Genomic DNA, 55,608 nt, shown 5'->3' on the forward strand with positions numbered 1-55,608 from the left:
TCTTTTCACAGGCTAAAAGAAAAGATAACACAGTGTCGAGGATAGAGTTAGGGTTAATGGTGTTCATTAATAAATTTCAATACTTCTTTGCATAACTGTCAGTAACTGTGGGTCAGTCTCCATTTCTGAATGGGACCCTTTTTCGAGTATAGGCTATTGTTTCTTGTCATGATCAATTGAATGGAATCCAACCAGAAAGGGAGATGGGAATTTGAGTTCAGATCACAACTCATGCTTGGATTTGATTTTGTGGTCTTGTGTAGCATTTGTGTCCTGATAATTAACACAGACTTTTAACCTACACTCCCGCTGGCTGTTCCGCAGGTGCCCCAAACACAGCCGAGCTGCGTATTTGCCGTGTCAACAAAAATAGTGGCAGTGTAAAGGGTGGTGATGAGATCTTCCTACTCTGCGACAAAGTCCAAAAAGGTACACAATGATTGTATATATATTATTAACACTCAAAAGAATTTACTCCTGAACCAAACCACACTTTGGATGATTCTTCCAACAGTGCTTAATTCTCCATCAGTTATTTTTATTCCGTCTCTCTTTCCATTGTGCTATAATTAACTGCCATACATGTAAGTCATTCATTGAAAATAAAACCTCATGCTTTCTTTACACTTCCATGTAACATTTAATTACATCAGTCATCTTTCATCCTTCCATCCTTGCTTCATCACACTAGATGATATAGAAGTACGCTTCTTCACCCAGACCTGGGAGGCCAGAGGCTCCTTCTCCCAGGCAGATGTGCACAGGCAGGTGGCTATTGTTTTCCGTACGCCTGCCTACTGCGACATTTCCATCACATCGCCTGTCACTGTGCACATGCAGCTGCGTCGCCCAACTGACCAGGAAGTGAGTGAACCCATGGAGTTTAGGTACCTGCCTGATGACAAAGGTAGGTTTTCACATTTTGCACTTGGTACAGAATGTCAGCCAAATTCCTCTTTGCAAATTTACACAAATGGATAAATCAATGGCATCAAAACATGAAAATTAATGTTGCTGTACTATGTACATTGAGCCCAATCTTAAAGATGCTGTATGCTAATAATGTGTGCTTTTCTTTAGATCCATATGGCTGTCGAGAAAAGAAGCGAAAAATTGAGAACGTAATGAAGTCCTTCAATTTTAAACCTGAGATTCAGATGACTAGAAAAACTCAAACTCCTATGATGAATGCAAGGATTAAAAGTGGTGAGAAACTAAAATATTTGCAATTTTTAGACATTTTTCTTTTTATAAAGCATCACTCTCTATTGTGTATCTTACTGTATATGGAATTTTCTTCCACAGAGCCAAATTCCTATGTAAAATCCCATCATCATGGTATGATGAGGTCAAATCAACAAATCATGTACAACAATGCCTATCAGCCCTCACATATGATGACATCCACTTCAGCATCTCCAGCTCCAGCTCCAGGATCATTTAATCAAGGTCAATGGGGTAGTTCTTCACTTCACTTCAGCCCTGCTAGCAACAACCCTGGGCCCAGTAATGGAGTGGGTATGTCACAGGTTAATCCAGTTAACCCACATAACCCAGCTCCTTCCCTAAGCAACACTGGGGAGAGTGGAAACAACCTTCCCTTACTGAGTCCTAGAGATCTGGAGTTTCTTGACACAGGTGCTTCTGCCATCCCACCACGACAGGAGCAACTGGAGCACAGCGTCCAACATTCACAGCAGCCTCATCATAGGAAGGAAACCATGCCTGTTGGTGAAAGCATCTGGCAAAACTTTGAACCACCAGGAACACAAAATGGGCCAACAAACACAGGGATTATAGGGATGAATTACACATATCCATGTAGTCAGGATAGAAACGAAATGCTTCATAGCCTAGTAGGTCCTCAGACAGGTGTTCATTTGAAACAAGAGCCTCAAGGTCAAAGTAATTTGGCAATGTTGGAACCTAACTCATCCCTCTTTAATTGCACAGAGCCCTACATGATCTATCAAACAACAAGCAGTAGCAATCAGGAGGCCATGAGACATGCAGCCAGCAGTAGACCTGGTGAGTCAGGACAGAGGAACACACAGAACCCATCCTTTTCCCTTTCCAGCATTGTCCAAGAAGCCCACCTCGAAACCCTCAACTGGCCCTACAATCAATTTGGTGGTGAATAAGAGAAAAGTTAAAAACTGTTCTCAACCATGGATGATAATTATATGTATGTTGTTTTAAAAGTGAGTTAATGATACTATATTTTTCAATGTTTAAATATCTTAAAATGCTGGATGATATCTGAAATAATGTGTAGTCCTTACGATTTTATTGGGTCCCCAATGAGGCACTGAGTTTATGGTTGTAGTGGATGGTACCATAGCTGGAACAGGTAACCTTTGAGCAATTGCTGCAATATACATTACTCTAGCAATAAACTTATTAAGCCTCCAAAGCCATTACTTCTACCACTGTCATGGTAGAAAACAGACAGCAATGATTTAATGAACATGTACATAGATTTTGATTAACATATTTAGGGAATTCTGGCAAACCTGTCCATACTTTTTCAAGTATGAGGAAGTAATTCTGTTCTCTGGAACTTGCAGGGACCTTAAGACCCTGTGTAATGGCTATGTCATATTGAACACACATTCTGTCCAAAGTTCTCAAAATGTTGGGTAAATACTTTTAAAAATATTTTTTTTTTTGCTGTGTTATTAGAATGATGCTGATATTTTCTGCTTTTTTTACTACTGGAAATTGATTGTTGTATGTTAATTGAAGTGTCTTAGACTTGTTTTTCGGCTTCACAGTAAACTAATGATGATTTTTCTATTTAGTGTAACTGTGTTTGTTTTGTATTTTTATACAATAAAAAAAAATTATATTCATTGTGTATCACTTTATGAAATACCTTACTGTTAAGATTGATTCCTCTGTTATCTTTAGTGCCATGTGGAAAGGAAGAAAATAAGAAGCATCTGTCATGGGGATAACATTGCTTGGTTTGTAGCTATAGTTTCTTGTCCTCAAAAAACACCATTGCAAAAGTCTGCTGTGACACTCCACTCGGATAGTACAAAACTTTTTCTTTTCTTGTTTTAAATAGGCATGTTTGTGCTCATATGACATACACTTTTAATTAGCAAATTTGTATGGTGCTTGTGCCATTACAACATGTTCTTCACAACAGTGTCTATGTGATGTAACACGTGATGCGTTTCGCTTGGCTTGTTTGCTCAACCTCTTTTGCAATTCTGGATTGTTTTATCACAACTTTAAAGCAATCACAGTTCTTTTCTCTTTTTGTTGTTCCGTTGTCTGTTTTTTCCTTTTGCATTGTGAACGTTTGCACTGGTAAAGACAGTTGCTATAAGGACATTTTTTTAAATACCTTTAATTTGGAGATAAGGGAAAAATATGAAAGATTTTATTTATTTTTATTGTTATTGAAATCTCTATACTGATCTATAGTATATACACATTTCTTCTTTATCATCTGCATCTTTGCAGTTTCTTTCCCATGATTGCACATTTCATGGCAATTCATTGTAGTGAATTACTAGTAATTAGTGATCTCTTTTAAACAAAATAATAAATCATTTGGATTATTGCAGTACAGCCATAAACCAGTACTCAATAACTCACTTTGACATATACTTCTTTCTTTCCACTGGATGTTTTAAAGATAACCATTGGTATATCTGTATAAAGTTATAACACGGTCTAGCTTCTCTCACGGACAAATATCAACTCATTTGGAGAGAGAAATGAGTAGAGACTTTGTGACTGTTCTTTTATGACACCCCATTCCTCAAGCTCTCAGAAACAGGATCCAACATGTTATGTACCAGTGTTTTGTGCTGCATGCTTGGATATTTGGTTTATTGAATCCCATTTACAATCCCTTCCTTTCTAGGATTTAGCATTGTATCATTTGAAAGACCATTCCAAAACGTAGGCTGTCTGTACTATTAAAGATTGCATAATCTTGTTTGGTGGAAAGTCAAAAGATAGAAGGAAGGAAAAATGTTTTAAGAAGCCTTGCCTGAAGGTTTTACTGTGCAGCTTGACAGAGATTGACTTTACTGCAGATACAAAGTAAAAAATGTTGTTTCTTCATGTGTCAATATGAAGTGTCTATATATGGTACACACCTGAACTGTTGACATACTGTTTCGATTACATTTATAATTACACATAGCGTCACATATAAGGCAATAGCACATTGTTTTGAGTTTGTTTGGAACGCTTAAAATTGTAATCACTAATGCAAAACCTGCACTGAGCTCCAGCAATAGTTTGTCAAAGTTCTCTATCACACAGAGATTATAGAGAATTATGTCAAGTGTAATATATATATATATATATATATATATATATTAGTCTTCCTGTGTAATATGGATCTTGCCCTTAAAAAAGTCAGCGCAACTCCTTAAATAGAACATGCGATGCGTGACAGTCTTTTTTTGTTTCAACAACATTTGCTGGTTAAATTCGATGCTTCCTGTCAGAGTGTAGCATGAAAAAGAAAAAACCACAAACAGAAAACAATTCAGCCATGTGCAAAGGGTTAGCATGCACCAAACATGCAGAGACAGACAGAGACAGAGACAGAGAGAGAGAGAGAGAGAGAGAGAGAGAGAGAGAGAGAGAGAGAGAGAGAGAGAGAGAGAGAGAGAAGGGTGTTTTGGTGATGAGGATGCCACTATGGGATTTCCTTTCTTGAATTTTGCCTACACAAATTAAGTGAATGAAAATTATTTGCAGGAAGTGTGTAGCCTGAAGATGATGAACCCTGTCTAAATCTGTAAGCTTTTGCACAGGTTCACTTTTAAGATAAGATGTTAATTTATTAGTCTAGGTTTAAGAAGAAAATCCAACGAGGATTCATTTGACCTAATTATGAAAAAAACTCATTTGGTGTTGTACATGTGTAAGAGAAAAAGAATTTTAGAATTAGGAGAGGAACTCATTTCATGAACCGACTTGCGAATGACATACACCTGAGGTTTTTTTATAACTTGTGCACGTTTGATGATGTACGTTTTGAATAACATGTCTGCCCTGGAACATTGCCAGGGCAAAAACATCATCATAATCAGCTCTATCAGTTCCAGTCAGGCTCCTCCCATGTCCTTCATCACAGGCCTACACACACACGCACACAGATACACACACCCACACCATTATTTGAGGATACACCTCAAAAACCTGCTCGTTGTGTGTTTTAACCCTCTCCAAAGGAATGAGGAAGTTACAGGATCAGGTTACAAATTAATTTGTACTGTTCACGAATAATATAAAATACATACAAAGAGCACCCATTTCCATTTAACGATTAATGCAGTAATATATACCAAAACATATATATATAAATATATATATATATATATATATATATATATATATATATATATATATATATATATATATATGCATGCGCATGCTTAATACATGCTACCTAATGGTTTGGCTGCTTGTGCTTACCTCATACAGCAAATCTCAGATCACAGAACAGGGAAAATCCCTAAATAATGTAGGGACAGCAGAGCATTCATTGTGATTTGGATCTAGATAAACATAGAGTTTGCAATGACAAATGAAAAAAGAGCTCTTACATTTCCCGTTTTGTGCACAATTTAGAGTACAAACTTATCTTGTATCATATTGTATATCTAGTGTATAAGAATTGTATAAGCTTATTAGATATCAACAAGTATGAAAAAAAATAGTAAGATTAAATAAAGCTACTTGCAAGCTGCACTTGCACTTTTTTGGATAGCAGGGGTTCTTAATCATTTATTAATTTATCTGATCAATAATTAATTCATTCAATTTCATTGGTTTCTTTAATTTGATAAATCCTATTTAACATAATACATTGGATTGTTAGGTTTAATAGAGAATCTTTAACGTGTACTTTAAAAGACACAAACTGAAGAAGATTTAGGGGTCCAAGATTTAACTTTTTCTCCTAAGCATGTAAAAAGTGATCTGAACAGAGGATCTGAATTATTTTCTGTTTTGTTTTGATTTTTTAGCTATATACTGAAAACTCTGGGAAACATTTTTGTTTTGTAAATAATATATGTAGTTAATAAATGTGTTTTGGTTAAAGGTGATGTTGACAATATTGAGCATCGGTGCAATATTAAGATGAGCAATATTTGGGCATTTCTGTTTCTATTTATTCAACGTTTAGTAGCTGCTTTTTCTTTTTAAATCCTTTTTAATACAACCCAAATTGGCTGGAAAAATGTAAATAGAAACAGAATGCAGTGATATGAAAATCTCATAAACCCATATTTTATTCACAATATAACAGAGAAAACATATGAAATGTCTAAACTGAGTCTTTCAGAAGTAAAGATGGGCAGAGCTTCACCAATCTGTTTTGGTGATTTTTTTGAGGGTTTTTTTTGTTTGTTTTTTTACAATTGCAGAGTGTTCCAACTATTTTTGGAATTGGGGTTGTAGGATACAGTGTATTGTATGGTTCTATAGAGAATCTCAGTAAAGAAACAGTAATCCCCCATTCATCATGGTGGTTACGTTCCAAAATGTAGTATAAAAGTTCCAAAGCTGGTATAAAAGTAAAGTGTGGGTGTGAAGCTGTGCTGTGCCAGTCCACATTTAAAGTTACATTTCAATAGTGCAACTAATGCAAATGATTGTGCAGCAAAGGAAAGTGAGATAGAAATAGATGTCCCAGTACTAGTTGAAAGGTGTTTTCTGGTTTAAACTCAGAATGGCCTGTGGGAAGAAGCTCTTCCTCATTCTCTCTGTGTTTGCCTTGAAGGATCGGAAGCACTTCCCTAAACGCAACAGAGAAAAGAGTCCATTGTTGGGATGGCTGAGGTCCTTTACAATCTTCCTGACCCAGGTCCGGCACCGATTACTGTATATGTTCTGCAGGTCCGGGAGCTCGGTGCAGATGGTGCGTTCAGCTGACTGCACCACCCCCTGGAGGGCTCGCCTGTCCTGCATGGTTTTGTTCCCAAACCAGGAAGTGATGCTACCCGTCAGAACGCTTACAATAGTGCAGGTGTAGAAAGTCTTTAGCACCTGAGAGGGTAGTTTAAAGTTCCTTAAACGTTTCAGATGGTACAGATGCTGCCGGGCCTTATTCACCACGGTGTTAATGTGACAGGACCAAGACAGGTCTTGTGTGATGTGAACACCTAGGTTCCCGGAAACTGCCCGCTCTTTCCACTGGGGTCTCGTTGATGTTTAGCGGTTGGTATGACCGCTTCTGCTTTGTGCTGAAGTCCACTATTAACTCCTTAGTCATGCTGACGTTAAGGAGAAGATTGTTCTTCTGGTAAGAACAATCTCCTGTAGGTAGGCCATCTTGTAGTTTTTGGAGATCAGGCCCACCCCAACAGTGTCGTCAGCAAACTTGATGATGGTGGTGAAGTTGGAAGTGGCCACACAGTCACATGTGTACAGCGAGTACAGCAGGGGGCTCAGAACACAACCCTGAGGAGCTCCAGTCCACTCATTCACTCACCCAGAGTGAGGGTGGATGAGATGTGTATAGCTACCTATTCAGCTTGTGGTCTGTCTTTTAGGAAGTTGGAAATCTATTGACACAACGGGCAGGATGAGTCCCAGGACCTCCAAATTAGAGGTGAGCATGGAGGGAGTTATGGTATTAAACGCTGAACATTTCCACAAAAATCCCTTTTCTGCAGTCCAGGTGGCTCATCGTTGTGTGGAGATGTGTAATGGCGTCCTCAGTAGAGCAGTTTTGGCAGTATGTGAACTGTAGTGGATATGGTGTGTCCGGTAATGAAGCTGTGATGAAATCTCTGACCAAAGCACTTTTAAAGCATTTCATCATTACTGAGATCTGGGCTACAGGGTGTTAGTCATTGAGGCAGGTGGTATGGGGTTTCTTTGACACAGGAACAATGGTGGACCTTTTAAAGCATGGGAGGACTACAGACTGCACCAGGTTGAAGTTGAATATCTTTGTGAACCCGACCTGTGATGCCATCTGGCCCTGCTGCCTTCCTGGTATTCACGCTCCTGAATGCCCTCCTCACGTCTTGCTCCAAGAGGATGAACGTGTTTCCCTCTCCAGCTCTCTCAGCATTCATGCTGTTTGTGCCACTAACGCTGTTAGCTGCAACCTCAAAGCGAGCATAAAGGCGCACACTGTAAGATGCAGCCTTGTACACGTGTACTATGTTCCCGGTGGCAAACCCAGCATAGTGGGCAGCGGAGCGGGATCTCAGACCATCACGGATAGTTTTAACCACCAATGGCTTCTGGATGGGAAACCTGTAGAGAGCCAAGCTTCAACATTGTTTTAAAGCATGTGAATATTGACAGTTTAGCTCAGTACTTCAGTTTATTGAATTTGAAATGGAAAGACTATAAATCACAAGATCTGCACTAAATTGTGGGTAATTAGCAGAGATGGCAAAAGTACGCACATCCTTCTCTTAAGTAGTACTCATGTTTTAAAATACTCTGGTAAAAGTTGAAGTACTGACTATACTTTTTTTTACTCAAGTTAAAGTAAAGAAGTTTGGGCTCTGACACATACTTAAGTAAAAAGTAGCCTTTACTACTACCTGTTTTAGTGTCACGTTGATAATCGGACATAAAGTCATAATTATATTAGGGCTGTCAATCGATTTAAATATTTAATCTCGATTAATCGCATGCGTGTCATGAGTTAACTTACAATTAATCGCAACTTAATTGCACATTTTTATCTGTTCTAAATGTACCCTAAATTAAAACTTTTCAAGTTTTTAATACACTAATTAACATGGGCATGGACAAATATGGATGCTTTATGCAAATGTATGTTTATTTTTAGTGAAACCATACTCGAAATATAGCATGAAGACAAAATATTCTTGTAAATGTGTTAAAGTAATGATGGTGATTTAAATTACGTAAATCATCAGAACACCAAACGGAACTTTTGTTATGTTTCCACATGGACGATTAATGAGGTGATACCGGAGAAACTGTACCGCTTCTAACTTTTATACGGATTACATAATTAGAGAATATTTGTTTTCGATGTGAATCGGTTTATTTAAAAGTAGTGTATTATTATATTTATTTATATCTGTAAGGTAAATATTCACTGAGATTCAGGTTGTTTTATTTGTGTCTGTGAAGAGAGATGACAGAGCTGGCAGAGCACACACAGTGTTTTCTTTATTTTACAAAAGCACAGCATTTTGTTGTTATTATGAGTGTATACAATGAAAAGAAGACCCTTTACAGATTCGAATGATGTATTGCTCTTATCTGTTTGATAAAAAGGAACCAAAGTAATTTAAGTTCATTTCTGCATTATGAGTGGAAAAATGGCGGATTTTGGTGCTGATTTGAGACGATTTTTTCGGTTATGTATTTTATAAAAGTAAAGAAAGGATGTTGTGAATAAATAAACGCATGTTGCATTGAAGGTTTTTATTTTGTTTTAATTTTAATTTATATTTTTTATAAAAAATTGTCAAACGGAAATGCGCGCTGCATTAATTGCACGTTATTAAAAATATGTGCGGTTAAATTGAATTTGCGTTAACACATTATTAACACGTTAATTTTGAAAGGTCCAATTAATGTATTAATACAAAATGAATTAAATTTTTGTTACCTAATGAATGTATCCAGGCTGAACATCCACCGTATAGAACACAAGCAGAGCAAAGATGATGATGATGATGATGATGATGATGACGCTGACTCCCTCCCGTCTCATCCACGTTAAACACATACTTATTGTTCTCTTCTGCCTTGCTGATTGTTAGCTTTGTAAACTAGTCTACATCTGTGGTGTGTAAGAGCCAGGAAATAACACACCAGTGGTAGATTGAAAAGAAACTTGCAATGAAAAGAAATAGGTTGATGGACTGAGTATTTGTACTTCGTCACTTCTCACCTCTGGCAATTAGCTATACAGTATATGGAAAATTCTGGAAAACTTTTTTTGCAGGCTTAAACTGTAAAATAAATTCCACAGACCACTTCATTCATAATTATATTCTATAAACTATTCATATATAGCACCCATTCTTTAAATATATATGAGATTATGTCTGTTAATAAGATCTGTGAAGGTTTTTCGTTTTCTTTGCAATCTAAAAAACATTTTTTAATTCAAATTCAAATTTATTTTTAATCACAGCTGTTAAGTTAAACTTCAGTAACCAGTCATAAGAGTTAATAATTATAAAAACTCAATTCTAGTATTATAATTTTGATAATATTAGGTTGTGGTATCTTTCATCAGAACACCTTGCCTTTTTATTTGATCCCACAACCCTGGCTATGTCTTATACATCTTCAGAACTCTGAAAACTATAAGATGGTATACATTCATTTCAGTTAACATTTTAAGTTGAACAGTATCTTAAATATTGATGATAAAATTTGCTGCTAGGAATGTGGTCTATGGAAACCTGGGTCTTGTTGCTGATGTGCCAGTTTTGTACTGCTGCCATTTTCTGCTTGTGAATATTCTTTAGTTGTTTTTCCATGCATACTGTGACACCTCTATTGATAGTGGAGACAAGTAAGCCAGTTTCACTAAGAGTTTTACATGCTCATACAGTCATGTTTCAAAGACCAAGTGGGTTGGTTTGAATCATGAGCAGTTCCCTATTTCACTCTAGTTTGGAAAAGAGTGATCATTTTGCTTTTATAACTGTTCAGACTACTTAATTTTTTAAAGAGATCTTTGCAGGATTTTAACACAAAGTATAGCACAGATTTTAACATATTTTATTTTAACAGTAAGCATTAATAAAGTAGTTATATTTTTTACTTTAGGCTAGATTTTGCCATAATAGAACTCTTAATTGTGTTTTTTTTTATATATATTCATTACCCAGTTGCCTAAGAAACAAGTCATAAAAATGTTTCAATGAATTTTTAGTCCATTGGAGTGGAAGAACTCTATAAACAGGATTCCTAAATGGTTGATTGTGAATTTCTACACTCTCACTATTAAACCTGTCAGGCTGCATTGAATTATATTGGTCATAGTTTTGTTTTAAATGTCACTGTATAAGTGTATACAGAACAAAATAGACTTCAATGCATAATACATGTTGTTTATTTGAGTTAAACTAATAATAATGTCCTACTTCTTAGGAGTATATTGGAGTAAAGTGTGGTGTAAATGAGATATTAGACTGATATCAGATCTATTAGATTAATATCAAGCTAATATTAACCAATGTTGCACATTTTAAAAGTTTCTAATCTATTTAAGAAGTAATATGAGGAAGAAATTGTATTTAAAGTTACATTCCAGCATATTAATTGTAAGCATATTATTGATTTAGATTTCTTAAGGAACATTTAACTACATAAAAATAATAGGAAAGGTTTCTAGCTGGAACACCACTGAATATACAGTAATTCTGAACCTGCTGCATTCTAAGAATTTAAGGTGTAAAACTTTACCTAATGTGATTCATTTAGAAAAATATAATTTAACATAGTAATCCTCAAGACAGATCGTGTGAATATGGAAAAATAACTACATTTTACTTCACATTTCACTTAAAGGATTCATTGCATTTTTTCCCCTCCAGATGCAAACTCAATTCAGTTCATATCTACTAGAAATGTAAATCTGAATGGACTTTTAGAATTAATGTTAGGTAGCATCTCACAAGGTATGAAAACGCATGCCCTCTCCATTGACTAACACCGTGGTCAAGCACATGTGCGTCAGAGTATGGGGGAGTCAGAGCTAAGTGGGAGTTGAGGGTGTAAACACAACTTAAAATGTCACCCAAGAGCCCTGAGCCCTACAAAACCACAAGCATTGATCTCACACTCGCACTTCATGCCTTGACATCAAAATGATACATCAGAACAGATCCCTGTTCGTAACTGAGGACGTGTGGAATATCAACCCACACACTTTCTGAAGCTGCCAGTGACATAAGATAACACCAATACGTTTTGAAATCAAAATTAAAACAGCACAAGCTATTGCTGTACAACCTCCCCCTCTTCACAAGTCACACGGCTCACTTCTGCTTTTCATCTGTGCATCTGTTTTCACAGCGGAAACACAGTGACAGGTACACCTGCTTAACTAACCAAAATGCTCAGAGACAGCATAATCCAGACCTCTCTCTCATATACATAAAATAACCTCTTGCTACTGCTTGTAGTAAACAACATATAAAACATTCAAATTGATTAAACACTAATCTATTGGTCAAACTATTTTTTATGGATAAACAAATAAACCTGAAGTGTAAAATTACACTACAATATAAAAATAATCTTTAAATGATCATTTACGCACAATTGCTATGTTTTACACTGTAATGGGAAAGACTTCAAATCAAACAAGTATTAGAAATGCTTAAGTCGGTGATCTGGATGAGCCTGACCTCTGCTGGTGTAAGAGGAATATTACATCTGTTTTCTTTGTTTTAAACTCATTCAAACAAATGTGTTCTGAATCTACTTCATATGTGCTAACAGTCGCTAGTTGAATATATATGTAGTTTAGGATTATGTTGACGTTGGTAATATTGGGGATAGGAGCTCATTGTAAAATGGTCATTTTAGCAATATACTATATGAATAGGACAGATTGTGCATCTTATATCTGTAGAGCTATGGCAAATGGTGATACCTTATTCTTGGGAACAATTGAAAAGTTTCAAATTCTCCTAACTCTTTAAAGCTTATGAAGTGTTTAGTAAATATGTAGACAGAGATTCTTTTGGGGGAATTAACTAATGCTAGCTTAATGGAAAAAAGAAAAAGATACAGTCTTTTATGTTCATGTATTCTTTCTTTAAAACTTTCCTCTATCAGGAAAATAATAAGGAATAGCAAGACAATACTAGGAGGGAGGGATGGCATAATCTTGTTCCTCTCTTAATAACGGCAACACTATTAAGCTTATGAATGCCAAAGGGGGCAGATTTTCTTTTCTATAATTCGGTTTAGTTGCCTAGTAAATGATAATCAGGAATGATGTGTTAACCCTCACAACACTTGTGAGCTGTTGTATGATGGAGAGAGCTGGCTAATGGGTAGGAGCTGTCAGGTAAGCAAATTGTGTGAAAGAAAATGGTCAAAAATACTTTTACTCTAGGAACTAACTGTGGCATTCATTTTTAGTTACTATCCTGGTAACATGGGGTGCAAAATCAGGAGAATTCGGCTTTGAATTGTCATAGGGCACAATGCTCAGACATTCACAAATTCACTCACACCTAAGAGCAATTTCAAAATAGAGGGAGGAAACAAGAACCTAGATGGATGCCATACAGGCATGTGGAGAGCATGTGAAAGCAAAAAAAAGCAAACCCAGGACTCTGAAGCTAAGGGGTGGCAACACTTCCTGTAGCTCTGTCATGCTGGCTATGGTCCACTATACCTTAAATGAGATATATATATAGGCTGAAAAGCCTAAATGCTATTGCAAAAGACAATGCTTTATGACTTACCAGGCAAGTAGCAACACCTCCTTGTCCTAGATGGTTCACCAGTGGTGATCCAGATGATTTCAGTACATGTTTTGGCCTGAGGTGAGACAAAGAGCAGTGTTCTTTCAGAACTTTATTAAAGTTCCTGAAATATGAGAACTTCTAACTAATCATCAGTGTCAGGATCCAATCCTAGTGTGCCACAGCAATGTGGTTTACATTTAACTCTGCTTACCACACCTGACTCAACTTATGAGCTAAGCATGAAGTCATTCATGGGCTGAATTTCACTTATTGAAACAGGGAACATATACACATTTCTGTGGGCTAAGACTCTAATAGCAAAGTCTGACACTATTGCATTCTGGGGTATCATTTTCACATTCAACATGTAGGTATGCAGAACACACACTGCACCTATTTCTCACATTTCACTTTTCTGTGCTTTTGTCCAAACTCCCTTTTTTTTCCAGATTTAGGATACGAGCCGCAGTGCAACATGTTTATATCTGCCCTTGCCTATCTCTACCAGGAATTCGATGTCGGGAGTGGCACATTCCACATCCTGGGATTTGGGCTCTAACCATAAATGGTAAGCTTCAATAGGATTACGTAACGTCCCTCCCCGAAACAAACAGAAGAAGCTAGCTCTTATCAGTAACGAGACCTTTAGGCTGAATGTCAAACGGCGCTCCACTCCCTATGTAAGGGCACTACATGGGGTAGGACATAGAGACTTGTGTAGCCAGTGCAGTTTACTACGTAGCCAATAGGAGTCTATTTGAAATTCAGCCTTAAAATCCATTGGGCCCTTGTTCGCAGAAGCTCCGCCCCGTCCCCCACTTTTAAGAAGTTACCGCCCGGAGAGCCTGAAGTTACACTGAAAGTTACACCTTTTGTTTCGCGTCCGAGAGGATTAAATCGGTCTAATTTGTGAATACACCTTTTTTATATATATTTGTACAAAATGCCATTACGGATTGTCATGCAGGGTCCTGGACCTTGGGGATTTAGGCTGGTCGGGGGTAAAGATTTCGAACAGCCGCTGACTGTTTCACGGGTGAGTTCAGTGTATCTCCTACAGCATGTTCTTCATCTACCTATACCTTAACACTTACTGTTACTAAATCAAGCCTTCTTTTTCTTTGGGGGTGGGTTTGCAAACTGATTTATTTCTACTAATGTAGCTTTCTTTTGTCTTTCGTGACTACATGCCATGTCTAAAGCTAAATCATTCAGATTCTGATTAAGAGCATGTTTTGCTTTCAGTATTACTTTGTGGTGTATAAAAGCATGTAGGAGTTATTGGCATGCTGTTTCCATCTGCAGGATCTCTGTGACACTGTATTATTTTATTAGATTACTGATATGATTTGTTAGGGCATTGTAGGGCTGTGTTGCTATAGCAGGAGAGGGGTTTCAGAGATATTACACAGCCCTCACTTTTTCCATGAGCTAACAGTGGCTGCTTCAGTGGAAATCTTTACTGTAAAGTCCATGTTTTTGTGTGTGTGTGTGTGTGTGTGTGTGTGTGTGTGTGTGTGTGTGTGTGTGTGTGTGTGAGAGAGAGAGAGAGAGAGAGAGAGAGAGAGAGAGAGAGAGAGAGAGAGAGAGAGATTGCACACCTTCGTTTAACAAGCCAAAGTCTTAGAATGACTCGTTGTTTTTGGCCACTGCTGATAAGAAAAGTCTTACTTCCTTAGTATCTTTATCTTTTTGTGTTTTTAAAGAAGGAAATCCTGTTATGACATAAGGAGAAAACAAAGTAGCTTCATGCTGAAAATTAATTAATTATACAGTATATACACATTTGATACGACAACACATGTAAAGGTTCTTAACCAATTGTTTTGACCAAAGATGCTCAAATGTGGGCCTGAGGGCCAAAGTTGGCATTTGGTGAGCTTTTGATTTGGCCACCATATGTGAGAAGAGCAAAAAAAAAAAATCATTGGAAATCAAGGACCAGCTTCATGTCTTTCATTACAGGCTAATGAATAGCTGTACTAGACATTGAACCCAATTCCTACAAGTTTCACTGAATTAGAACTGGCATCAGCTAAGCAGATTGCAGAGTACAGTTTCTTCATTATTTTTTTAAATATTGTGAAATCATAAATGAGAGGAACAATTTTTTAAATAATGTTGCTGTAATTCTTTGGCCCTTGGCACACAGTCGAGTTTTATTTCGAGAGTTTCCTCTCGACTTAATGTTTCTATTCTAGGTATAGCATTATCATGCTGATTACATTGCGTGTGAGTTTGTCTGTATGTCTGTCTGTGTGTGTTAGGAATAAAACTGTGGCTAGAAAAACATGTGGTCTAAATTTAGTGATGCACCATCCAACTTTTTTCTGTTTTCTCTCCCACATCAATAACTAAGCTCTCTGTGTCAGTGGATAATTTGTGTTATACATTTACATACATCTGTGTTATATGAACCTGAGCCCCCAATAGGAACAAAAATTATACACCCCAGGAATGCCTGTGGAGGAGATTGAGAAATCATGCAAATAGAATCAATCAGCAACAATACCAGTAAATCAAATGAGTCAAATAGTGGTCACTTTATTCTCCAGGTAACACCAGGAAGTAAAGCAGCCCAGGCCAACCTCTGTATTGGTGACACAATTATCGCCATTGACGGGGAGCCCACTGATGGAATGACTCACTTGGAAGCCCAGAATAAGATTAAGGGCTGTGTGGAAGAAATGGCCCTCTCCATAGACAGGTACATAACTTGATATTCTCTATATCTATATAAAACATATTGTTTTTGTTTTCCCTAATTAAGAAAGTGCTTATTACTTTCCTTAGATCAGAATTAAAAATGTGGTCTCCGCTTGTCTCTGAAGATGGAAAGACGCATCCATACAAAATGAATCTGTCCTCAGATCTGCAGGTATGGCCATTGTGGCTTACAGTAGTTAACAATCTTTTTTGTATTGTAAAGAGTTGAACTTTGACTGTGCCTGGCCCTTTACAGTTACTTCTGGTGAGAATGAAAGAGTTATTAGGAACAGAGCCTTTTTACATAGCAAGGAATAAAGGAAAACAAACAAAGGCAGGGTACAAAATGAAGTCATTATTTACATCCTAACAAACCATATCCATGGAGACAAAGGTTTATGAGCCAGCCCAAGATGTAATGTAGAATGTTTGCCAGCTCCTGCAGGCAAACTTAAAATTAAAGGTCAGAGAGTGAGCAAATGCCGGAAGTATGCACTTGTGGGAGAAATAGTATACTGGGAATGTTTTAAAAGTTAAAACTTCTGGCATGATGAAGAGAACTTTATGCAATGCTGTGCATCTGGTGTATTTGAATCTAGGCTTTTCCTGAGTGCTTTATTCTTTTCTGGTGTATTACTTAAAGTGATATATTGGCAGTGATATTGACATCGGATTTATTAAACCATTATGTAACGGATTATTGTTCCATGCCTGCATATATTCTTTTTTTATTTTGTAGAAGTTATGAGTATTATGGAAGTTTACAGGAACGCATGCAGTGCCCGTCCCAAAAAAAAGTCACACACTAGTATTTCGTTGGACCGCCTTTAGTTTTGATTACGGCACGCATTCACCATGGCATTGTTTCGATACGCTTCTGCAATGTCACAACATTTATTCCCGTCTAGAGTTGCTGTAATGTTTCACCAAGATCTTGTATTTAAGATGGGAGTATCGGACCGCTGCGCAAAGTCTTCTCTAGCACATCCCAAAGATTCTCAATGGGGTTAGGGTCGGGACTCTGTGGTAGCCAAGCCATGTGTGAAAATGATGTCTCATTCTCCCTAAACCACTCTTTCACAATTTGAGCCCGATAAATCCTGGCATTGTCATCTTGGAATTTGCCTGTGCCGTCAGGGAAGAAAGAAATCCCTTGATGGAAAAACCTGGTCATTCAGTATATTCAGGTAGTCAGCTGACATCATTCATTGGGCACATAATGTTGCTGAACGGGAGAACTGACCAGCTGCAGCAACCCCAGATCATAGCTCCCACCAACGGTCGGCACTAGGCATGCTGGATACATCCGTTTTATCGGCCGCTCTTCTTACCCTGATGTTTTTCAGATCACTCTGGAACAGGGTAAATCTGGACTCATCAGACACAATCTTTATGCTCCCTAGCAAATTGAAGCATTTTTTTTTAGATTTGCCTCAAAGATGAGTGGTTTTCTTACAGCTACACAGCTGTTCATTCCCAATCTGTTGTGTTGACTTCACATTGTGTGTGTGGAAATACTCTTACTTTCACTATTAAACATAGCTGTGAGTTTTACTGTTGTTTTTTTACGATTTAATTTCACCAAACATTTAAGTGAACCCCAATCAGGATCATTCAAGATTTTTTTCCGACCACATTTCTTCCTCATAGATGATGGTTCCGTACTATCCTTCCAGTTTATAATAATGTGTTGGTCAGTTCTTAACCTAATTTTAGTAGTTTCAGCAATCCTTAGATGTTTTCTTTGCTTGCATGCCAATAATGTAAACCTTCTGAAACAGATTAACATTTTTTCTGATCTGGTTGTTTAAGAAATTAGAAGCTACTCACTGCATTAGTTTCGGTTAAATAACTTGTTGCCAGCTGAAACATAATCATCCATGCAGTAATTCTCCAATGGAAGGTGGTGACTTTTTATTCGGACGGGCTGTGTATTTAGATGTATCGTATATCTTTCTCACACAAATGGATAAAAAGTGTATATTAAGGTTGTGTCATTGGAAAAACATTATACATGTAAATTTTCCTTTACTGGTCTTCTGGGAACAAAAACGTTTCTTAACATTAAGTTTTTATGTAAATAAGCCTTAAAATAGATGGGCATTTTACAGAAACTTGTACTACATATTAATTGTAAGTTCCATGTTATGCTACATTTAATGCCGTTGCCTTATCCTTATAACTTTTATGCTATTTATTTCATGCTTCAGATGAATAGCTATAGCTGAACCATCCTTTTTTTTTTAATATTATTATTATTTTTTTTATGCATGCAGTTCATGTTGGTTGTACTTTCTCTTCAGACACTCTGACCGCTTCCTTCACTGTCTATAGGAAGTGAAACAAATAGGTTCTGCTCACAACAGGAGTGCTCTCCCCTTCAGTTCCCCAAGTCCCAAAGTGGTTACAAGCCAGTATAATAATCCAGCAGGCTTGTACTCTTCAGATAACATCAAGAACTTTAACAGCACTGTTGGTGGTGCCAAGACCACTGTGATGTCCAACGAATCAAGTATTATGTAAGAATTGCTCGGATTTATGACTAATTGATCACATTGTTGACCACAGTAGTAATTATTTTAGTAGAAGCATCAAGTTTCTCTTAAAACTATGTTTGTCTAAATGTTTTGTTGTTATTCAGTGTCTTTGGGTATGTTGCCAATTACACAATTCTTGCTTTGTTTCAGTCCAGATGTGTCCAAACCTGTCCAGCCAAAATCACCAATTGTCGTTGACTCAGAGGTCTATAAAATGCTGAATGAGAACCAAGAATCTTGTGAGCCTCCACGCCAGTCTGCATCATTCAAAGTCCTGCAGGAGATCCTTGAGACTGGTACTGAATCTCTTGCACCATGTACTTTGCACACATAGTGTTTCATCTTATTTCTCACAGATACTCTGATACTTTTGCTGGAAGAAAAAAAAAAAAACACAACTTATAGCTTTTCTTTTCTGAATTGTTGCACAGGTGATGCTGACAAACCCTCTGGATTTAGAAGTGTGAAGGCACCCACTACAAAAATTGCTTCTTCATTGGGTGGTGCAGAGAAACTCTCCATCTGTGACAGATGTGGCTCAGGGATTGTGTAAGTTAATTTCTGTAAATTAAGATTGCATTGGAGGAAAATAAACAAGGTCATCTGAAATAAGGAGATACGATGTTATTGCCACCTAGTGGATGGTTGTGGAGGTTTTTTTATTACTTATTTATTTATTTTTTTTATCATTTAATCATTTATTCACAAGCATTTTGTTCAAAGGTTAAATCCTGTTCTTTTCTATTTTTAACTAATACTTTTTTCCTTAAACATAGGGGCATGTTTGTCAAACTGCGAGATCAGTACCGGCACCCTGAGTGCTACGTCTGCACTGACTGTGGAACAAATTTGAAACAAAAAGGACACTTTTTTGTTGAGGACAAGATTTACTGTGAGAAGCATGCTCGTGAACGAGTGACACCCCCTGAGGGTTATGATGTCGTCACTGTCTTTCCAAAATAATCGCCTCTCCGGTTATGTATAAATACTGCACATTTCCCTGTTTTGATGAATCCTGTACAAATTGCATTTGCACTTCATGTGGTTAGTTTTCCATTGTGTTCTGTCAGTGTTTTAATTAGTAAATGATCACATCTATTCAGATTAATGTACAATATTTGCATACTCCTCACATCATGGAGACTATCCTCATGATGTGCTTTTAATATTAGACATTCCATCTTCAAAGACATTCCACAAGTGAAACATAAGTGCATTGGTGCTATAATTCTTATGGAGACACAAATATTCAAAAGGACAAGGGAAAACAGTGCCTAAAATCGTGTGCATAAGTATGAATAGTTACAGTGGTAAACTCTGTTTTATGGCACATTCACTGTAACCATTAAAGATTTTGGGACCAATGATTTTATCTCACTGGAATAATGAAAATCTCATGCTTCAGCTTTTTCTGGAAGCTCCATATATGAGCAATAATGCCGTATCATTTCATAATCTTAATTTTGGTTTCTTAAGGACGGTTTATTTCAAGTTAAGTATTACATCCTTACTGCCAAAAGCGTTTCTGCAAAACCATGTAATAAATCGGACTGAATTAAATAAATTCTTTTAATGCCAACCTGTTCAACTTCTTAAGTTTTCATTTAACTTGCAATAACACCATTCTTGCACTCAGTCTTGTCTCAGTAATTCTTCAGCAGTTTTCTGGCACACATTGGGACCTTTAAAAAAAAAATAGTAAAATCACATCCTTTGAATGGCACAGCCTAAACTTTTGTCCATTGTGTGCTTCACTTCATGGCCACAACTTACTGATCTTATATACAGTATTTTATATATTGTGTCTACACATCCTTTTAACATTTGTTTTTTTAAATAAATAGAAATGGGAACATTTTAAATAAAAAAAATGTAAAAAGCATACTACACCCCAATTACACAAGTCTGCACACTCTTTTATAATGTGGCGTTTAACTGTCCTCAGAGTTAACCAGTCATTTTCAAAATTAGGCCTGTAGGTAAATGGCATACACCTGCCATTAAATAAAGTGATTGATTTCCGATTAAAACCAGATAAAAGTCAGCTGTTGCTCTCGTATTTGCTTGAATATTTGGGCTTGTATTCTACTAAGAGCAACTGGCCACAAATTGTTGCCAAAGAAACTGCGAGACTTAATTGTTGAAATGTACCAATCAGGAGAGAAATATAAAAGAATATTAAAGGCACTGAAAGTACCATGAAACAATGTCAAATCCATTATCCCTAAGTGGAGAAATAGTGGCACAACAGAGACATTGCAAAGATCAGGATGACCCTCCAAAGTTGATGAGAGGACAATGATGCAACTGATCAGGGAGGCAACCAAGAGGCCCACTGCATCATTCAAGAAAATACAGGAATTTCTGACAGGCACTGGTCACTCCTTGCATGTGACTACCATTACCTATATTATGCACAGGTCTGTGTGGTAGGGTGACAAGAAGAATGAGCAAACCTGTCTGAATTATACCAAAAGATTTATTCAGTCACCCAATGTGGGTGTCAAGTTATTTTTCTGTTGCAAAGCCAATAAAAAGCATCATCCAGGGAGCACCATAACGACAGTAAAGTGTGGTGGGGGTAGCATTATGCTTTGGGGCTGCTTCTCTTCAGTTGGGTCAGGGGCATTTGCCAAGATAGATGGGGAAATGAATAGCTGGAAATGGCAAGATATTTTGGCACAAAACGTTCTGTCCTTCTGTCAAAAAGCTGAAAATGAAGAGAAAGTGAACAATCAAAAACCATTATCAAAGTCCTGGAATGGCTCAGCCAGACCCCAGACCTCAATCCCATCGCAATTTAAAGAACTTGAATTATTTTGGCAGAGTGGGATAAAATTCCAAAGACTACATGTGTGAAGTTAATAGAGACTTAATAACAAAGACTTGATGCTGCAACGAAGGCAAAAGATGCTTCCACAAAGTATTAGTTGGGAAGGGTGTTCCGACTTATGCATTCAAACTATGGTAGTTTTTTAAAATGTTCCCTGTGATTAAATAATTTTTTTTATCTCTAAAGTTTTGTTTGTTGGAAGATCACATTAAAGATGTAACAAGTCTGATATAATGGGGAGGGTTGCGTTAGGAAGGGCATCTAGCGTAAAACATGTGCCAAATCAAACATGCTGATGATCCGCTGTGGCGACCCCTATCGGGAGAAGCCGAAAGAAAGTTTATGCTAACAATAAGAACACCATGACGCAAGTCATTTGACAGCAGCTATATGTGACTCTCTTCTCTAGTCTTGGTATGAGTGTTTTTTTGTCTTGCCTGTCAGTCACAGTTGCAACATTTTTTTCTGGGGGCAGTGGAACACAAGTGCATGGTGTTGATGAAAGCAAAGGCAAGTAAAGTTACATTCCTGCTCTCCATTCCAGTGAGGTCTTTGGAAAGCTCTGACTTGTTTTTTCTTGCAAAAGCATAAAGTACAATGCTTCCTACTCAAAAATAATATTGTGGCTCCATTGATTAAGTGTGATCTTTATTCCCTATGTTTCTTTTTTGAGAGTGTTTTTTTGTCCTGAAGTTCTTTTCCTGTACAAAATTTGCCTTCTTAATTTGCATGGCTTCATTTTGCATTCTGCACACATTGCACACTTGCTGGCATTGTGTGGATGAAGGGGACATCTTTCTACAATCAACAAGACATTCATCAACAGTTATGTCTGGACTTAGACTTGGCTCAGCCTGCTGAGCAAATCTCTTCCAAAGGCACAGACATGTTCTTATATCCCTGTTTTCTAAGGGTATAGCATGGGCTAGGATATGAAAAATCTCACAAGTCATTGTAGCTGGAAATATTGCTCAACCAGTGGTAGCATTCAAATGCTTGCTATTGCTTTAGTTTTAAATTTGAATATCCCTGCAATAATTAGCAGGTGTACATGAGTCATACATGATATCATTCAGTTTTTATCCATACATCTGCCTCTTTTATGTCTGGCATCTCAAGAATGATGTTTTCAAGAAAGGCAAGACATGCAACTCAAAAGGTATAATGTGGTTGGTAGCATATCTGGTAAGACACTGCATTTGCCACATTATCCAGTATTTAACATAAGGATAGAGACAGTGACTTTTTTTTTATTTTTGAAAAGCTGTTTTACATACCAAATTAAGCAGGTCTTTTTGGGTTTCAGATCCTTCAATTGTAAACTTTAAAATGGACTATCTCAAAGGAGGATACTTCATAGTCAGGCCTTATACATCTGTTAGATTCTTACATGTGTTCATTGCTTATATATTTACTTAGGCTTGGGAGCAGAAAATGTCTTATTGTCTTTGTAAAAATGTTTTAGCTTCCACATCAAAATAGGAAAGGTAATAAAGTATCAATGTAATTTAAAATGTAAATACATTTTAAAGGTTTCTTAATGTTTATGAAAAATTCTATGTGCAATAATAAAAAGGTTCTGAGGACTCAAACTCAAAAAGAGCATAAAGGCTATATGTTGCAGCCAAGAGGGTTTACCAAGTATTCAGAACCTTATAAATTGTAAACTTTTAATTATTATAAAGTATTCAATCCTTGTAAAACAAAGGAATCCTAGAGGGGATGCTATAATTTGTTTGTTTCTTTGTTTGGTTTCCTGTTTGATCACATTAAAATGATCATCTGTACTGTACACAAAGGTAAGCAAAGTTTTTAACACTTATGCAAGGCAGAAGGCCATACATGCCATCTAGTGGCCGAAACCACCTCATATAGAGTCGCCTGTAAATGTGAGTATTTTCTATATATCCCTACATATATTATCAGGATTTCTGAAAAAAAAAGACTTAGACTTTGTTTTTTTGTTTGTTGCTTTTTTATTGCACGTGTGTGTGTGTGTGTGTGTGTGTGTGTGTGTGTGTGTGTGTGTGTGTGTGTGTGTGTGTGTGTGTGTGTGTGTAATTTATGATATGTGTCTGGAAATATGTATACAGTACTGTGCAAATGTTTTAGGCAGGTGTGAAGAATTGCTGTACATTAAGCATATTATGCTTATTTAATTGTTTTGTTATTTTTTTTTTTATCAATTTACAAAATGCTAGGTGAGTAAATAGAAAAAATTAAAATCAATTCAATAATTGGTGTGATTACCCTTTGACTCTACAATTCCTACACTTGCACAAAGTCAGGGATTTTGTAGAATCATTGTCAGGTGTAAGATTAACCAATTATATCTAACATGTTCTAATGATCTTCAGTTTCATATACCGGTTAAAACATAGTCATAATATAGTCATAATATGGTCATAATAAAGTCATAATATAGTCATAAATTGAAACAGTCGCAGCTGTGTAGGAGCTTCAAAGTGGGTTAGAAACAGCCAAATTCTGCTAGTAAAGTGAGGTTTTGGAAGACCTTTGGAAGTTTTATGTCACAGATAATACACCATGGCAAGCAACAAGACACATGTTGCTTCAGCAAGGTCTGTCCCCAACAAAGATTTCAAAGCAAAGTTGGGTTTCAAGATATGCTGCTGAAGCTATATTGAAGAAGCACAAAGAAACTTCCCTTCTGCATTGGAAGATGACATTTTACTTTCGAGAGAAGTGATTATGTGATATCTAAAATATTAGGCTGGAGCCAAAAAAACAAGTTGCTTGCCGAAGGGCAGGAAAGTGATTGTAAATTATGGTTAAGGCTCCATGCTAGTTTGGAGCTGCGTTTCTGCAATTGGGGTTGGAGATTTGGTCAGGATTAATATTATCCTCAATGCGGAGAAATTCATCATGCAATACCATCACAGAGGCATCTGACTGGCCTCAAATTTACACTGCAGCAGGACAACAACCGCAATTATACAGTGAATATCAGTAATAAATATCTTCAGCGTAGAGAAGAACAAGGAGTCCTGAAAGTAAAAGTTTTGGCCCCCACAGAACCCTGATCTCAGCATCATTGAGTCTGTCTGAGATAACATGAAGAGACAGAAGGATTTAAAGCAGCCTACATCTAGGATGTTTGAAACAACCTGGAGGAATTTTCGTGTTGATGTTTTGAAGTGTCTTAAGGCCATGATGAGCTCTCCTAATGGTGGATGTACAGTTATATTTGGCACATGATGCTTTCAACTTCTTCACCTTTCATTTGTTGTTGTCTTAGGCTTCAGTTAAAGTTTTTATGCAAAATTGTTGTTAATATCTGGAGGTTTATTCGTACCTTCTTTCTGAATGATGTAGTGTTTGTGTGGTTCAGATTTTTATATTTGCACACAAAACTACAATTGTCTTTTGTGCACATGTTTTAGTGTCTTCAGCTGTTTGGGATTTGCTCCTAAGCCACATTGTAAAAAAAAAAAAAAAAAAAAAAACATCTTTGCATTGTAAAAATAAAATAGCAGCTGGTTGCCAGAACATTTCCATAACAAATAACGTGGAACTTAGTCCTACTTTTACACTAAAAAGATATTAGGACAGTTGATTTTATGGTTAAGGTTGGCGCTTGATTGCATATTTTACCGTATATACTTGTAATGTTTACCATGGAAAAGATGTTGTAATAATTAAGGTGAAAATACTATAGACATTCCTTATAAACTAAAGTATTTGTCACATGAAATAAAAATGTTTTGCTGTACAATTAACAGTGTGTAATATGAAACAATACTGATTTAGTATAAATTCCCTTTAAATTTCTGTATAAATAAACGGTTTTCTTATGAAATATGACAATTTTACTCTACAGTTAAGTCACTAATATAAAATAATAATGTCTTCTACATAAATTCATGTAAAATGTTATATAAATATAGATTTTTTTTTTTACTATGAAATGGAATGAAATTATGGTATTTTATTGTGAAATTACCTGTGTAATGTTACAATTTAATTTCTAATATGTAATATATTATGTATTTCTAATATATTAAAAATGCTTTAATATTAAACAAGTGTCTCAATGTTAATTGAGTTAATTGGGTTGCACTGTCTATAAAATCAGTGTTTTGTTTCATCCTTGATATATTGATAGTTAAAAGTATTTAATCCGAATGAACTCCATATAGCTCAGCTTCACATGGAAGTGTGGAAGGTGGGTGTCTGGGATAAATAATGTGCTTGATAAGAATGATCAGGTATGCCCTTTGTTTCGACAATCTGTGCTACCTCTCAGAATAAGCTACCTACACCCACTGCATGTGTGTGTTACGTTATCACACTTGGAAGTGCTATATCTGAATATCCTACCCATATATTTCAGTTACCTTGCCTAATTTCTGGAAAATGGTGTAAGTTAAATAAATTTTGCTAATTTAAAATACTATTTTAATTGAATATATATATATATATTATTATGATTTATTTATTTATTTATTTTAAATAGTATTTTAATTAATTTATGGATAATGGAAGCTTCTAATAGTAATCATATGAATTTCTGGAATCTTTTCCACTTTCAATTTGGTGTATATGACCTTTTGTGGCCTTGAAATTCTGATATAGTGAATATGGTATGGCTGAAGTTGAAGTCTTTGGCCTCAACTGTATAACTGTAACAGTACATATATAGATGGTGGCTCAGCAGTTAAGGCTCTGGGCTACTGACCAAAAAGTCAGGTTTTCAAGCCACAGCGCTGCCAGTCTGTATATGTTGGGCCCTTGAGAAAGGCCCTTAACCTTCTCTGCTCCAGTGTTGTTTTTACCATGTGCTCTGACCCTGTTTTCTTAACATCTGGGATATATAAAGGAAGAATTTAACTGTGCTGTAATGAATGAGTGTATATGTATATGTGTATATGTAAATAAGAGCCACTTCTTGAATGTTTGCCTTTTCTCCTTTCCAGGCTCCATTAATATGCTTTAATTAATTAATATATAATTAATCCATTATATTCATTAATTATATCAAAGTCAGTCAGAATGAAAACGTATGTGCTTAAATCTGACATATACAGGAATATACACTAAATGACACCAAACACAGTGGCAGTTCTAGCTTGAATGATGCTCTGGGGGAACCACGCCATGACCCACCCCAACCCCACTTCCAAGATCACAATTATTTATATATATATATATATATATATATATATATATATATATATATATATATATATATATATATATATATATATATAAGATTATTTATATATATATATATATATATATATATATATATATATATATATATATATATATATATATAAATATATATATATATATATATATATATATATATATATATATATATATATATATATATATATATATATATATATATATAAAATAATCTTGCTCACTGTATCTCACTGTGATCCTAACTTTTAGGCTATAGCATTGCAAATATATGCAGTAGTTATTTAATATTTTATAATATTTTTTGTTTCGTAATTGAAATATATCAATCCGCTTAAATTGTATAAAGTGCAAAGGGCAAACTATAAAATGGATTGGCACAGAACAAATAAAACCCCTACATCAAATAACAAACAAAAGCATTATTATTTCATTTCAAAATTTATTAAAATGTGGACTAAAAAAATAAGGCATATACATATAATCCTTATATTTATTCATATGTCGTTGAATGATCTATTACAAGAATAATAAGTTAATGGTTGTAAAAATAAATCAAGTCAAATCATCTGACAATCACAAATTACTGCTAATGTTGGAGCTCTGTGGGTGTGAAAAACCTTTACTCATAAACGCGTCATCTTTATCACACCCGAATGTCAGATGATGTATGAAAGTGCAGTCAAATTCTTCCAGGAGCAGATCTGTGTAGTAGGTTTGCGCACTGGTGAAACTGGATGAAGAGCTGCTTGCTGAGCTGCAGTGTAAAGTAAAAGAGCCGGATGCATGTGGATGCTCATTGATAATATCCAGACCCGGTGTGTGATCGGTAATTCTGAGAGTTTCCGTTAGTGCCCAGATATAATTATGTGCAAATCTTAAGGTCTCTATTTTTGTGAGCTTGGCGTCATCGGGGAAAGTGGGAAGCACTCGTCTAAGTGCATCTAAGGCGGAATTTAAATTGTGCATGCGATGCCTTTCCCTGTCGTTCGCCTTTGCCCTGCGATTTCCACACGATGACAGCTTTGCCTTCAGATCACATTTGACTGATCTTCTTCTGAAGGACGTGAGCGAAAATATGTTGTTCCTTGGTGCTTTCCTCTCCTGCTCAGGCTCACTGACTGGGGTGAACACAGCTCTGTCTTTGGTCATGCTTAAGGGCGTGAGGTTGCACGTGCTCTGGATCTTGCCACTGTCGCGTGCGTGCGGAGACTCTGTAAAGTTAAACCAGTACGTCAGTGAACAAGCAAAAATCTTTGAAAAGAAAGGGAAAAAAAACAGCTCCATCTTACCTTATGAGGTGCAGCAAGTCCGCTTAATATTATTTTTCTTAAATCTAAGTACACTAAGTAATGGATTGAGTACTGATCGTATCCTCTGTATATAAATGCACGTGCACAATAGGGACGTCAGATGCTCTCTGGTTTATTTGGGTCCCTTTTATCCAATCGGCACGTGTGGGTTGTGTGTAAAGAGCGACTGACCAATCAGACTTGCACAAACCATCCTTGCCTTTGTAATTTTTCTCTTCTTTTCTTTTATTTTCTTTTCTTTTCTTTTCTTTTCTTTTCTTTTCTTTTCGGAACGCAGAGCGTTAAAGGCACGGAGCTTTCAGGTTCATTTTCAGTGGAGACTTGCCACGTTACATTTGCTCTAGAAAAAATATTATTGTTTTCTGCTCAGAGTGTAAACTGTATTTTAACATCATAGATTAATAGGAAATGTAGCATATATCCTGCAAATAAAGCTGGTTTTAAATAAAGCTGGTTTTAGGAAAAAATTACAATATAAGCACAATAGTCTCCAAATCAGAGCGCAAGGGATAGCTACGCTGTTTTACACTTTTCCTTAAGAATAAAGTATTATCCATACACACATGATCACTTAGCGAATTTGCTACTAATGAAAATGGTCCAATTCTAAGATTACCTGAGCAACAAATACATTAAATTCATGATGAACTACTTGCAAAAAGTAGTTTAAGATTTCCTTTGGTCGTGCGCAAAAACAGAATGATTTTGCGCGTCGTCTGTTTTCACAAAACAAAATAAGTTGTAGAAATACTTTTGGGAGGAATATGTTAAGAAGATTGTGTATATCACCTATGCCAGTGCTGATCAATGGCAAGAAATACACTTTATTTTTATATAAATTGTATAAAAAGGCGTGCGCCCTGTGGTCTCCAAATTGCTCCAAAATGTTTATCAAGGCCAGTGCGCAATCTGTCTCTACACGCAGTTGAGGATAAAACACGTTTAATTGTGAATGGTTGGCCGAAGTTTACTCTCTCCTACAAGTCTTGATAAAATCTTAGTTTATTGGAGAGACGTCGGTGTGTTACTGTGGACAAAAAATGTTTGCCACTGTACACGAATCTCCGCAAAAAGCACTCATCTACAGTCTAACTAAATATGTATTTTGTACGGTATCTGATAACCATATGCTTTCAATAAACTAGACAAATAAGTCAGGGAGATAGGGGATGTTGTCGTGCTGTTATAAAAAGCCTTGAAATAATCCAAAGTAAACCAAATCTCGCCGCTTTACAAATAGCAATTGATGCCAGATCCATGGTCGGATAACGCGGACAGGTGTGAGTTTGGAGCAGTCAGATTTGTCGTCCGATTTTTTTTATCAGTGTCGTGTAATATCCTGCTTGTTATGCAAAGTATGGGCAAACACAGGCGAGCAGTTGCTGTGGAAATCGGAGATATCGGCGAAGAGTTGGTCCGAACGCGATTTAACAATATTTAACAATAAACGAGACTTACTCGCGAGCAGGTGATACCTGCCCTTGGCTCCTTGATTAATACTTCCTCAACTACTTCACTTTGCAATCTGTTGTAATTCTATATTAAATCTATTTATTATTATTTTAGCAAACAGAAGTACCAGGTGGGGCTTTATTTTCATCCTCAGCTTTTGTTTGAAGGAGGCCAATGAAGAGGCCAATGAAAGACTGAAAACTCGCTGACCAGCTTTTTGCCATCCATTTGTCCTAAACTGGCAGACAAGCTATTGAAATCTTCCCTCTTGTTCAGACACGGAAAAAGGCTGCATATAAAGAAGCAAAGGAAACTTCGCTCTAGAGGAAAAAAAAACACACACAACTTAAAACATTTAATTGCAACCCGGATGCCATATGTACACCACTTGTACAAAAAACTCAAACAATGTCAACTCTTTTGTGAGCTAAAACGTGCGCTTTTGGAGACGTGTGCGCTTTTGGAAAGGTGTGCGCACCGAGATCAGAATGACCTTGAGTACACTTCTTGGAAGAACTAATGCTAGTTTAATGTGCTGTCGAGGTTCCTTTTAGAGTCGGTCTTTTGTACTATAACGCATATGCTTGTGATGACCGAATACACCAATTATAAGTGAATGGCTAAGAGCACTTTGGTAAACCTCTGTTGCGTTTAAGCACTTGGGGCTACACAGATTAATCAAGCTTTAACATTGCAAACGGTTGTTTATACAACCAGGGAGTTTCCACACCGGGCCTCATACGAAGTGCGCAAAGTACAGCTCAATCATTTGTATTTTGAAAATATTTATATATTTATTGGGATTTGTTCATCATTAACTATGCTACGAGAAACGAGGATGAACTTTATGGACGAATATCAGGTGTCAGGTATCAAGTGGTAATACTCAGGTGTTTCTGAGTTAAAAGTGAAATAATGAAGTTAAAAAGAAGCTCTAAGGCAGAAATATTGCCTTTTATTCATCTTCAGTAACCACTTTATACGTCAGGGTCGCAGAGAACCTGGACCATGTGCCAGGAATACTGGGTCCAAGAAGAAGAAAAAAAACAAAACTATATACACTCTAGGTGTACTCTAGCTGACACACGCACCACGCGCGAACTCGCACACACACACACACACACACACACACACACACACACACACACACACACACACACACACACACACACACACACACACACACACACACACACACACAAATCAGAATCCAGTAAAAACCTAGACGTGCTGTATAGGAGTACACGTCGAGCATAGAAACTCGCGTAAGAAACGTGCGTTCCTGTAGCTGGGATAGCAATATAACCCCTGTCATGGACCATGTCATACCATATTTCTCAAATGGAAATTTTACTGCACTGAACGGTGATATAACTCGTATAAAACCATTCATCTAAAAACTTACATAATGTCCTAATTTTGTTATTTAGTTGCAAGGTAGTTATCCTTCTTCAAGCTTCGTATTGTAATCATCACACACCCGCTTCAAAATACATTGCATTTTATAAAATACGAGAATGAATACAAGATAAAACTGATACAAGTGGTAAAGCTCAAAGCCCACAAGTCTAACACGAATCTTTATTTTTATTTCACGTGTATCACTGGGATTTGTAAAAAAAAATATTGAATTAAGTCCATTCAATCAGTCAATTCTACTTTACTTATCCAATGGATAATTCGTGGCCAAGACTTCATTATCATTAAAACTTATTTAAGTCTTAGAAAGACGAGAACGAGAAAATTAAGTGCATCTTAATATTAATAAAGCGTGATCACTGCGTTATGCATCTGGCGTATATGCACGAAGCAACCTATATACAGAATTCAAGACAGAATTTACATGCACAATTCGGTATTAAGTATAGAAATTGTTAATTCTATTCTATTCTATTTTCCAAAAATAGAATGTTTGCATGAGCTCAGTTAAAACGATGGGCTCAGTCATATCGTTCACAATAACTTAAAAGGACGATCATGGCAAAACCTCCAGTACATTTTATTGAATATGAAGTTATGAAGTCATAATAAAACTTGCTTGTTGCGACCTGTGAAACAGCGACCTCACGCGTTCCTCAAGTGCAATTGTACCAGGTGTGTGAGATGCTCCCATTCATCTCGAGTGTATGTGTATGTGTGTGTGTTTGTGTGTGCGTGAGAGAGAGAGAGAGCGAGAGAGAGAGACTGACTGCACATGTAGTCTGTTTGAGTTCTTCTTAAGTGAATTTCTTAACCTAGTATATTTTCGATATTTGTAAAACAGATTAGAGGCTGCATGGCTGCTATTTTAAATTCCAACTTGTAATTCACAAAAACGTTTCCTCTTCCGCCGGCGAAAACAAATAAATGCAGTACATTTAATGTAATAACCTAAAAATGAAAGCCCACACTCCCAACCCTGGTCCTGAATTACCCCCTGCCCTGCACACTGAAACGTTTTTTTCCCTTCTCCCAATCTGCCTGATTTAATTAATCAGCTAATTAACAGCCTTTGGTGGGTGTTAGAGCAGGTGGGTGTGTTAGAGCATAAATGTGTAGACCAGGGTTACTGCAGGACAAGAGCTGGAATCTGTGCATTGAAGCAAAACAAAAACCCTTGCTTTGTCATAAATAATGTGCACTTTGATAGAGCGCAGTTTAAATAGTTTTTAACAATATCTAAATAGTAGGAACAACAAGGCAGAGTCATGCAAGATCACGTTCATGGAATACTTGAATATCAAATTATTAATCCTGGGTTCAGTGTCACTATCTCCTGGCTACCAAGATACAAAACAAATGTATTGCCAAGGCTTGCTTTACTCCAATTCTTCTTTACTAATTTGATCCTTAGCAAAAAGTCAGTTTTTAAAGACACCCATTTCAGTTCTGTGTGCTATTGTGGCAGATGGAGCCCGTTACTCCTTTCTGTAAGTTATAATAGGAACCCCCAGAGGCACTGGCATGCTATCCAAATGCCCCCTGTGCCCCTGGTGGCATTTCCTTACTTCCTTACCAAGTAAGGGTGTCCATGGTAACTGTCTATCTCTGAAGGGGCACTGCTTTCACTCTGGGCAGTTCCATTAGGCTTTGCAGTTCCTGCAAATGAGAGAGTGTGCCCCTCATATTGAGACAAAGATAGGTTGCTGAGTGTGTGGTTTCTACTATAGGCTAACCCATTTATGAAAAGCCTGTAATTCCAGCAAGCCATAAAGAAACTATTACAGTTTTTCTCAAATGCTAAAACACAAAAGCCAATCCTCTAAACCAAATGACCAGATGTCAACACATTTACTAAATCTAGCCATCATTTTCCAATATCATAAACACATTTCACATGAAAACACAATTCACAAAACACAATCCTTCATTCTCATAAATCTTAACACATATTTTTTTGCTAAAACACAAGTTGCAAAAAAACTCTGCTCATAATATCAAATGAAAGCTCATGTGATGCAAAATGCTTGCCACAGTCAGCAATATTTGAACACAATGAACACACCTGGCGTCATTCATTACACACAACGACTCAAAATTGAAGACACTTGTTGCTAATGCTGTGACCACATGTACAAAAGCAAGTTCAGAGTGCACAGTTTGCTGAAGATTCCAAACAAACACAATGGATGAAGGCAGAGTCAGGGGAAGAGGAATTTGAGTCAGAGGAGGGAGAAGAGCTGGTCATGGAAGAAGAGGAGCAGGCCAACGAGGAAGAGGAGTTCAAATCAGTGGAAGAAGAGGAGCAGGCCAACGAGGAAGAGGAGTTCAAATCAGAGGAGGAAGAGGAGCAGGCCAACGAGGAAGAGAAGTTCAAATCAAAGGAGGAAGAGGAGCAGGCCAACGAGGAAGAGGGGTTCAAATCAGAGGAGGAAGAGGAGCAGGCCAACAAGGGAGAGGAGAAGGTCCAGGAGGGAGAGCAAGACAACCTCGCACCATCATTACGGACGAGATGCGAGCAACAGTCATTGACCATGTCATTGTCCATGGCATGACAATGGCTGAAGAAGGACTACGAGTCCGTCCAAACCTGAGTAGGTTCACCGTGGCCACCATTATCAGGGCATTCAGACAACACAACAGGTATTGTACTCTATTGCTTTCTTTGTCACAATACAATTTTACAAGCCTGTGAAAGTAGTCTATTGGTTTCAAATCAGTTGTTACTGTATTGTAAAACTGACAACACATGTTTCTTTCTTTAGAGTTGAAAGAATGCCACATAGAGGTGGAAGGGTTGCCATATTTACAGCGGCACAAGAAACCCTCATTGTGGATATGGTTCGTGAGAACAACCTCATCAGACTCCGGGAGATCGGAGACAAAGTCATTGCCGATAATGTCAACTTTGAGAGCATTGATGATGTCAGCTTGGCCACAATAGACCGAGTCCTCCGGCGCCAAAAGATGCGGATGAAACAGGTCTATAGGGTTCCCTTTGAGCGCAACTCTGCGCGACAAAAAGACCTACGTTACGAGTATGTGCAAGTAAGTATACATCCATGTTCACAGTACAGTTAGTGGACATACTGTGTTGCTCAGTGGCCTACATTACTTCTGGGCAATACTGTGCTACCTGATTGACTGTTGTTCTGAAAACCTGTGCACTTTCACATTTTCACAGAGGATATTACAGTTGGACACGATGGCCAGACCTCATGAGTACCTCTTCCTGGATGAGGCTGGCTTCAACCTGCAGAAACGAAGGCAAAGAGACCGTAACATCATTGGCCAAAGAGCCATCACTGAGGTTCCTGGCCAACAGGGGGGTAATATTACTCGGTGCAGCCATGGGTTTGGAGGGGCTTGTCCACCGGCATGCTGTCCTTGGGTCTTACAACACCCAACGTCTCCTCACCTTCCTAGAGGAGCTAAAAGACATCTTCCTGGACCGCCAACAACACCATCCTGGGCCCGTACATCAAATTTATGTGATTATTTGGGACAATGTACGCTTCCACAAAACAAACCAAATCAGAGAGTGGTTCACCACTAACAGTAACCACTTTTTAAACGTCTGTCTGCCACCCTACTCCCCTTTCCTGAACCCTATAGAGGAGGAGTTCTCATCATGGAGATGGAAGGTTTATGACAGACAACCATACACTAGAGAGAACCTCCTAAGGGCAATGGAGCTGGCCTGTGTTGACATCCCAGTGGAGGCCTTCCAAGGATGGATTTGCCATTCCAGGGCGTTTATCCCGCAGTGCCTGGCAAGAGACAATATAGCCTGCAATGTGGATGAGGTGATGTGGCCCGATGCAGCTCAGCAACATGATGCCGCACAGTGATTGTGGTGTGTGTGTGGTGTGAATAAAGTAAATAAAAAAACTTCACACCCTGATCATGTTTTCAAGAGTACTGTTGTGTGCAATAGATTCTGTTTTTGCATTGAGTTGTGTTACAGTAGAATTTACTATAGATTTATACTCTTCATATGAAACTCTCAAATCTAAATGCCTAATCCTCTGCAGAGATCCAAGAACATCCATTACTGTAAAGTTTCAAAAATATGCATTGGCAGTTCTGAAACAAAGAACCTTCTCACAAATTGAGCATTGTGTTTTCATTGTTTTGCTGTAGTGTGTAATGATGTGTTTACATTTTTGAAAGCTTCGAGCTGCTCTTTTGATATGAAAGTTTGAGTTTTGAAGTGAGAAGGTGTGGTTGTGTTTATGTAGCTTTAGAAAAGGGTGTTGTGTTTAGACATTGGGGAACATGGAGGAAACGTTTGTGAAATGTGTTTTAGCATTTGAGAAAAACTGTATTATCAACTTCATGTGGTATGATAAAGTTATTATAACAATAATAATAAATTGAATATTCAAACTAGGTAAGCCCCTAAGAACTGAATAAAACTGCCCTTCTGAAAAAGAAAGAATACATTAAAAGTACATGTTTCTGGACACAGGCGCTCTACCTATATAATCATGTCTTTGTCTAAAATAAAAAACAAATTCTTGGACCAGAAAAACAACATTATTGGGGTTTGATGTCAATAAGGGCCTGAGCTGTTTTGGAACCCTGTCATTAACCTACTGCTCTGATTTAGTCACTGCATAATGAATAATATTTCTGGCTTTAGACAGTGCCCCTGCCCTGTCGCCAGCCCCCTGGCCTTCAAAGACCTTCTCTATGGGACACTTTAGTGGTGGTCTGCATTGTTTAAGGCCCACCACACAGGTTGGAATGGGAGATAGAGTGCTGGGGGTCAAGCACCTGCTGGGGGCATGGGTGTACAACTCTCTGCATAGGATTTACTTAAAAAAACATAACTTTAAGCACGTTAGCATACTAAAGCAGGTGACAGATTTTGTGATTTTTAAACCTGTGCTCTCTTCTTCAGGGCCTTGTTGATTGCAGGCCCAAAGACTGACCTTGGTACTCAAGGCAGAGTTCACTCTGTTGTTTTGGATGGCCTGCAAAGCAGATTGAATTGATCAAACTAGCTGGCATGTAGAAGTCAGAGTGGCAGATGGTCATTCTATATCCTGAACTAGATGTCTCCGCACAGAGCAATCTACTTCTGTATAAAGAACTGGTACTGGAAGTGCATGACACAAGTTATGCAATATAATAACTTCTTCCTAGAAGTCATGTCTCTTCTCAGATGTTATACTCTAATCTACTATTATCAGTACAGAAGAATCTGGATATGGCTATAAACGTACCATTCAAAGTCCTATGACTAGTCTTTGGTGTACAAAAAATAATTTAGCTGACAGACTTTAGTCTTGGAATTGCAAGATAATATAACAGGCTTAATAGTGAACAGAGTATGGTACAGCTAAGGAAAACCACTCAATTATGCCAGCATTGCTAGGCCACAGGCCTGCTGTTTAGAACCTGATCTTTTGATGAGAACCAAAGGTGAAATGAGAGAAACCTGATTCCAGACCCAGAACAGTGGGTTAAAAGAACTGAACTTAGCAGGCTTGATAACAAACCCAGTCCGCAACAGGAGTAGCACATAGTGCAGGGCAAATAAACCTACAGGATAATCAACTCAGACAATACATTTCGTTATTTAGTTACGATATTTAAAAAAAAAAAAAAGCCAAGTCATTAGAATTGAGTGAAGATGTGAGTTTTATTGCTGAGGGGATAAAAGACTATACTGTACATGGCTCAGGGAATATACAGAGATGCATTTATCTCAAAACTTAATCTCATAAATGAGACATTATTCGACATGACCTCGAATGTTAACACGAAAGCGCCTCGAAATCCTGTAGCCTGAGCGTGTTCGGGGTTATATAGAGTCTGTGAACGTGCACGCGAGCGTGAAGCATAAAAGCAGCCAATCACTAAACAGAGCTCGAGCGGTCTTCCGGGAAAACGTCACAAACGACCACAGGGTTTCACCCGAGGCACTGCACCGATCTCCAGCTCATTTTTTTAGTGAGCATGCGCGCCGGAGGAAACCGTGTGGCTTATAGATCAGTGCAAAGCGGCTCTACCCACCGGCGTGCACTTCCTGAGGTCTAGCCCGTGATTGTTATGTTGCGAGATCGAGCGTCGCTCTTTATGCAACGCAAACAAAAGAGCTAAGAGGCTGATTTCTTCCTGGGCGGCAGCGGCGCCTGTTTTCTCCCGATCCGGCCGTCCTTCAGGAGCGACATGGACTACTCGGTAAGAGTCTCTAAAGCCACATGATCTCAGTAGATTTAAAGCCGCATCTAAACCAGCGAGTGTGCTGACAGTAACTTCTAACTATTTGTTATTGATCCTCGTTTGACTTGTCCAATTTTATACTCAAACGAATGACATGTTGAGTTCATGCAGTGCGGTGAAAATGATGTTAAGTCAGTGACTGACATTGCAGCTTATCAAAGTGAATCACGAGACGTCCACAGCAACAAAAAAAAAATTTCATCACTCCAGTGATAGAGCGTTTTTTTCTTTCTTTTTCACTATATGTCATATTATAAGTAGCGGGAAAAAAACGTAGGTTTGCTATATGTCAGTGGGGTGCCAACACTTTTGCACCTCCAGAAGTGCCTGTAGTGTACCTTTTAAAAAAACTGTAGGTTTGCGATGTCAGTGGGGTGCCAACACTTTTGCACCTCCAGAAGTGACTTTTATTGACAACATAATGGTGCACTATAAACATATTTCTAGGTAAAAGATACACCTTTTTTTTATTTTTTTATTTAAAGTGGTAACCTTTAGGGTAAAACCTTCCCAAGCAAACTCGAGTGCTGTTTCTTCTTTATATTTTAGAGTTCTTCTATACAAACAAAGAGTTACAAGCCTTAGTGTGTGCAAAAAAAACACGTTGAATGTTAAAACTAATAGATTTGGTTCAGGATTTGCCAGTACTATGTCAACAACACACAGTTTATTGACGTTTTGTCATATTTATATTCGCAACTCATTCATTTCTGCAGGTGTGGTATGGGAAATTTCCCACTGAAACATTACATTGTGTGCTTCTTCATCAGGAAACTCCCCTTGTATGCCACAAACATACAGGAAGTGCTATTATTACCAGTATACAATGAGTCAGTGGGCACATCCACTTTTACTGCACTGTTTCGTAGTCTCGCGGAATAAGTCAGGCCCTTGTGATTTATTATGTAATGCAGTGGTTTTCACCATGCTTTATTCTGTCACTGAATCATGCCTACTATAACGGACGGATATGGAAATGAAGTGGCACACTATTGTGTGAATCAAAGTATTTTCAAAAGGGTGTTTTTGTGCACGTAAAGCCTGAGATTTTAGCTCGTTCAGACAACAAGCAACACGGAAGGAACAAAACATGGTGTTAAATGAACAGTTTTGTTTGTTGGCTCCCTAGAAATATGATCTCCTTTAGGACTCAGCAAAGATTTTCTTGCAAGGCTCTTCAAGCAGAAAGACAGTCTGCATTGCTCTTGAACTAAAATCAACTAAAATATCTTCATTATTCAAGGCAAGAACATTATTTGCCAATTTAATCATATATATGCTATTCTATTGTAAATATGTGTTATTAGTTATATTGATATAATATGATATGATGAAAAGGATAGCATAACAAAGTAGACAAGGTCAGTAGTGTTTCCCCCATTCTTGATCTTCAGTATCTGCTGCAGGGTTGAATGTCCTCTTAGGCAAATCACACATGTATAGCGTCTTGAAAAACACTGCTGCTTTACCTTTAGCCGACAAAGATAACTTAATATCAGCCTGTTTATTGCCAATGACACTTCACTTTCTAAACTGATCTGTTTTGTGAACTGAAGAAGACATGGAACTTCCACTTTTCTTTTACTGTAGATAATTGTGACTTCTGGGTATTGGACATGTTTCTGGGTATTTATTCAAAAGTGTGTTTAAGGAACTGTCTAAAGTAATTGTTTTACAGCCAACCCATAAAACTTGCTCTGTGACTAGCTGTGTGCCAGCATGCTAAATTTCACAATAGAAGATCTCAGTCTGGTTTCATCTCTTCTTGTGTTGACTGTACTGGCTACAGAATGAAGGAGGTCAATTTTGTGGGGAATGAATTTTAAACAAAAAAAAAAGTTCAATCCCTTGTTCATATGTAGCCTCTGTATGTTTGGAGATGTTTTGAAGTCACAACGGCAGTTCATTCCAGCATTTCAAGAGTTGCAGTTTTTTGTGTGACCTGATTAACTGCTTTCTAGTCTTGGCTCACCATGTCAAACTTGTCACAGTTGAATCTTCTATTCACTGGGCGTGGTCTTGCGCAGGGACTACAACACCTGCAGGATGAATGATCACTTATACAATCCTAATAATAAAAGTAATGTGTGAAGGGGAAAATGTTTGATTTATGTATTTTTATTGAGAAATGTGTGAAAGTGCAGTAAATGTGTGATAGTCTGTATATCTGTATAGAGGCACCTCTTCAGCACACATTTTGTTTCAGTCAGAGAAACACTAACAACAGCAGGAATTATGATACATGGTCTCCTGGTGATACTTAGTGTTTTTTTTTTGTTTGTTTATTCACAGCACCTAGAACTAAAAGTAGCTTTTAGATATAGTAGACTGCTAAACAAGACATTCCTTTAATACATTGTGATATTGTTAAGCAAATTATTTCTAATCTTCCCATTTGATCAAATACCTCAAGGGTGTATTCAAGATAACACTACATGCTGACTGATTATAAAAGTGGGGTTATCTAAGATATTATCTGGTAAACCTTCAGCCTAAACTACCAGCATTATCTAGCATAAGGTGTGTAAAATGGGTAAAACAGCAAATTACAAAGTGCAGCCTTTTTGTTCTTTGTGTGTGTATATGTATACAGTGGTGTGAAAGTGTTTGCCCCCCCCCCTCCTAATTTAAATTTTTTTGCATGTTTGTCACACTTTAATGTTTCAGATCATCAAACTAATAAAAATTTTAGTAAAATATAACACAAGTGAACACAACATGCAGTTTTTAAATGAAGATTTTTATTATTGCGGGAAAACAAAATCCAAAACTACATGGCCCTGTGCGAAAAAGTGTTTGCCCCCTCTGTTAAAACTGTGGTTTATCACACCTGATTTCAATATCTCTAGCCACACCCAGGCCTGATCACTGCCACACCTGTTTGCAATCAAGAAATCTCTTAAATAGGACCTGCCTGACAAAAGCTACACATCATGCTGAGATCCAAAGAAATTCAAAAACAAATGAGAGAAAGTAATTGAGATCTATCAGTCTGGAAAAGGTTATAAAGCCATTTCTAAAGCTTTGGGACTCCAGCAAACCACAGTAATGGCCATAATTCACAAATGGCGAAAACATGGAACATTGGAGACCCTTCCCAGGAGTGGCCGGCCGACCAAAATTACCCCAAGAGCACAACGACGACTCATCCAAGAGGTCACAAAAGACCCCACAACAACATCAAATGAGAAATCATGAGAAAGAGACTGGGCAAAAATTGTCTAATGGTCTAAGCAAAAAGATCATAAAGGCTCGTCTCAGTTTTGCCAGAAAACATCTTGATGATCCCCAAGACTTTTGGGAAAATACTCTGTGGACTGACGAGACAAAAGTTTAACTTTTTGGAAGGTGTAAAAGTCAGAATCAGAATCAGAATGGCAAAAGTAACACTGCAAATTAAAGTCTTTGGAGTGGCCTAGTCAAAGTCCTGACCTGAATCCTATTGAGATGCTGTGGCATGACCTTAAAAAGGTGTTTCATGCTCAAAAACCCTCCAATGTGGCTGAATTACAACAATTCTGTATATGAGTGGACCAAAATTCCTTCACAGCGCTGTAACAGACTCATTGCAAGTTATCGCAAATGCTTGATTGCAGTTGTTGCTGCTAAGGGTGGCCCAACCAGTTATTAGGTTTAGGGGGCAAACACTTCACTTTCACACAGGGCCATGTAGTTTTGGAATTTGTTTTCTCTCAATAATAAAAACCTTCATTTAAAAACTGCATGTTGTTTGTGTTCACTTGTGTTATATTTTACTAATATTTAAATTAGTTTGCTGATCTCAAACATTTAAGTGTGACAAACATAAAAAAAAAAAAAGAAATCAGGAAGGGGCAAACTATTTTTCACACCTGTGTGTGTGTGTGTGTGTGTGTGTGTGTGTGTGTGTGTGTGTGTAATAATATTGTAGACAGTCCAAGGAAAGGGTTGGTAAAAAAAAAGTATAGTCATGTTAAAATAACCGGTTTCTTGACCTCTCATGTGCTGCCACTACCCTGGTTTAAAATTTTGCACTTTTAGTTAGTTGTATGTAAATGTGGAATTATCCCAGGAACACTGCATGTAAGGCAGGATTATACCATGAATAGTATTCCAGCCCATCACAATACACCTTAGCATACACATTTCACATAGACAAACCATTTAGCTTAACCAACCAACATGTATTAGACAGTAGGTGAATATTCAAGAACCAGAGGAAACCCATCCTGACACAGAGTCAAACAGTCAAAATTCTGCATATAGGAGACTCAAAAACTTCTGCTTGAATGTGCGATTCTGGAGCTGTACCTCTGAATTGGTATTAACAGTCTGCATTGCTCATTTTGTTCTCAGAGTGCTTTGGAGGTGTATAAGGAGATGATGCTGTTGTATTTTGAGGAGTTTAAGCAATACATTAACTCACTGTGTGCTGATTTGGAGCCATGGCAGATCATCACATCAACATTGGTGTGTACGCTTGCTGCAGTGTGGCTCAAAGGCTTTCTGTTTCAGAGGGAGAGTAAGTAAAACTTTTGAAGTCAATTCAGTCACCTGCTTGTTTAATTGTCCCTGAAGGCCTCCAAGGCTAATTTAAAACATTTAGTGTAGCATTTTTATTCCTCACTAGTCTGGACTTTTAACAGACATTTAAAAAAAATAATCTTTAGCCAGCACTTAATCTAAGAGATATTTATATAATTATGCATAATTTTCTCTGTTTCCTATAATTATCACAATATGCTATATAATATCATTTTAACAAGGCTCTAATTGACAGATACACTGTATTGCCAAAAGTATTCACTCACCTGTCCAAATCATTGAATTCAGGTGGTCCAATCACTTCCATGGTTCTCCATGGAGCTCTGTAAATTCCAGCATGGTACCATGATGGAATGGTACCTGTGCAATAAGTCCAGTCATGACATTTCATCGCTATTAAATATTCCACAGTTAACTGTTAGTGCTATTATACCAAAGTGAAAGTGATTGGGGACGACAGCAACTCAGGCACAAAGTGTTAGGCCACATAAAATCACAGAGCAGGTCAGCGGGTGCTGAGATGCACAGTGCACAGAGGCCGACAACTTTCTGCAGAGTCAAAAGCTACAGACCTCCAGACTTCATGTGGCTTTCAGATTAGCTTAAGAACAGAGAGAGGTTCATGGAATGGGTTTCCATGGTCGAGCAGCTGCATCCAAGCCTTACATCACCAAGTGCAATGCAATGCATCGGATGCAGTGGTGTAAAGCACGCCGCCACTTCACTCCAGTGCAGTGGAGACATGTTCTCTGGAGTGACAAATCACTCTTCACTGTCTGGCAATCTGATGGACTAGTCTTGTTTTGGTGGTTGCCAGGAGAACTGCACTTGTCTGACTGTATTGTGCCAAGTTTAAAGTTTGGTGTATTGGGGATTATGATGTGGGTCTGTTTTTTAGGATGTGGGCTCAGCCCCTTAGTTCCAGGCCTTCTAGTCCAACACCAGTGTCTGACCTTACAAATGCACTTCTGGATAAATGGTCAAAAAATTTCCATTAACACACTCTTAAACCTTGTGGAAAGCCTTTATCAGAAGAGTTTAAGCTGTTATAGCTGCAAAGGGTGGGCCAACATCATATTAAACCCTATGGATTAAGAATCGAATGGTATTCAAGTTCATTTGCATGTGAAGGCAGACGAGCGAATACTTTTGCCAATGTAGTGTAAGTTTGTCAAGTAGTAACACACAATAGTACAGCAGGACACTTAACTTCATAAATTCTTTTAAACATATAAAATAAATCTTTCTCTTTTACTACAACACTAGATTTATATCTGTATACAGATATTCAGGCCAAGTAATGTTAATAATAAACCTTCATTACAGCAGGTTTTTTGTGTTGAAGCATATTCCTAAAAGATGTCACATGTTCTGCTGTTTGTCTGCAGGTCTGATGTCTAGAACCAGGAAGCAGTGTTATCGAATCATCAGAAAAATCCCATTTGTTGGCACATCAGTAAGTGTTTTGTGGCTCTCCTTTTTTTGAATGCTTCCCTAAAAGAGGTTTAACTTGCTGTTTCACATTGTGACTCACCCTCATCAGTCTTAGCGCTTTTTGACACAGTTTTAAGCATGAAACTGTGGTATCTGCAAGTAATCTGGGTCATCAGCTGCTTCAAAATATTGTGTCTACTAAGTTTTATTAGAATACATGTTATGAAATGTTTTAGTAGAAAACAGACTGTAATTACCGTATCATATATAAGTTAAACTGTATTATTACAATAGAATAGAATAACCAAGAATGTTTAATTTGGTGCAAGTTCTTTTTTTTTTTTTTTTTTTTTTTTCCTGCATAATTCCTTAATGGTCATCATGGTAATAGACTTAATGGTCAAAAGTAGGTGGATTCCTGATTATAATACCCACATGTGCCTGTTTGTAGCCCCTTTGCTACTATAACAATAAGCACTTCTTTGCAAAGATTTCTTTTTTGTGTGTGTGTGTGTGTGTGTGTGTGTGTGTGGTTGCTGGCATTTCTGCCCATTCAGCAAAAAGAGTACTACTGAGGTCAGGCACTGATTTTAGATAAAAACTACTGGCAACTATCGCCATTCCAGTTAATACCAAAGGCATACCAATTCATTTACTTCAACCTTGCAACATTGTCATTCTCGGTGTTGAAAGGGAACTTTGTAATACTGCAGAGACATTCTAGACAATTGTGTGCTTCAACTTTGAGGCAACAGTATGGAAAACAAGCACATATGGGTGTGAATACTTTTTTGACCATATATTGAACATTAATTACACAAAGTTATTGTCTTCTTTGAATGAATCCGTACTGTGGGTAGATTGATTTTTTTTTTTTTCTGCTCTTTTAAAGATTCAGAACCAGCTGAACAAGGCTCTGGATGACATGTCAATGAGCCTCTGCACACTGAAGGAAGGAATGAGCTACGCAAAGAACCTCCCAGCACAGGGCCTTACACAGAAACAAGTCCTAGACAGCATCAAACAATACCAGACACTGAGTGAGTGACTTCACACATACCATGTTGGGCTGTTTGCAAAATATATGATAAGTGCATAGTACCTTTAAGCCAGGTTTACACTGTAGAGCTACAAACAACAATCAAACATCATAATATAATTCACTGTTCATAAATGCCAGAAAAGAAATACTTCAAAGAATGTTTGTTTGTGCAAACCTATTTAATGCAGAAGCAAAGGTCAGACTTATTAATAACATAAGCATAACCTTCACATGAAGATCTTCTTTTTATGATATGACATGGAAACCACATGGTATAACATGGTCACCGGTTGAGAATTTAAGATTTTATTGGGATCACTTCATATCTGACGTAAAGATGTTAAAAACCTGCTTTAATTGCAAAGTATACAACTGAATTTTTTTATATACATATTGTATTTGTTGTATGTGTTTGTGCGCTTTATGTTGCATGTCACAAATGAAAATTATTTTTTTAAACACAATTTCTTTGTGTTCAAGGATTGTATATTCTTTTTACCAATACTTTCTTAGTGACTCTATAGATCACTCAGTGGTTGCTCGCAAATGACTATGAACATGTTCTTTTGTTTCAGATGAAGTACAATGGTCCAAAGGCAAGGTTTCAGGCACAGTCTACTGGGGAGATGAAAAGCTTACAGATCTTCTAGTGAAGGTACTGGCTTGTTTTAAATGCTTTGATTCCTTTGTGGTTTTAGACTGCTAAATTGCATAGTTTGAGCAGGATGTCCCAGGTTGTTAAAGCTTTAACACTGAATTTATAAGTAACATTGGAGTATTTTGAATATGTGCCTCTTATCTATCTCCAGGTATATGGTGAGTTTGCTTGGAGTAATCCCCTCCACCCAGATATCTTTCCTGGAGTTAGAAAGATGGAAGCAGAGGTGGTGCGGATGACGTGTTCTCTCTTCAGTGGTGGACCTGAGTCATGTGGCACAGTAAGCTTATTTCTTATGACCAAAAAAACTTCAGACTCTTTTTGATATATAGCCAAAGTATCAATCCCATATTCTTGAAGTTGCAAAATAATTCTCAAACACCAACCAGTTACAGTGTCTCTGAAAAGACAACTTTTGCTTAATTTGTTTCATATTTTGGATCAGTTACTCATTTTTTTTCTATTCTCAAATTCAAATTTTATTTTTCGCATACACATACATACAGAGTACGACGTGCAGTGAAATGCTCCTTTGACTGTCCAACATTTAAAGATTAAAAAAAAAGAAATAGAATATAACAACAAAAAAATAAATAAAGTAAATAAATAAATTATAAAGTATAGAAAAATACATGTATATACATGAATGAGTATGGCAGATATTGACAGAGTAAATATGAAAGTGATTTAGTGTAATTGTCCTTTAAGTGTCCATGTGCAGTGTAGTGTGGTATAAAGTGACACTGTGCTGTGCATTTCAGAGTCTAAGTGACCGTCCAGAGTTAAGTGTTAACTCTTAAGTAGTGCTTGGTTGCTTTCATTGTAACTACGGTAATGCCTTTACTGTAATATTGGTATCTGTTTATATCCATTTGCAGTTCTGTGAAAGTTCAATGTTTCCTGATTTTAGGTCTTCTAAAAGTGTGTTTTTTACTGACTCGAAACTCTGGTCAATACTGATACTGATAGATATGGTCTAGACAATTTACTGGATTTTATCAAAGTGAAAATATTGACCTTTTTTTCCAGGTTTCTGTGTGAGCCCTAATTTAGTAATGGAATTGGCTAAACACAAAAACAACTAAAAAGTGGGAAAAAATAAATACCAAAAATACTCTTACCTTATGAGTTAATCCTGTTAATCTTGAGGCAGAAAGTACCTTGTACACAAATTAGCTTATGTACGAAAATTTTAACTCTCACTTTCAAAATCAACAGATTCCAAGGTTATTCCTCTAAAATATGCCCAGTTCAAAAAATATAAAACTATTGAATGCCATGCCATGTGAAATAATAAATCTTCCTTTTCCTGGCTTGTTTGTGTTTATCTAGGTCACCTCTGGTGGAACTGAGAGCATTTTGATGGCCTGTAAGGCATACAGAGATTTGGCTTATGAGCGAGGAATCAAATATCCAGAGATGTATGTGTTTTCTTTTGTCATAGACAATCTGATATCTGATTTAAAAAAAAAATAAAAAATTATATATATATATATATATATATATATATATATATATATATATATATATATATATATATATATATATATATATATTTAGTTATTTATTTATTTAGTTATTTTACAATATATATAATTTATTTATTTATATAATTTTTTTTTACCCTGCATAAAACATTTTTTAAAAGTCATAAAGTAATTTTTTAAAAAAGTCATGTTTGTTCTATAATTGTGTAGCAGCCTGGGGGGAATCCCTTTTGTGATATTATTAGTTTATTGTTCTGTTCTGTTGTTAACTGTTAAATCTAGTATAGGTGTCAAGTAGGTTTTTGGCTATTTTCCAGAATTCACCCACAGCTACATCTGACACATTTCCCAGCCTGCCACACAAATAGTGCCTCGTCAAACATGTTGATTTTATAAAAATACAAATTCAGAACTCTGAGAAAGTAAAATGTTTTTTTTCTACCTAAATCTATGTTGTGCTAATTGTCCTTTTTGAAGAATTGCACCAGTAAGTGCCCATGCAGCATTTGACAAGGCAGCACACTACTTTGGAATGAAACTGATTCATATACCTTTGGATAAGAAGACCATGAAAGTCGATGTGAAGGTACGATGTGAAGTTTAATACACAGATAGGCTTCAATGTGTTTATGATCAATAATCATTTGATTATTTTTAATTGATTTCAACCTAGGCCATGAAGAGAGCCATCTCTAATAACACAGCCATGCTAGTGTGCTCTGCTCCTCAGTTTCCTCATGGGATCATAGACCCCATTGTGGAAGTAGGAAAGGTAAAACAATGTGTCTGACTTAAAGATATTGCTTTATATTTGCAATGCGACCAGCTCATCACATCAATATTTAATGATTATTAGATGTCACACATAGGTTTGTTAATTAATTATTAATCCTTTTTTTTTTTTTTTTTTTTTTTTTTTTTTTTTTTTTTTTTAGTTGGCAGAAAAGTACAACATTCCCTTACATGTGGATGCCTGCTTAGGTGGCTTCCTTATAGTGTTCATGGAAAAGGCTGGGTTTAAGATGGAGCCATTTGACTTCCGAGTTACAAGCGTCACAAGCATTTCAGCAGATACGCATAAGGTCAGAAATTAAAAACGTGTGTGTGTAAAGTTATAGAATGTAAGCCATTTATATAAGCAAAATAAGAAATTAATAACATCATCCAAGTTAATGATTATCGGCATGTTTTTTCTTTGCCTTACATGCTAGTAAATATAATTTTTTATTCATTTTTTTTACAGTACGGTTATGCACCTAAAGGCTCCTCGGTGGTGATCTACAGAGACAAGAAATATCGCCACTATCAGTACTTTGTAGCCCCTGATTGGCAGGGAGGAATTTATGCATCTCCCTCAGTAGCTGGTTCTCGGCCTGGTGGTATCATCGCTGCCTGCTGGGCCACCATGATGCATATGGGAGAGAGTGGCTACGTGGAGGCCACCAAAAAGGTTGTTCAAACAGCCCGCATCATTGCAGCAGGGTAAGGCAGATAGAACAAAGCACATGTTTCATCCTAGGATCACTGCATCATCAGTATAATAATGACGAAACTGATTTTGCACTGCTTTTCATTGTTAGCATCTGCAAAGTGGAGGGACTGTTTGTGTTCGGAAACCCAGAAGTCTCAGTAGTGGCCTTGGGCTCCGATGTATTTGATATTTTCCGTCTATCCAATGCACTCACATCAAAAGGATGGAATCTCAATACTCTCCAGTTCCCATCTAGGTAAAGCTACTTGGATAACCTCTTTGAGTAATGTTCATGTTTGTGAGGCTAACAAACTTGCTTTTTTGTGTAAATCTTACCTCTGTATGTCTGTTCACAGCATCCATATTTGTGTAACTATGCTGCACACACAACCTGGTGTTGCACAGGAGTTCATCAAAGATGTAAAGGAAGAAGTAGCAATAATCATGCAGAACCCAAAGGAGAAGACCACTGGAATGGTGAGTTTAAACATCATGTTTATTCGCATTTAACAAATAGTATTGTGGTTTTATTTTAGACACAAAATCATCCAATGATTCTGGTAGAATGCAAAGTATAACTGATTCTAGATTAAAATGACTAGAATCTGCTACTAAAATAGCTTGTTTTCAGTTTAAGAATGAAAGAAATACCAGATGGTGTTGAATAATTGAAGGGCAATGGTGCAGCAAATATTTTTCACTCAGTTGACTAGCTAAATTGGGCTTCATTGTCTTATTTTGCATCACAAAGAGCTATAAAATTTTTCTTTCTGGCTGTTTTTTTCTGACGATTTTTGTGCGTGTTCAAATACTCCTTCTATAATCGCAGCTTACACAGGGATACCACATAAATACTTTGACTAATTGTTTGTCTGGTAAAATTGTGACGCTTATGTATGCCATATATTTGGATGGAGGCCATTGCAGGTCTTTTGTCATCAGCTTGACAAGACACATTTTCTGTTTGTCATTTTAAAAGCGGGAGATAAAAGAAAGGCTGGTGAGGCAACATCTGTTCATAGCTGTTACAGCATACAGTATATGACCAACAGTCCAAAGTGCACCAGACAATCACACCCATATGTGTATACTGAACATCTCATTCCAAATTGAGTTTTCCCCCTGCTGGGATAAACTTAATTCTTCTAGATTGGCTTTCCAGTATTTTTTACTTTTTCCAAATCCCCACAGCCATGGTTTATCCTGAAGATCTTCTTCCATTTTAAACTTAGCAAGCATTATTTTTTGGGTATGGCTCTGGGCACGAGAGCAAAGTCATGCTGGTTTGAGCCTCTTGGTTCTAATGAAGGAAAATTTTAATACTACAGCATAAAAAAAAAGACATACACAATTGGATTTGTAGTAACACTTTGGGGAACCCATATATGGGTGTGATGGTCAGGTGTTTACAATCATTTGGTCAAATAATGTAACTGATAACAGGAATTCACTCATGTACCACGTCATTACATGTAAAAAGGAAAAAATGTGTTGCGTCTTGATTATAAATAAAATGTTTTTCTGTCAGAATATTACTGTGGTATAAGGAGGAACTAAACAATTTTATGATGCATAGATTATTAACCTTTAACAGCACACATTATTGTGTTTTATTCCTTAATTAATTATCATTGATAAAATATGGCATGTTTTCTATTTTGTATTGATCACAAATTGAAATTTGTGTTTAGGGAGCAATCTATGGCATGGCCCAGTCCATCCCTGATCGGTCAATGGTGACAGAGGTATCGTGCGGCTTCCTGGACTGCCTCTACAGCACTGAAGTTAAATACGTCCAAAAAAAACATTACACCAGCAAGAAGAACCACATAAATGGGAACTCTACAACCTACTGAGTCTTGCATGATTGCTGGGATCTGTGCCTGCAGCTGCCCAAAAGCTGCTTATTACATTTACATACTGGCCGTATTTTTTCTTTTTTTTTGGTCCGTCATTTCAATCACACATTTACTCATTTGTAGTTAACGCACAAGCCATATAACACCAATTTACGTTGGGCATTTTCTTCAAGGTAATTTTCTGTCAATAAACTTGTCCATAATAGCTGTGGTATCAACGTCAGTGCAGAAGGTTATATTTTTCTGTTATATGGGTTTTGACACTTTTCATGTATTTCGGAATGATTTAGGAACTTTGCAGTTTTAGGAAAAAATAACACAATTTAGTAAAAAAATAAAAAAACATTTTTCTCCAAACATTTAGTACAAATTGCAAACTAATATCTTCAGACCTCCCTTAAAATATCACAGTTCATGTTTCAGAGTACAGTTTTCATAGATAGTAGCCTAATGCAAGCAAACCAGTACCATATATTAAATTATGAAACTTTTAATTTCAAATCTGTTCATTGTGCTGATGCTGATCAAATTCAGATAACTGTCCAACTTTGTCCATGTGGGTGAGTAACATGAAAATGGACCAAGCACCATTTTAGTTTTTCTTTTAATAAGTATTTCTAAAATACTCCACTAAAACTTGAAATACTTTTCAGGTATACCTGAATAACAAAACAGCTTTTTTCAGTTTTTTCAATGTAAAATTTCTAATCTAATATATTGTTAAAATGATTTTACATCAATGCTGAAAACAAATTAGAAGTAAAAAAACTGAACTTGATTTACTAGAATTTCTGCGATAAATCCAGCCCTTAAAATTGTGTCTACCTCAGAATTTGTTCCAACTTGATTATTTAAACTCTTTGAGAGGTGGTTCTGATTGGGATTTTTTTTACCCTTATAAATTCTGGGAGCAATTTTATATTTTATTGACTTTATTTTATTTTTTTGTATCCCAAGAGGATACATGTTTAATTCTGTTTAAATTCTGTTGTTTAAGTTCCTGAACTGTGTAAAAGGGAAATGGAGCAGTAGTGAAATAATGACATGGTACCACTGAATCATGACTGTAGACCTCATTGGCTGTTTAATTCTGTATGTATAATGTTTTGTGACCACTATGTGTGTTTTTACATTATGCTTCACTAATATAGTGTCTCATATTTCAATAATGCAATTATTATTTTTGTGTACTTGTTTTGTTGTTTTCACATTTTTGTCACATGTCTACAGCTGTTCTTGACATCATACTAACATTTAGGTTTAACTGTTGATGGGGAAACATCAATTAAATGTAATATATTAAATATTTTTAAATCTTATTTTCATATATAAATGATATTTTCATATATCATATAAAGCAGTTGTCCCTTGGCCTCCCACTGATGCATTTTAAAGGCAGTGAGCCCAGCAATATTACTAACTAAAATATGAGGCACCTTCATTTTTCAAAGTGGGAGTATAAATTGACCATCATGGTTCTGATTTTCGGTAGATGATGATCTTTGTTTTAAGTGTATGCAGACTCTATTACTAGTGCAGCGGTTAGATCAGCCTCAGGGAGAGGGCCTTTTTCACACTATACCATGTCCACATACCATACTAGCCTGTTCTTGCAAAAAATAAAACTGTATTTGAAAAATTAATCTGACTGCAATAATTTCCTGAGTGTTGAAAAAAAGTTTGGGTCAGTGTGTGCATCATAATGAAGAGTGTTTATATGTTTGTCATATAACCCTTAGTCTCCTCCTATTATAGAACTGGAATCATTAGTATGAGCTGTTGACTGTTGAGCTGCATTCATAGATCACATTAAAATGCATGTGTGCATTTGTTGACTTGGGAAAGAGTCCAGGGTAGACTGAATGACGAGCGGAGCTGAGCTGATGGAAATGCAATTGTATTCGAGAAATGTTAAACAAAAGGTAAGATATATTGCATAAAATATGATGTGCAGATTTGCAGCATAAACTCTGAATGACTCAGACAAAAGCTCTGCTTTATTTCAGTAATAGTTGTGGATTTAAACATCACAGTGGATGAGAAACATGTAAGTTGAGTTTGTAAGGACAGCAATACCTGGTGCACACTGAATAGAAAATAAAGGCACAATACTTTTTCCAGGACAGAGATGATGCTCGGTTTCAGCTATAAGATGTAGCCATCCTGCACAAATAGCTCTATTATCAACATAGCATTAATAATTTACAGATAATGCATCCTGTGGTTTTATTAATACTGTCCGTGTAACAGGCAATCAAAGATTTTCAATTTGAGATTGATTTGTATGTGAAAACCCCACCCACGATATGCATGTTATGCAGCAGTGCGAGGCATAAGGTGTCTGGTTTGTTTCTGCGAAACAGAGAGAGACTTGTCCTCACAACACTGAGACTTGATCAATGAAAGTAGCAAGAGTAATGTCACGCTTAGACAGTCCTCCACACTCATGTGTGCTGAGAGTAATGTGAACCTGGGAAAAAGAATATCAGTGAGGGGGTGATAGTGATGGCAATCTATAAATTGAATATTTTTTTTTATAGTTTAAAACACACGTGCAAAATGCTTCATTTATTAGTTCTCATGTACCTTATTGTAAACATTGAACCACTCTGGATGATGGTCCATTTTCTCAGCCTGTAGTGCTACTCTAGACATGAACCCAAAGGCCTAAGAAGGAATGTCATTCACATTAATAAAAATGATGCCATTGGTGTGATGTTTTACTTGCAGAACTCTTACTGTGCTTAATGAAATAAGATCATAAATAATAACTAGTAATAACAATAATAACTATTGTTAATAACTAATGTTATGTGGACGCTCACCTGATTAAAGTCTTTGAAAACAAACTCCTTGTAAAGGGCATCCCTGCCCACTACTTCAGACCACTGCGAGTTGTGGAGCATAGGGAGGAGCTGCTCCCTCTCCTCCAATGTCAGAGCCTGAATCTTTCCAGCCTGCATAGATACAACAGACACATTACAGCTTTGCTTTAATTAGTTCCTCATGCCCTTGTGATAAGACTTAGATGCACCAGGACTACCAAATGACTACTAATAAAATTTTTATGTATTTCCTTATGTATCAGTGTCATGTTGATGTCTGAAAAACTCAGAGCTCATATGCTCTAGCACAAAACACGTTTATTTTTTGTTTGTTTGGTTTCATTTTTCCAAGAAGAATCCCATTATCTTCTGCAAACCTTTCTGTATAAGAACTTTTGTTCTTATACATTTTCATTCATCCTTCTTAAGTTACTGCTTTATCTTCCATATCAACAGACTTGCTGTGGATCCAGAACCTGGGAACAATAGGAATACCAGTCTATCTCAGGCCACCATGTTACACATTCACACAATCATATTATGGACAACTACTCTTAACCAGTCCACCTAACCAAAAAATAAACCAGGACACCATAGAACATCAAGGAAATTCCCATTGACATTTAGGACATCAATGGGTAAAAATCCCAGTGAGACATTTACCAGAGCTAACCTGAGACTGCAAAACTGTGGCGATGCAACGCCACCTGTATTATAGCAAAATATTGCTAGCTAGCTAATCTGTTCAAATCCCATCAACACACTTTAATCTGGTCTCTTTGGTTTTCTACGTGATGGCAGTGATATGGGTGCCCTCTATTTACTGTTAAGTTCCCCTTTGTATGTATAATCATCATGTACATAGAACCAGTATAGTACTATTTTGCAACGATTTATCTCATTACTGCACCTCAATATGCAGTTCACTGGTTCCCACCTAAATCACTAAACAGTGTATCATGGTTTTTAAAATAATAATTTTATTGTGATTTTGTCATTTTAACTTAGTCTTAATATTGTTTTACACATTGTTGCTTGTACTTGGTTGTGTCTATGAACTGGCTGCTGTAACATTACAATTTCCCTTTGCGATTAATTAAGATCTATCTATCTATCTATCTATCTATCTATCTATCTATCTATCTATCTATCTATCTATCTATCTATCTATCTATCTATCTATCTATATTTGCATTACTACACCTTTTACTCAAACTTTAACAGCAGTGCAAGAGTTAGTCATTTGGCAGGGGGACGTTTCAGAAAGGAGCTCTGTGATTGGTTGCAGTGGAGCACATCTGGATGCAATGATGACTCCAGTTTTAAGAGCTTTTGCCATGTTTTCCCTATGTTTCATTAGAGGTCATTGAGTTATATAACCCTTTCCTTTTCAAATGCCTTATATGAGTCATACGAGTATAACATTTAATCCTATTTTCAAAGGGTACAACAAAAAAGATTATTGTAAAAACAAAATGCAATGAAAGGTTTCTGAATATTTATATGCCAAACCTACAATATTAAGTTTCCATTAAAAAAAAAAAAAAAAAAAGCAGTACATTTTTATCGAGTTTTATAATGGAAGTAAATGACACGTTTAAAGAGACAAACCTAAGATATAATCTTGTGTATCCAAATCAAGCCACTAACATATTCTTATAGAAAAAAATGCATTGATGCATCATGATTTATTGCATGAAAGAAATAATGATTGGATAAACAGCGTGTAACGGCAGATCAGTAGCATTTTCTCTGTATTTGATGTCGACTGTGCAGCTCTGAGTTTTCATGAGTGACATCAGCACTTTCGTGACAGCAAACTGCGAAACAATGAAGCTGATAACGCCGTCATACATCAATCAATCAATCAATCAATCATCCGTCTCTTAGCAACAAGTCTTTCCGGCGTCCAGCAGCTGACACGAGTCAGTATAAATGTACATACAGCTCGTGGAAAAAAACACAAAATTTTAAAACCGTGACACACAGACTGAAAAACCTTCTGCGTATAGAGACGTACATTAAATACATTCTGCATGTACAGCCGCTCTAAGAAACAGGAGCAGCAACAGGTGGAACCCATTTTAACTTTTCAGCCTTACTATGAAGTGCGCGTATTGTGAGAATTATGGCTAAATATATTAATCAAAGCTGTAGCGTTGTAATTTTGGACACTGTACTCACCATGTTTGTTCTCAGAGGAATACTGCCCTTCTACCTCCTCGTGTCTCCTGCTCTGAATTAAACACAACCCCATAACCTGCCGTTCCTCAAGCACCGCCTCCTGCGCTGCGATTGGCCAGTGTCTCATATTTACAGGCAGCCTCGCATGTCTATTGGCCACCCATCTCCAAACTGTACAGCAGGAGGTGGAGTTTAGCACAATTAGCAGTAGCCTGCTATCCAGCTGCAGAGCCGTGCAGTGACGCCGTGAAGACTCCGCCCCCTGAAGCGTAGCGGGTGCATCATCCGTGCAAATCAACTGAAATCTGCTTAATGGACCTGGAAGAAAAAAACCCGCAGCCATGTGTAGGTTTGGTCCGACCGTCAAGTATTCAAAAAACGACGCTTTATAAACAGTCATTAATTAGGACAGAGTCGTAGGGGCCTCTGTGAATTGAAGCTAGACACGTCCACGATGCCGCCATCTTGGAGAGGGCACATTTAGCTCTTTGGCTTGAATTTAAAATAAGATCTTTCTCCAAAATGCCGATATTTGGATTACATTGAAACAAGTACTAGAAACCAGAGAGCAATGCATGCCTTCTCATTCCTATAGACAAGTTTTCCTTTTCATAATGTCGGCTTCAATTAATTTTTTGTTTGCATAGCACTTTTAACAATAGACAGCGTTACAGAAATATATACAGTAGAATAAAAATATCAATTTCAGCCTCAGAAGTTCGTCCCTATAGGTTTATCCCTAAGTGTATCCTTAACGAGAAAGCCAATGGCAGCAGGCCTTTATTTACCAACTTATTTCTTATAAATAATAATGTTAATACAGTATAACTTTTTTCCCATTGTACTGCTCCCATTAGGTGTCGCCACAGCGTATCATCTGTCTCCATACCCCCCTGTCCTCTATATCTGCCTCTTTCAAACCAACTACCTGCATGTCTTCCTTCACCACATCCATAAACCTCCTCCTTGGTCCCTCCTCTGCACATGTCCAAACCATCTCAATCACGCCTCCCTCACCTTGTCCTACATGTGCT

General features: G+C 37.0%; 5 protein-coding genes across 6 annotated transcripts in view; 4 read left to right on the plus strand and 1 right to left on the minus strand.

Moving 5' to 3' along the window:
- rel (v-rel avian reticuloendotheliosis viral oncogene homolog) overlaps positions 1 to 2,852 on the plus strand; it is an 8,643-nt gene extending 5,791 nt beyond the window's left edge. For both annotated transcript variants that reach the window (XM_083539732.1, XM_083539731.1), the window contains 4 exons: positions 325 to 429; positions 692 to 907; positions 1,081 to 1,206; positions 1,306 to 2,852. In XM_083539732.1, coding sequence (XP_083395858.1) covers positions 325 to 429; positions 692 to 907; positions 1,081 to 1,206; positions 1,306 to 2,141 — 1,283 coding nt within the window. In that variant the 3' untranslated portion in view covers positions 2,142 to 2,852. The remainder of the gene's footprint in view (positions 1 to 324; positions 430 to 691; positions 908 to 1,080; positions 1,207 to 1,305) is intronic.
- An 11,187-nt stretch (positions 2,853 to 14,039) lies between these two features.
- pdlim1 (PDZ and LIM domain 1 (elfin)) lies at positions 14,040 to 20,249 on the plus strand. Its single transcript, XM_083539733.1, has 7 exons — positions 14,040 to 14,463; positions 15,983 to 16,134; positions 16,221 to 16,305; positions 18,468 to 18,652; positions 18,821 to 18,966; positions 19,102 to 19,219; positions 19,447 to 20,249. The coding sequence occupies exons 1-7, from the start codon at positions 14,371 to 14,373 to the stop codon at positions 19,631 to 19,633; spliced, it is 966 nt and encodes a 321-aa protein (XP_083395859.1). The 5' UTR covers positions 14,040 to 14,370; the 3' UTR covers positions 19,634 to 20,249.
- A 12,386-nt stretch (positions 20,250 to 32,635) lies between these two features.
- On the plus strand, positions 32,636 to 34,760 carry LOC310725107 (uncharacterized protein). The gene is made up of 4 exons (XM_083539734.1): positions 32,636 to 33,120; positions 33,211 to 33,499; positions 33,622 to 33,904; positions 34,041 to 34,760. Exons 2-4 carry the CDS (start codon positions 33,369 to 33,371, stop codon positions 34,410 to 34,412), a joined length of 786 nt encoding a protein of 261 aa, XP_083395860.1. The 5' UTR covers positions 32,636 to 33,120; positions 33,211 to 33,368; the 3' UTR covers positions 34,413 to 34,760.
- A 1,992-nt stretch (positions 34,761 to 36,752) lies between these two features.
- On the plus strand, positions 36,753 to 51,208 carry sgpl1 (sphingosine-1-phosphate lyase 1). The gene is made up of 14 exons (XM_083539737.1): positions 36,753 to 37,048; positions 41,426 to 41,591; positions 43,003 to 43,070; positions 43,941 to 44,088; positions 44,666 to 44,745; positions 44,900 to 45,028; positions 46,081 to 46,169; positions 46,713 to 46,821; positions 46,909 to 47,007; positions 47,171 to 47,317; positions 47,479 to 47,717; positions 47,816 to 47,962; positions 48,063 to 48,183; positions 49,398 to 51,208. The coding sequence occupies exons 1-14, from the start codon at positions 37,037 to 37,039 to the stop codon at positions 49,560 to 49,562; spliced, it is 1,719 nt and encodes a 572-aa protein (XP_083395863.1). The 5' UTR covers positions 36,753 to 37,036; the 3' UTR covers positions 49,563 to 51,208.
- A 332-nt stretch (positions 51,209 to 51,540) lies between these two features.
- On the minus strand, positions 51,541 to 54,670 carry pcbd1 (pterin-4 alpha-carbinolamine dehydratase/dimerization cofactor of hepatocyte nuclear factor 1 alpha). Its single transcript, XM_083539738.1, has 4 exons — positions 54,575 to 54,670; positions 52,391 to 52,522; positions 52,152 to 52,232; positions 51,541 to 52,035 (listed from the first exon to the last, which is right to left on the minus strand). The coding sequence occupies exons 1-4, from the start codon at positions 54,575 to 54,577 to the stop codon at positions 51,943 to 51,945; spliced, it is 309 nt and encodes a 102-aa protein (XP_083395864.1). The 5' UTR covers positions 54,578 to 54,670; the 3' UTR covers positions 51,541 to 51,942.
- Between the last annotated feature and the right edge of the window lie 938 nt (positions 54,671 to 55,608).

This window comes from Silurus aristotelis, assembly GCF_946808225.1.
Source record: "Silurus aristotelis genome assembly, chromosome: 4".
In the NCBI taxonomy this organism is placed as follows: Eukaryota; Metazoa; Chordata; class Actinopteri; order Siluriformes; family Siluridae; genus Silurus; species Silurus aristotelis.

Coding starts and splice junctions, on each gene's coding strand:
- pdlim1 (XM_083539733.1), top strand. CDS start 14,371: ATGCCATTACGGATTGTCATGCAGGGTCCTGGACCTTGGGGATTTAGG. Junction 16,135..16,220: donor ATGGCCCTCTCCATAGACAG/GTACATAACTTG, acceptor TACTTTCCTTAG/ATCAGAATTAAAAATGTGGT. Junction 16,306..18,467: donor ATCTGTCCTCAGATCTGCAG/GTATGGCCATTG, acceptor CACTGTCTATAG/GAAGTGAAACAAATAGGTTC.
- LOC310725107 (XM_083539734.1), top strand. CDS start 33,369: ATGCGAGCAACAGTCATTGACCATGTCATTGTCCATGGCATGACAATG. Junction 33,500..33,621: donor GCATTCAGACAACACAACAG/GTATTGTACTCT, acceptor TTCTTTCTTTAG/AGTTGAAAGAATGCCACATA. Junction 33,905..34,040: donor TACGTTACGAGTATGTGCAA/GTAAGTATACAT, acceptor ACATTTTCACAG/AGGATATTACAGTTGGACAC.
- sgpl1 (XM_083539737.1), top strand. Junction 47,318..47,478: donor TTTCAGCAGATACGCATAAG/GTCAGAAATTAA, acceptor TTTTTTTTACAG/TACGGTTATGCACCTAAAGG. Junction 48,184..49,397: donor AGGAGAAGACCACTGGAATG/GTGAGTTTAAAC, acceptor ATTTGTGTTTAG/GGAGCAATCTATGGCATGGC.
- pcbd1 (XM_083539738.1), bottom strand. Junction 52,233..52,390: donor TTTTCAAAGACTTTAATCAG/GTGAGCGTCCAC, acceptor ATTCCTTCTTAG/GCCTTTGGGTTCATGTCTAG. Junction 52,036..52,151: donor GGTTCAATGTTTACAATAAG/GTACATGAGAAC, acceptor TCTTTTTCCCAG/GTTCACATTACTCTCAGCAC.